Source organism: Phragmites australis, chromosome 19, assembly GCF_958298935.1.
Source record: "Phragmites australis chromosome 19, lpPhrAust1.1, whole genome shotgun sequence".
Taxonomy (NCBI): domain Eukaryota; kingdom Viridiplantae; phylum Streptophyta; class Magnoliopsida; order Poales; family Poaceae; genus Phragmites; species Phragmites australis.
The window spans coordinates 5143432-5215520 of NC_084939.1; the positions used below are offsets into that span (position 1 = coordinate 5143432).

The window sequence follows — 72089 nt, forward strand, 5'->3', positions numbered from 1 at the left end:
TTTGATACTTGTATGCACACATTTATGAGGGCATATCCTATGTGTTGTGATTTTGAGACTAACATGTTTTTCAAGTGTTATTTTTGTTAATTATTTGATCTTTTAAGCTATCTCCATATATAATATGTCTTAAACTTACTATCTTTACATATTATCTACTTGTGCATATATTATACACCTACAAGTGATAGTCACAAATGAGTCTCATCATATGTATGCACACAGATAAGGGAAGTTTAGATCATATCATGTGAATTTTATGAATTGCGATCCATTTTCTTTTATTTCAAATGGTATCCACGTAACCCCTTAACATCACAAGTGGTACGATTCAAATGAATCAAAATTTATGAAATTCTCTCCCTAGTGCCACTACTAGAGAAATCATTTATATAGACGGTTCGGAAACCCCGTGTGGAACATTTTTTGAACCATCTGTGGAAAAGAGTATGTACAAATAAGATTTATACAAATATATTTTGAACTATCTGTACAAAAGATTTATATAGACGACTTGTTACTGGAGCTATCTGTAATTATGATTTGTACATACGATTCTAATGTTTTAGAACCATCTACACAAATTATTAGTATAGACAGTTCAAGTTTAGAAACATCTGTACTAACACAGAAAATACCAAAAAAAAAAAAATCCCCGAGAGAAATGGTAAAGATGTGATTATGAGATTAGCACTATATTTCATCTGGACTCTATATAACACAAATTCTCCATATTACAATATTAGAAGGTAACATCATAGAGTACCAGCTGCACCAAACACTTCTCTTTTCTAGGTGATGAACTGCATATATCAACCTTGTTACTGAGCATTAAAGAGAATCTATAAGCGAACAACCATCCGCCTTAGAATATACCAGCGCTTGTGGTTGTCCAGATGATCTAAAAGAGAGCTGCATGAAGAAGAGTATAGGACACAATTACTTAGTACAAAAGTTTATAAAGATGCTACCGGAAAATAAAAAAAAATGAAAATTGCTCATGCTACATGGAAACTGACATGGCGGCAAGGTTTTCATTCTCCGAAAGTCTATTTTTACAAAGAAAAATAATTCTTTGTATACAATTCTAGGCACACCTACGCCGGCCCTTGTGTGCCATCGGATATCTCGGATATGAGCCCTGGAGCCGCAACCCAACATCCAAATCAGACGAGACTGCCTAGGAGCCCCCCGCCGCAGAGCTCCAAATCCGAATGGCCGGCACCACGTGGGGAGGCCACCCACTCCCTTGTGATACACCTTACAAGAGTGTGCTCTGGTGACTGCGCACAGTGTCTACCTACTTCCACATGGTCGTCAGTGGCGCGGAGGAAAGAGGTGTCGAACATGGAGACGACGTGAAGGCATGCGAGCATGAGGAGCTCGGACTCGCGGTCATGGTGGTCGAGGTCGAGCGTGGCGAGCACCATGCCCTTCCAGTGCCTTAACTCCTCGCATAGATCTATGATAGAGGTGGGGATTGGGAAGTGGAGCACAGTGGGGTTCCCCTCCAAAGGATCTAAATGCACTGAGGAGGAGGGCGGTAGAGAGGGGGCGGCTAGGGTTCTGTGGGAGGATCAGAGGGAGAGGAGAAAGGGTTGAGGTTAGGAGGGTTGGAAAAAGTTTTAGGGATGTAAAGTGAACGCATGGGGCACGCTCGCAGTTGAGACCCATCTGAAGTAAAGTGAACGCGTGGAGGGACGCTCGTAGTTGAGACCTGTCTGAACTATGTGATTTGTATAGACAATCTCAATTTGAAACCATCTGTATTACTAGTACAAATGGTTCTATTAAGAACAGTCTGTACTAAAGCGTCCCACATCGTGTGAACTACTCCTCATCATTTTTCGGACGATTCTAGTTTGGAACCATCTGTGTTACCCTTTGCACAGATAACTCTAAATAGGCATTTTTACAGGAGCGTCTTCCTAAATTATTTATGTAGTAGTGTGTTCTAATATTTTTCCTTAAGTTCAATATATGTTTATAGTATTTTTGAGATTTTTAACAAATAGAGAGAATTTTAGCGATCAAAGCAAGATACGAGATTGTTGACAAAGAGAGAGGCATGATGCAAGAAGCACAAAAAGCAATGAGCTCTTAGCATTGGTCGATCCAGGGAGATAGTGATGATGGAGAAAGAGAGAGAATTATCTCCATAACAGTCATAATAAAGAGGACAAAATGAAGGTAAGAATAAAGTATGATAAAGATAAGATCTTTATCTTACAAATGATATTATTTGTTATTCTTACCATACATCCAGGTAAGGTCTTGTACTCTTTCCAATTAATATTATTTATTATTTTTTACTTGTTTTGGTTGTATTGTTATCAATCACTAAAAGGGGAGATTGTAGTAGACATGATCTTTTAGGGTATGTATGTGATTTTAAGAATTAATGATAATATAGTAAATATGATTAACATATTTATCAAGCATATGCTTTAGTATGCCTAATGAATGCAATAAGAAATAAGCTACCGAAATTAGGATAAAGAGATGAATGAATTAAATTTATCATATGAATTTTTGATGTTATCAAATAGGATGAATTTCTATATAATCATGTAGAGTTCTTTACGATCTTTTTATAGAGTCTAAAATCATTAAAATTAGAGTTCGAAATAAAAAATTATACCTAAAATACAAAGTGATAGTATGTTGAAAATAGACAAACCGGATAATTCGACGTACACAAAGATTATTACATAGGAAAATCTGATGTCCATAAAAATAAACCCGCCGAACGCTCCGACGTTCATAAAAAGTTTACGTGGAACTATTTTTACAGAGGAACTACAAAATAGCTCGATGTATGTAAGATGTTCGAATGTTTAAAGCGAACATCACTCCAGAACTATCGGCGTTTATAAATAAAATAAAATTCCAACGACTACTTCCTAAAAAATACTAACCAAATAGCGCAACGCTTGTAATATTACACACGTCGAACCTTCCCGGAAAGTACAACAATACGTGACCTTCGCTGCGTAGTGCGTTCTACGGTGTAACAGTGAAGCTAATGCACGTGCGACACTATCGCGCTGCAGGACAACACGTACGGCGAGACAGGCCATGTGTGCCTGTGTCGGGACTTGACGGTGTGGCAGTACGTAACGTACGTGCACTGCACCTGCGTACATGTTCCATCATGCGTACGTGCAGCGTGCAACGGCAGAAACAACAATAGTAGTGCTAGTACAGACTACATAGTCGGGGTACGGGCTACCCTAGGTAGCCCGTAAGGTAGTACTCCACTATATGCATGCGTGGTTGATGCAAATGGATATGCATGAGGTGATTGATGGGGCCGTACTCGCGCACGCACGATGCTGAGTCGACATGGATGTAGTAGCTCACCTGTGCACTGTGTAGTATCAGAAACAACGGATGTTTAGTGACAACCAACTATGTTTTTTTCTGTTGGGTCAGCACTTTAGCGTTGGAAATTTAACTTCTTTGCCGTGTTTCATTCGATCGAACTGGTCGTGCGCCGTCCACGCCTGCCGAACACGACTATTGATTATGGGCGGGTACATCTTGAGACATAGGTATATAAATATACACCAATTTTTTTTTAAAAAACGTTAACTATACACGTTGTTGATATTCGTAGTTGTTAAAGTTTAATAATTATATGCTGTATTCAGACTCAACAAACAATTCATATTTTTTAGCCTTTTCTCGCTATCATAGTTCACCGTCTTAAAGTCTAATTAGCTCTCGGTAAGATAAAAATACATCAGATTTGGATAGATAATATTCTTACTATATCTGTATTTTTTTTGTCGGATTCGAGTCGGGAGCGGATATTGCATATACATATTCGAATACGGATTGTTTCAGAGTTGAGTCGGATCTGAAATAGATTAAATAGTTAGATATTACTCGTACACATGGCCATGCAAGCAACATGTAGCGTGAGAGCAATTATGCTTGTTAGTATTAATACTGTGCGGGTTTCAACAGGAAGTCATCCATCATTTTTACTGAGACAAACTTTTGAAGTATACAGATTCACATGCATAGCTAAAATCTCACTTAGAGTAATGTTGCCAGTGGTAGCTAAAATCTCACTTAGAGTAATGTCACCGGTCACCATTGTTTTTTTAAAAGCGATGAAAGCCTAAAGGAGTCCTAGCAGATTTAGCTTATAGGCAAATAGATATAAAATAATATATGCATATTACAGAGTTCAATATATGCAAGAGGCATACACACTAGCATATAAAAATACTTTAAATTTCATCAAATGAGTATAATATAATAGACAATAGCTAGTAGCATAATTCAAAATATTACATTACATAGATAGATATAATCTATACTCTATTCCATAGTATTAGTCTGAACTAGAGGTAATGGACCTAGTAAAATATGGATAATTAATCCGATCTAAAAATCGGATAATCCGTATCCATCGAATTTTTTAATATCACACATGTATCTATATATGTATGAAACTATCCATATCTACACCCACATTTATTTAGATTTCTAATAAAACTTATCCTACCCATATTTATATCTGCACGAATCGGATCGACAACTATTTGTTCCACTTTGATCCCTAGCTCATGGTGACCTAAATTTACAATGTATCTTAGTCAGTGAGCAATTTTTTATAGCTATGTATACTCATTATTGAAATACTAGATCCGTCACTGCTATTGATCAACTAGTCTCTTTCTTTTTCGAGCCTTTATCGATCGACAGATGCACGGCTGGACTCCAATATTGTCTAGCTTTGTCTTGTACCGGCAACTCTTCTGCAGTCTCTTTCGTGCTGATGACATTCCTATACACACTTACAAACCACGCCCAAAGGATAAGCTACACTATTTTAAATCGAGGAATGTTATTGCATGCTGTCATCAACCGTAAGTGGAAGTTTCCGTGCGTTGCGTGTGCTGAACTCAGTGGTGGACCCAGGATTTCTGGAAGGATTCAAAGGAAAAAGAGAAGGTTCACAATAGCAAAGTCCATGATACAACGTACATTATTTGTATTAGAGAAAACCCTAAATAGTTAAGAGAGATTACACAACAACTAGGACAATTTAATTATGCGCTCCTTTATGAATTGGTAGCACGATATCACGGACTCGTCCTTCATCACTTGTCTGAAAAACTTCTGCTTATTGAATACAACCAAACATTCATTCAACAATTGATCATCTATTTTATTTTTTAGCTTTAGCAATTACCGAACACTAACTTAAAAAGCTTATCAATAATACTATACATAGGATATATGAGACTCTTATATGCTTTAACAAGCATGACGCAAAGGTCACCAAGATTTTTCACCCTTCTAATCATTTTATCGTACACATATCTTTAATAAAGAGTCTTTACTAAGACACAAAATCTATGATTGAGAAGTTCGTAGGATAAAATAGAACAAGTTTAAGCAAATGATCATTGGTATACCCATTAGATTGATTGGATACCTATACATATGCCAAATACGATGCACATACATAATTTTTTGCCAATTTTTTTGGGCATTCGGCTGAATGCTCTCGAATCAAGGGAGGTCCACCCCTGGCTGAACTCCAAATGGCGTACGTCCGTGTTCTGCATGCGATCACACATACGTCGACCCACCCGGCCGCTTGAACCGGACAAACAAGCTAGATAGTCATCGAGCGCGGGAAGAAACCGACGGGGTGATGATGTCTACAAGCAAGCACGTATATGGATGTGCAATGCATTAAGATTTCTTGGAATGGTCATCAATTAAACTAAGGTGTGACGACTGACGACTTTGTCCTTCGTGGCAGAGTAGACGTGAACACGATGCGTGCGTACGAATTTAACGGGCGAACAAAGTCGTGGCTTCACACGACCGATTCTAGAGTTTGTACAGATTCAAGTCGTCGTGCATGGCTTTCCTGGGCGATGACTTAATTTTGTGGTTTGAAGCTTCTCGATGGCTTCAGTTCAACTTCCAACAAACACATTGTGCATACGTCAAGACAATTCGGAGGGATCGATAGAGACACGCATGGCATGGGGTTGCACTTGAGCTTGATATATTTGATTTGACGTCCCAGCATGCTACAGCTACATAGATAGACTTTTGTGTCGGATTATAAGATCAGCTGACACTTGATAAGATCTTTCTTTTAGAGTAGATAGGGCATTTTTGAATTAAAGACTCGCAGTTCAGCTTCTTATATTGAAGCATCTAGACGCTAGGAATTCTGAGGTCAATATGCAGAAAAAAATTCTTAAAAACATTTAATTTTTAAGCAAAAACTCCTAGATTTTTCAGAAAACCTAAGCTAGACCTCCTGGTGGGGTGCTAGAGGTATGATTAATAAAGGTGGGTTTGGATTTACGTAACCTAAAGTCACTACTACAGAAAACCTTATTATTATCTGTCGGAGAGTGAACTCCTGTCGCAGGGATCCTGAGAGACCCCTTTTTAGAGATTCGGCCGGGGGGATGATCCTGGAAAAGCTTGTTTGGGAAATAAGCGGGAACGGAAATAAATGCGATGGCTGGCGGGAGACGATCACCCTAATGCAAGAAAAAGTGGGTACGCCGGGTTTTAGACAGGTTCGGACCGCACGGAGGCGTAACACCCTACTCCTGTATGAACACTATATTTATCCTTGAAGAGAATTCTTCAAGGAGGTATCTGGTTCTAAGGGGAGAGCTGTTTACAAAGATCTTGAGGCTCTTATGTTCTAGCTTAACTCGAGCTGGTTCGAGTGTCTGTCGATCTATCTTTGGCCTGGTTCGTCGGAGATTGTTGGTCGTCTGGTGGTCGAAGGCTTTTTTCTTCTCCTCTTTTAGTGTTCTCCATCCTTTCCTTTTATAGGCGCGCCGACCTCAACATATCCTGAATGGGAAAGAGGGGACACGAATGCCAAGGTGCCACGGAGAAAGGCGTAATCATTTCATTTTGGCGAAGTGACAGGGGCGGTGGAGAAATGCGGCGCGCATTCGACCACCAGTCGCTGCGGAAGCCTTGGGGCGCCCTAAAAGGGGCCCACCGGTCAGCCTCAGAGGTGCCCAGTGCGCCCACCCTGTCTTGTTCTTCTGCCAGGGCAGGGTGGCAGGCGGAGTGCTTCGATTCTGGCAACGTTATCCCGAGGCATCTGGATAAAAACGGGACGGGACCCGTGCATTTAATGGACCCACGGCCCCCTGCTAGTGCATGGCAGGGTCTGACACTGGGGCGTGGGCAGCTGAGAATGTCAGGATGTCAGGATGTCAGACCGCGCGTGCCTATTAAATGCGGCATTGGGCCTTTGACTGGATGACACCCTGACGACGGGACCCTTCGGGTCGTTGAATGATCTTGCGCGAACCTTCGGGGCACCGAGCACTCTCTCCCGAGCACTTCAGTGGGACCTTCGGGGCACCGAGTCCTCGGGGGCTGCCACGTGCAGCCCCGAGCACTCTCTCCGAGCACTTCGGTGGGACCTTCGGGGCACCGAGTCCTCGGGGGCTGCCACGTGCAGCCCCGAGCACTCTCTCCCGAGCACTTCGGTGGGACCTTCGGGGCACCGAGTCCTCGGGGGCTGCCACGTGCAGCCCCGAGCACTCTCTCCCGAGCACTTCGGTGGGACCTTCGGGGCACCGAGTCCTCGGGGGCTGCCACGTGCAGCCCCGAGCACTCTCTCCCGAGCACTTCGGTGGGACCTTCGGGGCACCGAGTCCTCGGGGGCTGCCACGTGCAGCCCCGAGCACTCTCTCCCGAGCACTTCGGTGGGACCTTCGGGGCACTCCCGAGCACTTTGGTCTTAGTATTTGGACCCTGCAGATCATCGGGGAACTAGGGTGCTCGGGAACCAGAGGCGGCGGCCCCGAGCACCTTCTCCCGGGACTTAGCTTTTTCTTACCTCGCAGGGTGGTGACATGTGGTGGATAGCCGGCCTGGCCTCGGGACTTAGGGACCCCTGGTTCTGAATACACCGACAGTAGCCCCCGGGCCCGTTGGTAGGCGATGGGACGGAGACTGCGAATGGGCCCTTCGTCGCGACCGAGGCCAAGGCTAGCGCGGACGCCATATGGTAAGCTTTCGAGAGGTGGCCCTTGCGGACCTAGACCTCAAGTACGTTCCAACGGGAAAATGAGTGGACGCGTGTCCACACAACTTCCGAAGGGTATGATAACCATACGGGCGGCACGCGCGGTCGCCGCGCAGATCGAGGAAAATACGCCTGGCAACCGCTGACATCGTGCGATCGTCGGGAGATTCGTCTGACAGTTGCGTCGATCGAGGCGACGCTTCACCGAGCGAACCGTCTGGGGCGGCAGTCGCAGCCCGGGAGGAGGCTGCGGAGGAGCGGCAAGCCGAGCTGGCCCGCCGGGAGGGCGCGGACGAGAAGACGCGCGCCGACCTCCAGCGCTGGGAAGACGACCTCCGGAAGATCAGGGAAGAAATCAAGCGCTGGGAAGAGGACGTCTCCGTCCGGGAAGTAGACAACGAGCTATCAGCGTCGGATCTCGGAGCCCGGGAGGATTCGGTGGTCCAGCAGGAGGATGTGCTGGCCCGGCGGGAGAATGAGCTGAGTCGCCGAGAAGGCGAACTGAGTCGCCGAGAAGGCGAACTGAGTCGCCGAGAGGGCGAAGCTGCTGCTGCGGTGGCCGCCGCGGCTACCAGGGCGGAAGAGAATGCGAAGCACGAGGCGGAACTGGCCGCCCGTGAGCGCGCCTTGTCCGAGATGGTGGCCAAGGCGAAGCAGGATGCCGTCCCCGCCGCAGCTGGCGGTTCTTCTGGTCCGGCCAGGGACCAGGGACTCGAGGCACAGCTGCGGGCCGCCAAGGAGAAGCTCGAGACCGCCTTTGTCTCGCGGGTCAACCTAGAGCATATGCTGGAGGACATCCTCCGGCGGATGCAACGGGCCGTGGAGAAGGGTGGTCTCGGACGGCTTGTCGACGACAAGAAGGGCGACGGCCCCGCACGACAAGTGTTGAGGCTGCAGCAGGTCTGCGAGCGCCTCGAGACCCTGCCCTGGGCAGTTCAGGAACTTGCCGCCCGGGAGGGACGTGGCTTGGCACGTGCCGTGGCCGAGCACGTCTTGGCCTGCTACCGAAGCAGGGACCCGAACTTCCCGTTGGAGCCAGCGCGGGAGGGAGTAGTCGAGGCTGAGGAGGAGGCCGCCCGGGCAGTGGTTAGGAGTACCGCCTCCGTGGTGGCGGCCGGCTTCAGGCGAGAAGTGCCGCCGCCGCCAGCCCCCGGGGACGACTCGGAGGATTCAGCCGACGCTTCTGCCGCCGACTAGGCCTTCTGTGCCCTCTCTTCTTTTGTTGTAGATGTAGGAGTGAATATTATGAGTGAACCCTTAGAAAACGCCTTGTATATGTCTTGTGAATATAATGGCAGCTTTTCCTTGGGCTCGCAACTCCAATTTCTCTGTGTGTTTGATGTTTCTTCTGGTGCTCTGTCTGGAAGTCCCGGGGAGTACTCAGTCGGGCCGTTCCCGACCTTCCCATCCCCGAGAAATGAAGTTGTTCCGGTCGCTGGCGTTGGCGCAGCCAGCCCTCAAGCTCTCGCGAGTCCGCACTACCTAGGTTAAGAAACGAAGACACAGACTCCCTTGCCCGGGAGATAGATCGATCCTGCTCGGAACACGCCGTGCCTAATGAACACCTTTTCACTTTGCGACCACTCAGTTAGTAGAAGGGAGACGCGTGCGGGCGAGAATGTGACCAAAAGTCCTCGCGGTCCGGTGGTGCCCGGGCTCAAAACGGGCCGGACCGAGCACTGACAGCCCGCCCCCAAGGCCGGAGCTCCGGACTACTCGAGCAGCTCGAGCGATAGGATTACCCAGGGCACCCGAGGACTCGGTAGTGATCGGGGTCCATAAAAGCAGACCGAACACCACGACGACCACGAAGGGCTTCGGTCAGACATTATCGTAAGCACGGTACTCCTTTCTACAAACCGCTATGTCGTTCTGGGAAAAAGGTAGACACGCGGCAGGGTTTTTGCGTGCAAGGAGACCACCTCGCCGAACAGATTAAAGCGCGAGAGCCCCCGAGAATGACTCGGGAACATAAATTTACTGAAAGCAGACTTGTCTGAACATAACCACTCACCGGACAGCTGTCGGCCTTCCAGCCAACCGATCCAGGAGGGGTGTGCTTCCGAGCTCGGGGGCCCGGGGACTTGATTCTTTCAACGGAGCGCCCGAGGGCCCAGAGGCATACGAGGCTCCTAGGGTCGGGTGGCCTCGACCACCCAAGCCTAAGTGGTAGGACCACCCGAAGACCCTTGGAGCCGACCAGAGACCGGGGCATTGAAGCCCTCGCGGCCGAACTGCTTGTGATTGCCAGCCTGTGACTTGAGAGAGAATATAGAATTTCTTTGTCTGGTGCGCTCTGTTAGTGCGGTACTTGCTATAGACTGTTCTCGTTTTTGACCCGAGACCTCTTGAATACCCAAACCGGCGAACAAGAGCGGACAGAGGCATAACCTAGAGGTCCTATGGTTCGGTGGCGTCCGGGTACGACAGACCAGACCGAGCACCGACAGCCCGCTCCGAGGTCCCGAGCTCCGGACTACTCGAGCAGCTCGAGCGATTGGATTACCCAGAGCACCCCGAAACTTGGTAGTGCCCGGGAGCCTGCCATGACACCGAACACCACAGCCTACCATGCCGGACGTGGGTCAGCGGCGACTGCTCGCATGCATACCGATCGGGATTCTTTTGTCAACGGGAAAAGAGAGAGAGCGAACTTTTTCTCGCACAACCGAGCTCCTCACCAGACATATTAAACATACGGAATCCAGAAAAAGTATTTTGATATAGCAATTGCTTATTGAAAAACTTAATGTGCAATATTTACAAGGTTGGGTGACATCGACTTACCCCACGGGGCGAAGCCTTCAGACTGCTCGGGCGGGGAGAAAGCCCCCGGCCTTACTAACCCCCCTACCTGGCGCGCCAGCTGTCGGAGAGTGAACTCCTGTCGCAGGGATCCCGAGAGACCCCTTTTTAGAGATTCGGCCGGGGGGATGATCCTGGAAAAGCTTGTTTGGGAAATAAGCGGGAACGGAAATAAATGCGATGGCTGGCGGGAGACGATCACCCTAATGCAAGAAAAAGTGGGTACGCCGGGTTTTAGACAGGTTCGGGCCGCACGGAGGCGTAACACCCTACTCCTGTATGAACACTATATTTATCCTTGAAGAGAATTCTTCAAGGAGGTATCTGGTTCTAAGGGGAGAGCTGTTTACAAAGAGCTTGAGGCTCTTATGTTCTAGCTTAACTCGAGCTGGTTCGAGTGTCTGTCGATCTATCTTTGGCCTGGTTCGTCGGAGATTGTTGGTCGTCTGGTGGTCGAAGGCTTTTTTCTTCTCCTCTTTTAGTGTTCTCCATCCTTTCCTTTTATAGGCGCGCCGACCTCAACATATCCTGAATGGGAAAGAGGGGACACGAATGCCAAGGTGCCACGGAGAAAGGCGTAATCATTTCATTTTGGCGAAGTGACAGGGGCGGTGGAGAAATGCGGCGCGCATTCGACCACCAGTCGCTGCGGAAGCCTTAGGGCGCCCTAAAAGGGGCCCACCGGTCAGCCTCAGAGGTGCCCAGTGCGCCCACCCTGTCTTGTTCTTCTGCCAGGGCAGGGTGGCAGGCGGAGTGCTTCGATTCTGGCAACGTTATCCCGAGGCATCTGGATAAAAACGGGACGGGACCCGTGCATTTAATGGACCCACGGCCCCCTGCTAGTGCATGGCAGGGTCTGACACTGGGGCGTGGGCAGCTGAGAATGTCAGGATGTCAGGATGTCAGACCGCGCGTGCCTATTAAATGCGGCATTGGGCCTTTGACTGGATGACACCCTGACGACGGGACCCTTCGGGTCGTTGAATGATCTTGCGCGAACCTTCGGGGCACCGAGTCCTCGGGGGCTGCCACGTGCAGCCCCGAGCACTCTCTCCCGAGCACTTCAGTGGGACCTTCGGGGCACCGAGTCCTCGGGGGCTGCCACGTGCAGCCCCGAGTACTCTCTCCCGAGCACTTCGGTGGGACCTTCGGGGCACCGAGTCCTCGGGGGCTGCCACGTGCAGCCCCGAGCACTCTCTCCCGAGCACTTCGGTGGGACCTTCGGGGCACCGAGTCCTCGGGGGCTGCCACGTGCAGCCCCGAGCACTCTCTCCCGAGCACTTCGGTGGGACCTTCGGGGCACCGAGTCCTCGGGGGCTGCCACGTGCAGCCCCGAGCACTCTCTCCCGAGCACTTCGGTGGGACCTTCGGGGCACCGAGTCCTCGGGGGCTGCCACGTGCAGCCCCGAGCACTCTCTCCCGAGCACTTCGGTGGGACCTTCGGGGCACTCCCGAGCACTTTGGTCTTAGTATTTGGACCCTGCAGATCATCGGGGAACTAGGGTGCTCGGGAACCAGAGGCGGCGGCCCCGAGCACCTTCTCCCGGGACTTAGCTTTTTCTTACCTCGCAGGGTGGTGACATGTGGTGGATAGCCGGCCTGGCCTCGGGACTTAGGGACCCCTGGTTCTGAATACACCGACATTATCGACTTTAAAATAATCATTACTGCTGGTTTTAGAGCCAGCAGTGGGTAACCGGCAGTGATAGTCGAAGGTTATCACTGCCGGCTGAAGGCTTCAGCCGGCAGTGATACAGTCTGCCCCTGATTGATTTTTTGGACCGGAAAAACTAAAAAAATAAATACTTTTGCACCCGAGGAACCTCACGCCCGCGCCATCGCAAGTCACAAGTCAAGCAATTATTCGCGCGAAATACGCGCGCGTGCAATTCGTGGCACTCGAACCCGAGATCTCTCAGCTCGCGTAATACATCTTTACCATCCACCATAGAAGTAGTTGTGATAACAGTAGCATATGCAATCCTTTTGATCTCTTCTGTCTGAAACTTCAAATATTTATTTGGATATCTAAATGACTTTAAATGAAAAAGTTTTCAGCTACAAAGTTGTAGATCTCATCGAGAGCTATAATTTTCATATAAATTTTGTCCCCATTCGATTTCGTATGAAAAAATTATGAATTTTTAAAGATAGGCTATCATCCATTATCACTGCCGGCTCGTGTTACGAACCGGCAGTAATACCCCCATCACTGCCGTTTCATAACACGAGCCGGCAATGATACCCAACTAGGCATTATTCACTCGACCAGTCACTGCTCACCTGTTATCACTGTCGGCTCATAATACGAGCCGGCAGTGATACTTGACAAACTATCACTGTCGGCTCATAATACGAGCCGACAGTGATATTTGACGAACTATCACTACCGGATGAAGGCACCAGCCGACAGTGATATCTGAACTATCACTGTCGGCTCTAGCTATGAACCGACAGTGAAGCATCACTGCCGCCTCAAGTCATCAGCCGGCAGTGATGCCCTTCATCATTGCCGTTTCATAAGCCGCATTCACTAATTCTTCCCGCGCGACTTTTGAATCGGCAGTGATACCTCATCACTGCCGACCTATTAGCAACCGGCAGTGATGGACCGACATATAAACCTGATTTTATAGTAGTGAGTCTAATTGGACTCAACTTGTCTTGGATTTATTTGGATGGACCTTGTTTGGATATGGATATCCATCACCACGAGATCCAACAAACACTTACTCATTTAGATGGCAGCCCTAAATATCCAACAATCCATTGCACTTCATTGGACACTCCGATCCTCTCCTAGCCGCCGGCGGCGGCGACGTCCTCTGATCCTTTCCCAGCCGACGGTGACTGTGACGTCCTCTGATTCTCTCCTAGCGGGTGATGCCTCTCTCACCTCTCTCATCAAGGACCAGAGTGTGAGTCCTCACTCCAAGCCCCCTACTACCGTCGTAGTGCCACTTATCTTTTGGATTGGATCCTTTTTCTGTTGGTGAGTGATCAATCTAGGCTTCCTTGCTTGTATAGGTTAATTTGTTATAGGAGGAGTTCGTTTTGTTCTCAAATCGAATCCAAGTCCCCCCCCCCCTCCTCTCATTGTTAATCTTTCTGTTTTGTTCTCAATTCCAATCCAATCTATCTATGGTTTGATTAGGTTCTTCAGTCTGATCGAGGAAGCAAGATTTGGGGTTGAACTTTAGTCTCATCTACGGCAGCCTTGGCTCCGCCTAAAATTAGGAGCAAAGAACCAACTCATGAGGGTATGTGTTTCATGCTTGGTTGCTAACTAACCTGCTACTTTGAATCTTTAATTTTCCATGCTAAATTTTTAGCTGATGTGCAACAAAGTAATCGTTATAAGCTAGCTAGTCAGACTATGACTGAAACCCACCAGTTCTGGACAAGTAATCATGATATATATCTTAGCTTGCATGAAGGCAAGAATAGTTCTGGACAAGTACAAACTTTTTTAGATTGAAACCCACCAGTTTTAGATTGTTTATGACCTCAACATCACATTGTTTTGTCAACAGGTCAATTGTGAGAATGGCTAATAGTGAAATTATTGCTCAAGTACTTCTTGAAGGTGCTGATGAAGTCACACAAGTTTCTACCCGCAAAAGCAAGAAAAAGATCTCCATCGTGGAACCATTTTGAAGAGTTACCTTATGAAGGGAAAGTGATTTGCATTCATTGCAGAGCAAAATTGGCTTATCATCAAGGTCTTGGTGTATCTCATCTAAAGAACCATATTGAGTCTATTTGCATGGAATTTCCAACAAATATTGACCGCAATTCAATTTTTGCAAGGAGTGTGTCCAGTGTAAATGTTCACAGTTGTATAGTAGATCCAAAGCTTACAAGTGATTTTATGACTAAGTTTTGGATCACTGCAAAAATCACCTACAAAAAGATAGAATATGGATTCTTCAAGAGGATGATGAAATCAGCCCACCCAAGCCTTCAAGTTCATGGTCGACAGACACTCAAAGATGATTGCATGTTAGTGTATCAAGATGAGAGAGAAAGATTGCAAGTCTTTTTGACAATTTGGATTCTCGTGTCAGCTTCACAACTGATATGTGGACATCGGTCTAGAATCTTGGATACATATGTTTGACTGCACATTATATAGATGGAGCGTTCAATTTGCACAAGCACACCATCAATTTTAAACAAGTTCCTCATCCACACAATGTAGCTGCAATTCATAGTACCATCATGGATTACCTTTATGAGTGGGATCTGTCCAACAAAGGTTTCGCTTTTACTCTAGATAATGCCACATCAAATGATAAAGCTATGGGAAATCTACAAGAAACACTTTGGACGCATATGCCATTTGAAGGTCGTGATCTTCATGTGAGGTGTGCTGCTCACATTCTGAATTTGATTGTGCAAGATGGAATGGCAACTATCCGGGATGTCATTGAGCCGGTTAGGAATGTCATTAAGCATATTGCATCATCTAGATCTCGTTTGCAGATTTTCAATACCATTCCACATCAATTCAGTCTTGAACGTAAGAGAGGATTCACTCTAGATGTTTGTACAAGATGGAACTCTATATATGACATGCTTGAGGAAGCTCTCAAGTATAAGGATGCCTTAACACGCTATGCTGACATGCAAAACATTCAAGGGCCCAACCTCGAGCAATGGATCTTGGCAGAGAGAGTTTGCAAGTTCTTGAAACATTTTGCTGATACAACAAAAGTTTTCTCGAAGCACAATTTCCTAACTTCTCATAGATATATTGAAAAGGTTTGGGGATAAGGAACTACTACTAGATGAAAAGAACCTAGGTGATAAATTCTTGAAGCTGCTGTGTGATGACATGAAGTCAAAGTTTGACAAATACTAGGATGAACCTAACAAAATCCTTTTGGTTGCATCGCTGCTGGACCCGAGATACAATTTTTTTTTTGAAGTATTGCCTCATGAAAGCTTATGGAAAGTAAGTGGTTGATAGTAAAGAAAAAGGGTGCTTTTATTTGGTTGAAGAATATTATGCTCATTATGAAAGCATGCTGCAGGTATGCTTCCTATGTTGTTCGGAAAACGCAAATTGGAGCTAGAATTTGCTTTGTTCAAGCAACAAAGTAGACATGATCACTCCAGAAGGTCAGAGATTGACACTTACCTAAAGGATCCATTGGTTCCTTCAAGAGAGGGCGAAGATTTTGATGTGCTTAAGTGGTGGAAAAGAAATGTTGATCAATATCCTATACTAGCCAAGATGGCTCGTGATATTTTGGCCATTCCATTGTCAACTGTAGCCTCTGAATCAACATTCAGCGCTGCTGGTATTGTAATTGACAAATACCACAGTGCTCTAAGTTCTAAAACAGTGGAAGCATTGATATGTACAAAAGATTGGCTCAAGAGTACCTCTCAGATGATGATGACAGTGACGATGATGGTAAAATATTTCCTTTAGTGCAAATTTTGATCTCCTAGATATCCAATTAACATTTGATATGCCTAGTTATCATCCCTTTCCACGCTTATCTCTATTCTTTTCATGTTTATTTCACCATTATACATATATGGATGTGTTGTTGTCCTATTCAAAACTGGCTTTTGTATCTATTTGTATGTGGACCGTTTCTCTCATCAGTGCCTTCTAACACTTGGTGTATGTTCCTATATTATCAATCTATAGTCTCATCATTATAATCATGTTCCTTGCATTAATAACTATGTTATTTGGTGCAGGAATTTTGATAGACTAGTTAATTAGTACTCATCTGCATGATTTGCAAGGATTTTGAACTCCAATACAGGTGGAGAAATCCAAGTTTTATTTATAGTGTTGCTTATTCCTAAGCCTGAAAGCCATTCTTGTTCTTTTGGCCTAGCAATTCGATGGAGATGCATGTATTGTGCTAAGGCTAGCTTTGCCACCTGCAAGTTTAATTTTTTATTACCAGCAACAAATCTCCTTAAGTTATGTTCGGTTGAGTCTACAATTCAATATAGCTGCTCACCTATGCATCTATTAATGTTTACTTGTACTCATGCTAGTTTAGTTGGTCTACAGGCATTCTATGATGCTGATTTTGTATTATGCCAGAGCAATACAAGGGTATTTTGCAATGAATTATTGCTAAACAGGTCTGCTTTTTAATGATTTAGAACATCCAAGGACCTTTGTGTAAATATCTTGTAGGTGAGAAGTTGTATATTTTTAGATCGTGAGAAAGTATCATAGGAATCTGTGTGAAGGTATTGTGAAAACGGCTGCTCGTTTTGTGCTAATAGTAGATCCTTGCTGCTTTGCCACACACGATTATTAAATGATGCCGGATGGATTTGGATTTGCGGGAGTTGGATTTGATTGGATTGGAGGTTGAGGACTTCCTGTTTGGTTTGAACTGGACAGATGCTTTGTTTTAGTTGGACTTCATTTGGATTTGGATGTCAATCTAATCCCACCTTTAGACATGATGGTACCACTCTAACTAACATGGTTCAGATCTTGATGCTTATGATTTATGCACATATGAGTTCTTTCAGTAGTTTTATTGATAAACGTGTGATAATAACATATCCACATAAGTACGATGTGTGAGCAGTGGTGTGTGCACATGTGCACCCTCTTAATTTCTGCTGACAAAAAAAAAATAGAAAAGGATGATGGCGAAAAAATAAAATCTAAAAGAAACGGAGAGAGGCCAACATCTCTCTTGTTAGCTTGGGGGGTGGGGGGACAAAGAACAAAGAAAAAATGTCCTTGCGCCCCACGCATAACGGCATGCCGTATCCACGTGAATCGCGAAATTTCTTCCGACTTTTCCCAATGCAACGCAATGCATGCACATGAGCGTCGTACTGTACGCACATTTGCATGCATGAATGTGGCGTGGAATCTGATGCTGTGAACCTTGACCATGGATGCTGTCATCACTGGACCATGCCCACTTGCCCGTTTCCTCTGCCTTCCCTAGCAACGCAACGCTGGGACCACCGACCACCAGCAGGAGGACACGTTACATTACACTTGGTGCAGGTCCTGTCCTGACCCATGCACGGTTGCTACCGCTGGTTCTAACTCTATCCGTCCCCCATAGCCGGAGACACGGAGCTGCAGAGCAATACGTGTGGGCTCACGTCACGACTCACGAGCTCAGAACTTTCAGGGAAAGCGAAAGGCATATGAGAGGCCCAGCCGGAGACACGGAGCTGGAGAGCAATCCGTTTGAACATATATATATATAATTTTCACATATGGACGGTTGTTGTATATAGCAATCGATGTGTCTGCATTATTGCAAAGTGGTGACCGCACATCACTATATCAACTGTCGTGACCACCGACCGGCCGGCCGGCCGGCCGGCGTCTCTTTCTTCGATTGAGCGCTCTGCCGGATGCACGGTGAATGGCTGCATGCTGGCATGCTGGGTGTACTCACTCCCGTCGTGCCATATGCGACCGACACACAGCCATGTGCATGTACGATCGATATGATGGAACCATGGAAGCTAGGCTGATGTGTACACAATGTGCATGCATGCATGTATGCCCATATATGGTTTGGCAGGTGATGATAGGTGACTGTAATGCATTGCATGTCATGTTTTTCCGGTGGCTGCTAGGTAGTACAACCAGGGCCCCGCCACTACATTTTGATCGAGGAAAAAAATGCAAAAATCCTTCTAAAAGTCACTTATATTTTGACTTTTCCTCAAAAATTGTTTTGTTAAAAAAACCCTCCAAAAATTTAGTTTTGTTGAAAAACACACAAAAAATTAAAAAAACAAAATTAAAAAAATCACAAAAAATTCTAAAAAAAAACTAGAGACAATTCTAAGACCTTTTGTGAAAAAAAATTTCAAAAATAATATCCTTTGCATCATATTTCACGGAGAGTAAGTTTGAAAAAGAAAAAGAAAAATGTGCAGCTCATTTATTAATTCGAGTTAAATACATAGTTAATTATTTACTAATCCAAAAATCATGAAACAATTTTTTTTAGTCTTCTTACATGATTCTCTATCTTCTAAAAATAGATGAAATCTTGAAATAATTATTGTAACGTGTAGGATTGAGTAAATGTGTTGCAGATAGATTAATTCATATATAATCCATAACACCCCCAAAATTAGTGAAACCACTTTTATTAGTTTACTTAAATAATTATTTGTGTAGAAAAATAATGGTATACATGAAAAAGTTAAAATAACATGAGTTAATAAATGAGCCGCACATTTTTCCTTTTTTTTTTCAAATTTCCTCTCCATGAAATATGATGCAAATGATATTATTTTTGAAAACAAATTTCATAGAAGGTCTTAGAATTGTCTCTAGTTTGTTTTAGAATTTTGTTGTGATTTTTTTATTTTTTTGAATTTTTGAGGGGTTTTTTGCAACAAAGTCAAACTTTTGACGGTATTTTTTTTGCAACAAAACAACTTTTGGGAGGAAAATCAAAATCCAAGTAACTTTGGGGTTGCATTTTCCCCTTTGATCGATGAATTTATTAACCTCACCACTTGCTAAGGGTACAAGAATACGATCTATAATTGGCCAATAAAAAAACATTCCCTATCCTTAGACCTATAAATTACCATATTAATCAGAAAAAAATAAAACAAAATATTCCTATACCTGTTTATAAATTAATCACTACTATTATTATGAAAAAATTAACCCAAATTACATATATGTCCGTATTTTTATTAGCTACCTCTGTCATTATTAAAAGATGAAGCCAAGTGCCGGCATAAAAATCTCCTATGCCTAAGTGAGAGGGTTTTGGAAAGTTTGAGATAAGAAATATTATCTACGTGAGATTTCTTTTTTTTCTTCAGAATAGGCGGCTACAAAGGGTCTTCCAGTGCCAGCGCTGGAATCGAATCTAGGTCGCCGGCTTGGGAGGGAGGCTATGTGAGATTTCTATCTGTATCTGAGAGACTTTGGAAACTTTGAGATATATTCACGTGAGAAAGATGCACTCAAAGATTGATTCAACATGTGACTGGGCGCAGCCAACCAGCATGGGGTCGAGCACGAGTTGAGCAGAGCTTGTGTTGACCAAGGTGAACTCGTCGTCGTGCTCCACGAGCCGGTGGGAAAGCGCCATCAGATGGATGAATACATGGCCTTGGGCATGGAAGCACAACCAGGACGTGAGGTGCCGCCATGATGGGAGAAGGAGAACGGAAGCCAAACCAAGAAGTCGCTCGGCAGTTGAAAGCTTTGTGCGTGCAATGGTAAAAGTTAGAGGAGATAAACGGTAGACCAAGAAGCGCCATCTTCTTCGTTAGCTCGCTACCAAAATCGAGGTTTGATTGAACCCAACAGTTTGGGACGACGATGAGGAGATTGACGAGGGCGCGTCCCACCACTAGATTACCACCATCGACGGTGATCCTTACGACGGGGATGGTGAGAGAGTCGGTGACTCAACTTTTGGACATCCCTTCACTGTTACAGAACATGGCTTTACTGTCGGTTCTAAACTAGGTTTTACTATCGGTTTTAGAACCGGCAGTACGTAACGGGCAGTGATAGCCGGATTGCTATCATTGCCGGCCGTTATCCACCGGTAGTGAAGTCTTTTTTCCAAAAAAAAGAGAAAAAAACGCACCTAGGACCCTGCCGTGGATCCTACCATCGCCACAACACAAAAGTGCGGTGGCACGAAGGCCACCGCCACACAGAAATGTGAGGGCACGAAGGCCACCGTCACATCACAGAAAAGCTGTTAAACCATTCCTAAGACTCGATTATTAAATCATTCTTCTCGTGTTACTAAAACAAATGGTCAAAGAAAAGATAAGGAAAAACCGAAGAGCATGCACTTTGTGCTTCTCATCCCACAAGATCTTCCCGGAGTTGGTCTGATACTTCTCCAAGATCTTGGACAGCATGCCACCAAACAAAAGATTACATCTTTGCAATCAATTCCAAGCGCATGGTAAAAAGAGAGAAAAAAGATAAAAAAAACAAGCCTAAAGAAATGTACCTGGTCCTAGGTGAGCAGTAGTCGTAGAGCTTACCGCTGCTGGAGAGGATGACGACGCCAACCTTGGTGTCGTAGAGCACGTCAATCTTGCGGGCCTTCTTGATGATCTCGGCCCGCCACTTGGAGAAGTCACCTGCCGGTTGGTGGAGTTCTTGATCCTCTTGATCTCTATATTGTCGCGCCTCATCCTTTGCTCCTTACTTTCACCTCCTCAACCCCCAACGAGAGCTCGAAGAAGAACCAACCCGGGACCACTTCCTCTTCCTCCCCTTGAGCAGCCAAAGTGATCTGGATCTTTGTATGGGAGCGGATGTCATGGATGGGGGAAGAGGCCAGAATAGGGTACGGTGAGGGAGTAAAGTAGGTCGCCATGGAGGCGGCGCTCAGTCGGAGATGAGGCGGCCGAACCTCACTCTCTCAATCTCCTTTCTCACCTTCTCCCCTTTCTCTTGGGTGGATTGAGGAGATAAGGTCGGATCGAAGGAGGAGGTGCTACGGACTTAGATTTTTTTAAGTTGTGGCTGGCCAGAGGACCGGATGTGATGCGTATTAAATGGATACAATCAAAAATTCGGGTTCGAAATAATATTCACTGCCGGTTGGTATTAGACCGACAGTGATAGTATCACTGTCGGTATTTAATACGGACCAGCAGTGATGCCCCTTATCACTGCTGGTTCACAAGCTATGATGGCTGATTTTTTCCGTGCAGCTTATGAACTAGCAGTGATGCCCCATCACTGCTGGCCCATTAGGAACCGACAGTGATGGGTCAGCATATAAGACCAGTTTTGCAGTAGTGCTTCAGAGGTATGGTCATTCGTTCCATTCACGCGATTATTTTCTCGTGGATGTCAGGCTTCGAAGGTGGAGTGGATCAACACCCGCATCTTACTCAGGATTCTAGGGTACAGCCGTGGCAGGTGGCGAGAAGTAAGTTGAATGGTGGCCAAGGCGTGGGGCCGTCATGGCATGTAAAGTCAAGGGCGGTTGCATGAGGGGAAGTTCTGAGATTTCGCTATGGTGTCCCTTCAACGCACCTGATCCCTAACCCTAAAACCACCCTCCAATAAGGTCACTAGCCCCGTGCTCTTCTCTTCATAAATTGCTCCTCCACTTCTGGTCTGAAACTCCCACTTCTCTTCCTTCCTCAAATCTGGTGTGGAAAGGGACCGTGCAAGGTGATACGATCGTTTTGTGTTGTGGTTTCCTCTCCAATCCCTACAGAGAGTAAGAGTTCCCTTATCATCATGGTGGGGAGGAATGGATGGGGGTGCTCCTCGTCATGTTGGGTTCAGTGCTGTTCGATCTGGCCGGGGAAATGGTCGTACGCCAACATGAAGTGGATTTGGCTAGGGTACTGGAGAACCACATTGTTCCTGGCAGGAAAAGTGAACGGGTGTGGAAAGGGACCGTGCAAGGTGATACGATCATTCGCTATTGTGGTTTCCTCTCCAATCCCTGCAAAGAGTAAGAGTTCCCTTATCATCATGGTGGGGAGGAATGGATGGGGGTGCTCCTCGTCATGTTGGGTTAGGTGTTGGTCGATCTGGCCGGGGAAATGGTCGCCAGCGTGAAGTGGATTTGGCTGGGGTACTGGAGAACCACATTGTTCCTGGCAGGAAAAAGGAATGGGTGGATCAAGATCTGACCCACCGCCTCAAGATCTGCAGGATCCACAGGCGCAATCACTGTATCCCTGGGCTGCTGCCATGGCTGTTGAGTCCAGCATGGGCCATCTTGATCATAGAGAAGAGATAAGGCAGGAACGTGTTCCTAGCGATGAGTAAGGCAAAAAGAAAAATAGGCGGGTGAGACCACCACTATGCCTGCGAACCCCCCCCCCCCCCCATGTTCAGTCCTCATAGATTGTGTTGGCTAGATTTGTGTCTGTTGGCGGTGGATTTGATACTACTACATAGTACATTCACATGTACAACATCCCATCTCCTCTTCTGGACGTGATGTTGGTGTAAATTTTGAAGTTGGTGCTTGTTATGGGTGTGGATCTTTTGATCATCATGTTGGGGAATGTCCTTCTTTGCTTAGATGTGTAAGATGTGGAAGGGAGGGGCACAACTCTCGTCTTTGCCCTGAAAAGAATCTCTAGGAATTTGTGGTATCAATGTGTGGTGTTCACATCTAAGGGCAAGCATTTTTCTTTATTAAGAACGTTCCTAATGCTAGTGCAGTAAATGAGAGAGCTAGCTTAGCCATGATCACGATAGTTAGATGAGTGGCCACTGCGCAACAAAGTGAACAAGAGTTCTAGGATTTGTTTGGAAATGCTTGGAGGTGTCATGCGAAACAGTGGTCGGAGACCCAGTTTAGTATGTGTTTCTCTAATGCTCGCAAGATTGAACAATGGGCCCAGTTCACTACTATGTGGATGAGGAGAGCTAATGCTAAAATTAGGGTTTCCCAATGGGATCCAGCTCTAAACTGCTACAGCCTAAGCATGGCGTGCCCTTGGAGCATGAACACAAGAAAAGCGATGCAAACACTCAATGATTCCAGGATTGAGTGTTTTGCAAATCCATAGTGAGGAAATCAGACGAAATTAAGTGTGCAGAGCTAGGTTGATGCTCTGTTAAGTGTGATGTGGAAAAGCTTCTGCACAATGAACTTTACTATAATTATTCATTCTTTTCTGTGTAAAAGTATTTGTAGGTGTTACTACTTATACCAGTAAAATCCATATACAAACTTTTTTGCTTCGTCAATATACAAACGACGTGAAAAGGAAAAACCTACTGACTCCATGTTTGAAGTGTTGAAATTTCAATTCAATTACGCTGATATTTCTTGGGCGTCCTTATACTTAATATTCTGCTAAAAATAGAAGCCATAATATTTTTATATATCAAAATTTATCAATTCTAGCCACGCAATTGTGGGGTCACTTTGCTAGTTTAATATTAACGTGCCAAGGAAACCACGAATTCAATTATTCGCCTAGAGTTGCCATCTAATTAAATTGTTCCGCGTAGGTTAGCATGATTGCATCCACTTCATATGTTTGTATTTGATGTTCTGTTGTACGGTAAATTCGAACGAGTTTGGTAAATAAGTTCAACCAAACTGTACTGTTTTCAAGCGCCACCAGAAACCTAAATTTACCCAAATGTCGAAACCTGTCAAGTCGGGAAATTTTTTCCAGGCATGAGGCCATCAATAAAACCGCTCAACGCTGATTGGTTGCGAAAATAGAATTTGGCTAACGCTTCTTTGTCCAGAAAATAATCTGTAGAGGTGAGGATGATTCGAAAGATCATAATCCTATCTGCATGTAGAGGTGAAAACTGATCGGATAATTTTTTATATTGTTCGGACTGATTCTGAGTCTGGTTCTAATTAATTCGGAACTATTTTCACCCCTGTCTGCATGTAGTTGCATATATAGGATGATGACCGTGACTTTGTTAAATATGGACGATTGCTAGTTTGTCTCTTATCCTCATCTTCCAACCACATGTGGTTACAAGTAAGATCAATGATATTGCTTTCGCCCGTCTCTGTGTATCTCCCAAATGGCGACATTTGTACGTGTGTAGTGGTGGGGTATCTCATTATCGTCATCCCAACTTCAGTATTTTAATCGCCGTTACTTCCAAATGTTACTCTAAAAATGCCGCTGAATTAAGCTTGAAAGCAATTTCCAATTCCACCAGCATCGTTTGCTTTCTTAACGATCCAATCACATGATCTGATGCGGTCTCTCGATCCGCATAATCAAACGCATCTATGAATATGTACATGTTCATAAAGTAATCATAGGTCACCTCTCATATATAAGAGCATATACCATAACGTGCTTAGAGGATGTGCTTATGAAAAATCGGGTTTTTTTTGAACTGCAGTAGCATAAATGTTTAGATGAAGAGTAATATGCTTATTTAAATACCATCATTTATATTAATGCTAACCAGATAGTTAATTATATTTAAATATCTGTAGTCTTTGTTTGTATTAAAAATTATAATTTTTATATATATGTTTAGCACTCTATTTTCTTAAACAATTAGCTATAAACATCTAGCATTATTTATACCTAAGGTTGTTGATAAGCATCGTCAGTTACGACACAAATTTTTTGAAGCTTTCCCTCTCACAGAGTGCAAACAACTAATCCATGCTTGCATGATACTATTAAATATATTTTTTCGACTTTGTGTATTTATGCACATGCGCACACAAAGACCAACAATATTTTACTTGTTACTTTATCAATAATATTTTCTTATAACGTGCACTCATGTCGATGTGACAGTGATGATGACAATGGGTGTTAAGAAATTTCCTAAATGCATGGTTTTGCTGGTATACCTATACGAATCATTTGATTCGCTTATAGGATAACAAAGCCAACGTATATTCTTTTTTCCTTAGTTACATTATTTAGTCTCTCTCTACAAATTCCAATGCTCCAAATAAGATAATGTGGTCTGGAAGTCTGTTCCAATCCAGTATCATAAATACATTATTCCCTACGAGATTGGAAGATCTTTTTTGTTATCGTTTATCAATCCTTGAGAGAGAATAAAATATTAATCACGAAGTCTGACTTGTCCACCATAAGCTAAATTATACTGCTGGAGAACTGGTAGTAGTAGTAGCTCATTTTTAAGGAAACATCAAGCTAGCATCAGCTGATTGCTGGATTTGTTTAAATAGATTAGATTTGGCGCGCCTTTCTCGTCGTCTCCGTTGCGTTGCCACTCCTGCCCACCCACTCGCTCCGTCCCGTCCATGTGGCGTCGCCACCTCCGCTTTATATAATAAGCCCTTCCCCACCCCCTCGGTCACCTCGTCTACTCTGTTCGCTCTCTCGGCTTCTCCCCTCCTGACGTCCCTCTTACAGAGAAAGCTTCCTGACATGGCCGTGCAAGCGCAATTCGGCGGCCTCACCGGGTGCTTGGCCGAGGAGCAAATGCGGGCGCTGAGGAACTACGACACGCTCTTGTCCGCCGCGGAGGCCGCGGGCAACAACGGGTGCCAGTGCAACTGCGCCGGCGTGCTCAGCGGCTCGCAGAGCGAGCTGACTTGTAATGGTGGTAGTGGGGTGGTGGTGTCGCGGAAGCGCAGCAGGGAGATTGAGCCCGAGCAGTACGTGTCGACCTCGTCGGCGGCGTTGCTGCCGATCCCGGGGTTGCAGAAGTTGGCGATCGTGGGCGCGGCAAGCAGGATGGTGGAGTCGGGGGTGACGTCGACCTATGGCCGGCCCCCGGCGGCGTCGGTGGCGGACGCGCTGGTGTCGGAGCTGTGCCTGCAGGGCGCGGAGATCGACGCGCTGGTGCGGGCCGAGTGCGACCGGCTGCGCGCCGGGCTGGAGCAGGCGCGCAAGCGGCAATGCCAGGCTCTGGTGCGGGCTGCCGCGGCGGGCGCGGCGTGCCGGCTAAGGGAGAAGAAGACAGAGCTCGAGGCCGCGCGCCGGCGCGCTGCGGACCTCGAGGAATGGGTCCGGCAGGCGGCCGCCGAGTGCCAGGCGTGGTGCGGCCTCGCGTGGAGCAACGAGGCCGTCGCCGCGGGGCTCCGCGCCACGCTCGACACCCTCCTCCTCCGCGGCGGCGCCCCGGCGCCCGGTGAGGAGGGCTTCGGTGACTCCGACCCAACCTCCCCCACTGCCGCGGCCGACGACGCGCAGTCCGGCTGCTTCGGGGCCAAGGAGGCACCGATGGACGGCAAATGGGCGTGCAAGGCGTGCGGCGAGCACGAGGCGTCGGTGCTGCTGCTACCGTGCCGGCACCTGTGCCTGTGCAAGGCGTGCGAGCCGACGCTGGACGCCTGCCCCGTCTGCCTCGCCGCCAAGAACGCCTCCATCCACATCGCCGCCAACTGACCGCATCAGCCGCCGTCCATGGCTTCTCGCGCGGTCGCGCCTCCGCCGATCTCGCTTACTAACTTCAGTTGAGTAATTAGTCAGCTAGATTAGACGAATTAATCTCGTTCCTTCTGTTCTTTTGGTGTGATCCCTATCCTAAGTCCTGACGTAAAATTACCGCTCGGTGGAAATGAAAGATCGAATAAGACTTTTGAGTACTGATGTTACAATGGCATGTTCTCCAGCTCCAATCCTCTCTTCTTTCTTCTGTTTTCGTGAGATGAGTTGTTGCTCTGTGTTCGTCGGTTTGCATTTCCTCTGTCTGAAGAAAGGTTTCAGCAATTCAACTGCTGCATTGAGTGATCTGGGGGTCAGCTTTGGTTGCATGTTTGCAATGCAATTAAGTGGCTGTCGGTGCGTGCACTGGTAGCATGATGCACGGCACGGCTCGGCTCATTCATGGCGCCGCCAGATCGTGAAGCATCTGCTGGCATTGCATTGATAGGCTGCGTAGCATGGATGCAGATTAATACTTCTAGCATGCGTCAGTGGTTGTGGGGGTCGTTTGCTCCCACGTTTTCCGAGGCCAAGTTACCAGTAGTACTTACCTCATTTGGATAGTTTTTTTCTAGTTTTTCTGAAAAATTAAAAACTATCTAAACCCATTTTTATTATAACTTTCAGTATTTTTTGACTGATTGAGAAAACGATTATAGTTAAAATAAACTAAAAACAAAAAAAATTCTAACTTTTAATGTGCTGAGAAGCCATATAAGGGCCTGTTTATTTCAGTTGGAGATTCTGAAAAACAGTTTGTAGAAGGTATATTGTAAAAAGCTGGATTGTGAAAAACTTTTAGATTGTAGATTTAAAAAAAATTGATAAACAGTTTAGTAAAATAGACTTTCACAATCTATCAAAAACTGAGAAAAAACAGCTTCTCATATTCCCACAATCCAACCAACAAATTTTAAAAAACTATAAAAAAAATTATCTATTTATTCCAGCTTCTAATTATAAAAACTAAAAGCTACAGTCTAAAACTGAAACAAAAGGGACCCTAAATCAACCGCTCCCTTAACCCTGCTGCATTCTTCCTCCCCTCGCCTGAGTAGAGATGCTACACGTGCGAGCACAGGAGAAGTTAATGTCAGCAGAATTACTACAGTAGAAAGATACTCCTTGTTATCCTTATCCTGTGTAGCCTGCCACTTTGTGCGCAGAAAAAAGCTTCAAGCAATTCAACTGCTGCATTGAGTGATGTGTGCTTTCATCAGCTTTGGTTGGATGCGATGGGATGCGATGCGATTGCTGTTGCAGATGCCGCTGCCCATCGTGCATTGCCACAACCTTTTTCTGCAACCCTTACTGGGGCACGAGCAGCCTTGTCTATTTGGGGACACTGCTGTCACTGCGTTTATTTTATCCTGCTCGTCTTGTTCCGACGCGTGCAATGGCCTGCCAAATCGGGGCACAGTCACTGCACAGTGAAATTATTACGGGTACACCAGTGCTGCGTACAGTACTGTAGTGTGGTTGCAAATGACTTGCAATTGGGGTAAGGATCCAGCAGCTTTTGGGAGCAGCGCGAGTGCATTCATGCTTTGGATGGCTGTCGGCGCGTGCATGCACGGTGCACCGTTCATGGCGCCAGATTCGTTCACCATCTCCAGGCCCGGTCCTGAGATTTTTTGGGTCCGGTGCAAAATTAAATATAGGACCTAAATATATTTATATTGATACCGATAAAAACTTAAATTACATAAAAAATAATATTTATATGGAATACTTCAAACATATTACTTTAAAAATTTCTTCGGATATTTCTAGATGCGAAGTCATTGATGATAGTATCAATATCAGTCTCATCCAATAATTTCTTCTCAATGCATAAAGTTGCCAGACCGTTTAATCTTTCTTGTGACATTGTAGACCTCAAATGGTTCTTCAATAATTTCAACTTTGAAAAGCTTTTTTCAGCAGATGCCACAGTCACTGGTACAGTAAATAAGATCCGATAAGCAACAGAAATATTAGGATAACAATCTGCATTTCTGACAAACTCAAAAATCTCCATGGCAGACATTGGTCTATCTGGTAAAGTCAACTGCATAACACTTAACTCAGAAATTAGATCATTTAACTCAACATCAGATGAACCCTTTAGAGAGAAAGTTTCTGCAAATTTAGTGCAACGATCTTTTAGTTCAATACCATCCGATGACTTCAAGATTGTTGAACTCATTAAAAACCCAAATATACTTTTGAATTCTTGGAGTTCTTCAAATCTAGTTTTCAATGAAGTGATTGCCATATCAACCATAACAAAAAAGTAATCAACTTCAAAAGCCCTCTCAGCTTGCAAATTTGCTTCGTTATAATCAGTTTCATCAAACTGTTTCTTCCTAATAGAACGACGCTTTACTGGAAATGATGCCTCTACACCCATTTCAGATGCAATATCTTTGGCTATGATCAGACTAGAAGCAAATTCTTCATTTCTATAGCTATGAAAGTAATTCATTATGCCTTCAATTTGCTGTAAGATAGACTCAATGCACATGGACGGTGATTGCAACTTCTTACTCACAGTGTTAACAGCAAATAAAATGTCATGCCAAATAACCATACCAAGTATAAATTCAAAGCTGCCAAGCACTTCAAATAAATTTTTTGCATCACTCTTATTCTTGGGATCAGTATCATCAGCTTCCCTTAAATTTAACAAAGCTGACCTTAGCTCAGGAGCTTGATACCTAATTGGTTTTACACTTTTGATTCGACTCTCCCAACGAGTATTGCACAATGATTTCACAGTTAAACTTGGAATATGTTCGAGCAAAACTTTCCATCTTTTGGTAGAACCAGAAAACAATACATATATCCGTTGCACAATTCCAAAAAATGAAATAGCTTTAGCACATGATTTAGCCATGTCACAAAGAGTAAGATTAAGACTGTGGCAAGCACATGGCATATACAAAGCTCTTCAATTAATATCAAGCAATCGTCTTTGCACCCCCTTGTGTTTTCCTTTCATGTTAGAGCCATTATCATAACCTTGACCCATAATATCATCAATATTAAGACCAAAAGACTTGATAGAATCAATCAATACATTGAAAAGCCCTGAACCAGATGTATCATCCACCATCAAGAAACCCAAAAAAAACTCCTCTAATTTTATTTTGCCATCGGACATATTAACACATCGTACCAACAAACTCATTTGCTCTTGATGACTCACATCTGGGGTACAATCAAGGATAGTGGAGAAATATTTTGCCTCTTTAACAATCTTTATGATAGAATTTGTAATATCAGAAGCCAAAAGAGAAACCAACTCATTCTGAATTTTATGACTAAGATAATGATAATGAATCTCATTGTTTTTAATACGTCTAAGATGGTCTTGCATCACCAAGTCAAATTCTGCAACCATCTCAACACAAGCTAAGAAATTGCCATTATGATCATTATAGAGTTGCTCATTGGATCCTCTAAAAGCCAAATTACGTTTACCAAGAAATTTGACAATGGCAATTATTCTTAGTAAAACTTGTCTTATACGTTCTTTCTCCTTTGTGATTTGCTGTTGTAAATCTTTGTCAATTGTTTCACTTTTCCTCAATCTAACTCTCAGTTCATTCCAAGAGGTCATGTTGGTAATATGCTCAACACTAACTTCATGTTCTTTTAGCCTCTCACTAATATGCCTCCAATCTTTAAATCCATCACGCCCCAATGAACTCTTGCAATTTCTAGAATTGAAAATCTTACAACAAAAGCAAAACACTCTATCAACGTGCTTCGAATACACTAACCATTTTCTGTCATGAACCTCCCCATTGCTCATTTTTCTAGAGAAATGAGCATACGAAAAATGTCTTGAGTTGTCATCTAAAGGAAATACAATATTTTCTTCTCTTATAGGCCCCTTCTCCACTAATATGTCCCTAGCTTTGTTATCAAGATTATCCCAATTTTTTGGATCATAAATATCCGTAGTAAAAACCGGCTGCTCATCAACACTAGCAGATTCTGTAGCAGATGAATTAAATATGTTGTCATGACCACTTACATTGTTATCATCCTCGTTGATGTCAACATTATCTTCCGTAGGGTTAGGGCACTGGTCATCATCATTCACATTAGTTTGTTCCTCCACAGCAACTATCACCCACTCATCTGAGGTTCGTGAACTGCCCGTATTACTCCTTAAGAATTTGTCTATTGCCCCCTTCTGTGATTCTATTAACTCATCCACCTGTTTTCTCTTTTTCCTTTTTTCACTACCCGATGCGTACTTTCTCAATGACATGATACCTAGAATGAACTGATAATTGAAAAGATTAACAATTTAACATATTAGTGGTTGAACTCATATAAATTACAAAGTCACAAAATTAAAAAAATATAAGAATAATTGAAATTAACCTTAAAACTGATTTCTAAAATCTGCTACCTGCTGGCTACTGCTCTGTACTCAGTACACAGTACTCAGACCTAGCAGAGAGAAGTGACCACTCTGAAATTGCGCCTGGTGTGAGGGGCGTAAACGGAAATAATCTTGCTCACCACCACTAGCTGCAAGCATGCAAATCTGCAATGCGTCTCAGCGTCTCCTTGCTATAAAATAATAAAAATGGCATTGACATTCAGATTTCAGAAGCATCGTACAAGCTAGCTTTCAGCGATTGCCACTTGCCAGACACTAGAGTGATGTCGAGCGGTCGAGCGAGGATGAAGTAGCGACTCCGGGGCTCCGGCCACCGGCCTCCGGGCGAACCGCGGACGGCGGACCAGGGGCTAGGTAGGAGGGTGGGCTGCGGACCTGCGGACTGCGGTCAGCGACTCAGCGGGCACCGGCCAGGCCACCGGGCGGACGGCGGACGCCGCGGACCAAGGGGGGCTGCCGGCTGCGGCCTGCGGGCACCGGGCACCGGCCACCGGGCGGATGGCGGACGGCGGTCGGCGGACCGCGGACGGGGCCCAGGCGGACGGCGGTGGGTCGGCGGACCACGGGACCAGGGCGGGCACCGGGCCACCGGCCGACGGGCGACGGCGGACCGGCCAGGTGCGCCGATGCCGTGATTCCGCGAGACGCGAGTTCACGACGACAGACGGCAGCAGGTTCGGACTTCGGAGTTCGGTTCGATTCTTTGGCGGCGCAAGCGCTATGCAATCCTGAAATCCGCTGCGAGCCTGCGAGTTGGGGGCCCCTGCGAGTTGGGGGGCCAGAGCGGCCGCACTGCTCGCCCCCCCAAGGGCCGGCCCTGACCATCTCTATCTGTTTTTCCCTCTTCTTTCGGCCGTTGGGTTGGGAGGGAAAAGACGATGTTGTTGATGATGCTTTCGAAGCATGACGGAGGAGGAGATGCTACATGATTAGTGCAACTCCATCTATAGTTTGATTTTTATTTGGGTTAGTTTACTTGTGATGAATGATTAATATTAATATTTATTTAGTTTGATGATCTTTAATTTTGCATGAGGTTTGATGTGATTTGAGATTTCATTTGAGCATATTGATTATGGACTAATTAGAATTGGAGTTGGAGATATGTATTTGCTTGTCTCATGGTATGCAGTGATGGACGCAACTTGCTGGTCGACGACGGAATGATCGGGGCCAAACGAAGTGTTCGGTGCCGGATGATCAAGGAGGTCAGGTGGAGTCAAAGGTGATCTTAGTTGAATATGTGGAGGTCATGTAAAACATGAAAGACAGATAGAGGCAGCATGTTGACAAAGTCGATCGAAGAGGACGATGTAAGTGATAAGGCGACCCAAGGGATTGGGAGCGGAAAAGACTTGCCGGTGGTCAGGATCCCATGATAGAGTACACGCATCGACATCAAAATGCTTGCTTAAGGGGTAAGCAAGACGGTGAGTCACAATTAGAAAAGCGTGCAGGCGGTTTCGCGGTTTGGCCTTAAAATCTTAGGAGGAATGGAGGAGTATGTGGCACCATCATGAAGCTTGCATCAAGACGAATTTAAGTCGTGAAAACACCGCGACCGTCCGATAAATGGAGAAGAAAATAGATCAAAATACCATCGGTGGTAGGTAGGAGTGTACTATAAGAGAGGGGTATTTTGGGAAAAACCTAGTAAACTTAGGGGTCAAATTTTCTAGACCTATAAATAGAGGGGTAGAGCTATGAAAGAGTTTGAATCAGCCACTTAAGCCTCCTTATGTCACCTATTTGAGAGCTTAGAATTAGAGCTTTAGAGGAGAGAAATATGACTGCTTAGCCTATGTATTAGGTGAGAGCTTTATGAGGAAAAATTTTGTAATCTGTTTAAAATAGGGTTAACTTCTGTTGCAATAAAATTTATTTTTCTTCATGTTATTGTGCCCACCTCCTTCTAGTTTCTCTCTAGTTGTTCCCTTACAAGTTTGCAAGTTTTTCGGTTTTTGGATTTGATTTTCGTTTTGGTTTTTGAGACAAAATTTCAGCACCTTGTGAGGTTATTCTTCTTGTTGCTAGAGGTATAAAATTTGCATACACAAATTTATATGATGGAGTCTTGAATTCTCTTACTTCTACACAATCAACTTGGAGAGTTTCATTGGTCGGTGTTCATCTTTTCTTGTTTCTTTGCAAGTTGTGATCTTTTGAGTGCTAAGACATATGGATTAATCTTAAATAGAACATATAGTTCATATACCATTCGTGCAGTCGTGTTGCCTCGATTTTCTTTTATTAAAACTTCTCTCTAATTTTGCTTCCGTTTGAGTTTTGAGGTGCATTGGGTGATCCAAATAGGAGAAGGCTATTGATTTCGCAAGAAATTTATTGATGTGCCTATTCACCCCTCCTCTAGTCATCGTTCTCGGTCCTACAATTGGTATCAGAACCGGTTTGATCACTTGATGACCTTAACCGGCTTTGTGATCCGTAGGCGATATAGAGAGAAGTGGGAAGATTCTGTTGTTTGATGGTCATGATTTTTCATACTGGAAGGTGCACATGGAGAATTATCTTCTAAGCTAAGAAAGTGCAATATAGGAAGTAGTTGATTCTAACTATGAGATTTCTGATGCTCGAACGACTTAGGTTCAAATCGAATAGTATGAGGCCAATAATAAGGCTAGAAATATTTTGTTCACAAGCCTGAATCAGAATGAGTTTGACAGGTTTAGCACCTCCGTACTGCTCAGGAGAACTGAACTACTCTGAGTGTCTTTCATGAAGGCACTAATCAAATTAAGGCTAGACGCCAAAACACATACAACCAAGAATATCAAATATTTATGCAAGGCCCAGGAGAGTCTTTGGATGCTATGTTTGCTCGCTTTGATGGAATTGTTAGCAATCTTCGATCAACTAGTGTTTTGCCCTATTCTGACCATGAGAGAGCGATCAATCTTCTCTATGCTCTGGATCGTAGCACATGTAAAGTGAAGATCTCGAGCATTGAAGAATCATCAGGTTACGATACGTTAACTTGTGATGAATTCTTCAGCAAGCTCAAGTCCACTGAGATAGCCAAGGCGGTTTGGATTGGTCTCGAAAACCTCCTGTCTCATAACATGGCGTTAGTTTCCGGATCTAGCAGTGACAATTAGTCTAGAGTTTGTGTTTCTTGTGCTAACACTTTATCTGGTGGTTTTACTTTATCTTCCTTGGTCTCTATCACAGAGAAATAGGTGAATGTGCTTGATGATGAGGATCTTACACTGATCATGAAGAAATTCACCTACTTCTACAATAACCACTAAGATCGAAGAAGGGGCAGTTCTCGTGCCTACTTTGAGTGTGGTGACACCACCTACTTCAAGGCGGACTGTCTCAAGCTCAAGAAGAAGAAAGACCATGATCACGACTATGACAAACACAAGAAGAAGAACAAGAAGCCCTTCTTTAAGAAGAACCGTGATAAGATAGCCAACAAGGTGGCCAAGGAGGCTTCTAGGGTGTTCGTGGCAGCTCTCAGCGACATCGACACTTCTTCCAGCGAGGAGAAGAGCTTGAAGGAGGATGAACCGCAAGCAAAGAACAAGAAGAAGGCTAAGGACTTCACTGACATCTGCTTCATGGCAGACGACAATAACGACGACAGCGACCCCGAGCTAGATCCTTCCAAGGTATTTTTCTTCTTACGACCAGGTTTTCATCCAAGTTGATACCTTGAATGATGCTCTCGTTAGCCAGGCTAGGTTATTTAAGAAAGATGTGCGTGAGTTGAAGGATCTTAAGTCTAAGTATGAATCTGTCTCTATTGAACTTGCATTGATTAGGTCTAGACCCGATGTTGAGGAGTGTGAGAGTTGTCTGATTATTATGGCTGAACTTGCCGAGTTTCGTAATGTGTATGCACAAGTCGCAAATCGGCTTGAGAGTGTCAAGAAAAAGCTCTTTGAGGAGGAGTCTAGGTCTATTCTCTTAGGTGCTTGTAAGAATTGTCATTTGCTTGCAAAAGATGTTGAACTAAAAGACAAGCACTGAAGGAGGTAAAGTTTAGATTGGAGAGTACTGTGAGTTCTAAGGATATACAATTAAATTATTTTATCTGTACTATCTTTCAGGACAAACATTAAACTCTAAGGATGTGCGTCTTAAAATATCTCCATTTAGTCATTTGCTAATTTTCTTTCAGACAATGCTTTGAAGCATCTAACATTAAACATCCATCTCTTTTCCCTGCTGAAACAGGTATGTGATATGGTTGTCATTGCAAGATATTTGAATGTGACTTTAATAGTTTCCGAGTTGGATAAGACATCATTTTGGAATGACCCGAGGTGTGTTTGCTGTTATGATATAATGTTTCTTTTCCCGGTTTATTTATTGAATCATTAGTGGATTTTATGCTTTTCTTTGTGACAATATAATTATGCAAATGCAAACCTTGTTTTTCTATTGGTTGCAGTGAATTTCAGGATATATTTGATGTTGAACATTTTATAACGTCTCTTAGAGACGAGGTTCGCATACTTAGAGAACTGCCGCCGAGGGTAAAGCGAAGAGTGGGATTAGGAATGTTTCACTCAATGCCTCCTATTACTTGGTCCGATATCTCCTATTACCATAAGCAGGTCAGAGATGTCTGATGTTATGTGTCCTTTCTCTGTACTCCATAATACATTACCATTTGGTGAGGAGGCTGATTGGTCTTTTATCCTGTACAGATTCTTCCTTTGATTCGGAAATACAAGGTTATCCATCTGAATAGAACTGATGCTAGGCTGGCCAATAATGGTCTACCTCTGTCCTCTGGAGATCCAGAGATTGAGTTGCCGGGTGAATTATGCTGCACTCAAATTTACGTCCCAAATTGAGGAGTTAGGCAGGCGAGTAATTAGAATGCTCCGCCAAAATGGCCCCTTCTTGGTTCTTCATTTACGATATGAGATGGATATGCTTGCTTTCTCTGGCTGTACTGAAGGTTGCACTACTAAAGAAGCCGAGGAGCTTACAAGAATGAGGTAAAATTCTCGTGCTTACCATTTATTCCACTACTTGGTTCACACAGATCCTTTGAGGTCTTGTAAAAGTACATCATGTTTCAGATACTGACAGTGGGGTTACTGAAACTTCAGGTATGCTTACCCATGGTGGAAAGAGAAAGTAATAAACTCTTTTGTGAAAAGAAAAGATGGCCTTTGCCCTTCGACGCCAGAGGAGATTGCTCTTGTCCTTAGAGCTTTGGATATTGGCAGAAGTATGCAAATATATATAGCAGCTGGAGAGATATATGGTGGAAAACGCAGAATGGCTTCCCTTGCTTCAGCTTATCCTAACGTGGTATGGGAAATGGCTACATACATCGATGACAACACTGATGTATTATGCTTTCATTAATCAGTGTCTATTTTCCATTTTCCGCTGATGCCTGTTGTTCTGACAATGATGTGTAGGTGTGAAAAGAGACACTTTTGAAACCTTCTGATCTCATGTTCTTTCAGAACCATTCATCGCAAAAGGCATGACTGGATTACTTGGTATCACTGTAGAAACGAGATTGACCATTAAAGAAGTGAATAGACGTCTTAACAAATTTTTTATAAAATTCATAGTATTCTTCTATTTGAATCACTCAATGCACTCAAAATTCAAGCGCAAACAAAAATCAAAAGAAGTTTTAACAAGACAAAATTGAGGCAACACGACTCCACAGATGGTATATAAATCATAAGTTCTACTTAATATCAATATATGTGTGTTAGCACTAAAAAAACTCAACTAGCAAAGAAAACAAGAAAAAATGAGTACCAAGTAATGAAACTCTCCAAATTGATTGTCTAGAGGCAAGAGAATTTAAGACCCCATAATATAAGAGTGTATACGAATTTTATATCTCTAGCAACAAGAAGAATGACCTCACAAGATGCTAAAATTTTAACCTAAAAACCAAAACGAAAATCAAAGCTAGAAAGGAAAAACTTGCACACAAGGCAAGGGAACCAAGAGAGCGAAACTAGAAGGAGGAGAATTCAAGCATATAAAATAAAATAATTTTCATTACTCAAAGAGGTCAGCCATATTTTAGACGGATTATAAAGATTTTTCTCTTAAAACTCTCATATATTATATAGGCTAAGCACTCATCCTACTCTCCACTAAAACGCTAGCACAATACTCTCATATGGATGGCACAAGAGGCTCAAATGTCTAGTTTCTCATTTCTCGTAGCTCTAACCCTCTATTTATAGGTTAAAAAACTCGACCTCAAAGTTTCCTAGCTTTTTTCTCAAAATACATCTCGCTTGTATAACACTTCTACCTACCATTGAGGGCATTTAGTCAATTTTCTTCTCTACTCATCGGACAGCCGTAGCACCTTTACGATTTAGCTTCGTCTCGACGCAAGCTTCATGATGGTGCCACGTACTCTTCCAGTCCTCCCACAGTCTTGGGGGCAAATTGTGAAACCCTAGCACGCTTCTCAAAGCGTGACTAGCGCCACTTCCTTCCTCCTGAAACAAGTGCTCCAATGATGACGCGTGTCCTTTGTCTTGCGATCTTGACCACTGGTAAGTCTCTTCCGCTCCCGATCTCTCATGCTGCCTTGTCACTTGCACCGGCATTCACTTCGCTTAACTTTGTCAACATGTCATCTCCATTTTATGTTTCATGCTTTGCTTTATCTTTATGTGTACAGCTAGAATTACCCGTAACTCCGCCCAACTTTCCTTGATCATTCGGCACCAAGCACCCACTTAGATCCGATCACCCGCCGTCGACCGCCAAGTTGCATCCGTCACCTGCAGACCTTGAAACAAGTAAACATATTTTTACCATACTCCAAAACATCTTTAGGTTAGCACAAAATAAAAAAACTTCAACTCAGAGCACATCCTGTGGAAAACGAACACCTGATGTTCCAGTGTGTTAACACTCTCTGTTCCAGAAATATTTTGCTCTCTGCAAGAAAAGGTCTAATGAAGGCTTTCAGTGATCTCATGTCTATCACCGGATAATTCGATGTGTGCTAATCACTGAACCACCCACTTGCAACCTCTCTGCAACAAAAGTTCCGGTGCATTCTCCGGTGTTCACAATTACAGCATCAGACTATCCGGTGTACATAATCAAACTTGACGCCAAAAATCTCCTCTCTGCAGAAAATACTCCAGCGCTCTCAAAGTCCATCATCGGACCATCCGATGTTTGCTTTCATTTCTGCTTCAGCACTGAAAATACTCCGGTGATATCATCTGGTGTAGCCACCATACTCACCGAACATTCCGATGCATTGATCTCCAATTTCGTCCGAAAAGTTGCTCTCTGTAAGAAATAGTCTGGTGAGTACACACTGCCTACATCGGAACTTTCGGTGAACACCGGAACATCCGATGTTCACACCAAACTTTCAGTGTTTATAATTTTTCTACGTACAGAGCATAATTCATTAATTTCAAACATCACCAACTTGAGTTAGATATAAACAAGATCACGCATCCACAAATATATACTAAACGAGTTCAAGACACATCAAATATTATCAATACCTCGTTAAATACAAACCAAATCACTTCAGTACTTGATTTCTCAATTACTATTCATTAGTGGTTAGCTTAATGTCTATTTGATCTTCGTGAACGAAATGCTGCGACCAATACCTAGTGCCTGCACTTGCTTCCTTTGAAGCCATGTCTGCGATGAGGGAATCCTTTTCAACTCTTCAGAAACTGCGTGTTGGCCATTCCTCTCTGTGAATGGCACCAGGCGGCTCCAGTGATGATTCGAAGTTCTCGATGCCACCACCTCAGTGGAGAGACGGGCCAATGCTCGATACCTGGAAGCAGGTCGATGATATCAACCCTGAGAGCGATGGACTCGATGGTATGAACCAGAGGAGGTTGTCATGGCCGTCCTCCATTAAGAGGGACCCGTAGGTCACAGATCACCCAGCAAACATATGTTCACGTGTCATATAAATAGGATTCCATCTTGTCTCTGTTGTCGTTGATTCTGTGTGCTCTGTCAGCATCCATTTCGATGTTCGACTCATGCGACAGCTGATGTTAGGAATGATCTCAAGTTCCTTACTAAAGTCGATATTTTCTGGCAAAAACATATTCTGTATTGATACAACTCGACAGTCATTGAGGATCAGAAACCTGTAATTTCACTTGGCATACCTGGCAAGCATCAGCTTTATGAAGTTGCTTTGCGCCAAAAGAAAAATTACTCTTTTTTTCAAACAACACTGTGATCCTTGTTTTTGTTCTGGGCCAGAAAATTAATTTAAAGAGGAAAACAGATATAATGCATGTTTAAGCCCAGTAACCACTGGGCCCAGCCTAATTTGGTTTGCACGGCATCATAAGCTTTTTAGTACTGTTTAGTCCTGTACTGCTGGCCGAGAGCACATGGCACAACGACTAAGAGCATTATACGGATGGACATGGTTGACATGGTTTATGCTTGTAATCATGGTGCTGTGTGGTGAGCACAAAGCGAATTATCTTTCGCCTTTTACTAAAATAGTAGTCATTATGTCTAAGCTAATAAAACTATGTTGCCTCAACTTTTCGGCAAGAAGAGGAGAAAAGATTAGCGAGAGCTCCTGCTTCTTTTAACTTTAGATCCGCCGCTGATTGCCAGAGCTACGGATCCTTCACGTGGAGTGTCTCCGGTCTGTTACGGACTTGCAGTGAATGACACCAATACCCTTTCTCTTTGGAACGGGGTAAGCAGTGCCGTATCAGTACTTTGGTGCCCACACATACGTACACACTACCACGAATTAGTGCCGCCCATTTCGGTACATTCGTACGAGTTCTTTACTCTTCAAACACCATTACTGTTACTCTATATACTTGTACTACTGTTTATGCGTTCGTATATACATGCATCAACTTGCTTTCAATGTTGCCCAAGTTAGGATTTCAACTAAGCACATGGAAGAAACAATCCATTGGAAAAAAAACATAGAATTTTTTTCAAAAGATCATAATGAGCTACAGCTCCAATCAAGCATATATATAAAGAAGAGAATTGGCCTAATTTATAAGAGAAATCGTGCCAAAAACCTGAATAAATACACGATTTCAGAAAGAAAAACTGGCAGATAACCCTAAGACGATAATAAGATCTTAACTCGAACGAAACGACGTCCACACCAAATAACACAACCAAACAATAGACAAGTCCAACCCAAACTCAACTCACGTTAACCAACCAAATAACTGTCTCCTTCACAACTCAGATCGGCGGAGCTCTGCTCCCACACCGCAACTTGGTCGGCGGAGCTCTACTCCCACGCCGCACCTCTTTATCACACAATTCAGTAGCACATTGCTTTGAAGGAGCGCACAATTGACCAAATCGCTATCGTGAAGAGTCAATCCAGAATAAAGAGCCGCGGTGAATCGATGACGTAGGTGTAAACGTACAGAAGAATCTAGCGGATCAAATGAAGAGAGTAGGAGCTTCTCAAAGCGACGTCTTCAGGAAGGTAATGACATCAATGCCACCGTCGCCCATCAGGACACTGAGACAGGGTTTTCATCCAGAGAAGCATCTAGGGTGGAGGAGGCGCGATAATATCACCTCTAGGGAGAGAATAGCACCCGAGGGCATCAATGATATTGGCACCAGCAAGCCGGGCAGACCTTTTGCTCGTGGCTCCCTGCCCTGGAAACCTACACAAAAGGTGTTGGTCATGTGGCCATTCAAGCACGTCGGTGAGGGCCTAACCGAGGGCGCCGAACCGAGCGAAGGTCAAGCGGTGAGCAGGACCAACTATTGACGCACGATAGAGAGGGCCCAATCAAAAGCGACCAACCAGGCATGCATAGAAACCGCCGGATTGGGGGGGGGGGGGTAGGACCGGCCGCCCACGCGTAACCCGCCTGGAACCCGACGGTGAAGATCTAGCCGCCATCCGCCCGGATCCCACGCACACCTTGTGAGGAAATAACAGAGGTGTGTGGCTGCGACGGCGCGCAGCCCTTCCCCAAGGCCTGACGGAGGGGAACCTGGCAGCTGCTGAGGCACCCGACAGAGGGGAATCGAATCAGCCGCCCCTGAGCCCAGCTACCCACGACTGCACCCAGCTCGGCAGAACAAGGATCGCCATATCTACTCTTCGGTAGGCGTACAACGAGGTGGGGGGGGGGGGAGGAAGCAAGAAGGGAAGGGAGGGCAGGGGGAACCAAAGCGACCGTCGCTCGGCGCCGCCACCGGTCACCGTCATCTCCGTCATCATCGCCGGCCGACAGTGGTGGCAGCAGCCCCTCAAGGCTACGGTGATGGGGGCTCCCGGCGGTGGCGGAGTTTCGCCCCCCGTGTTGCCTCCGACACGGAGGTCGGGGGAGTCCGTTCTTCGATGTTCTACTGCCAATAAAAAATAGATAAGGGAGATTAACGTAGAAACAAGGTAGCAAGAGATTAATGTGAGCGTGGGATTCAAGAAATTGAAGCAATTTCTATTGTCACAGGTCCCAGATTTAAGAGTGCGAAAAGGCTAAATACTATATGGAAAGTAGAGTGAGAAATGGGCTAAACACGAAAAATAATCATATGAGACCTGCTCTTATGTATTTATAGTTTGAACTTAATTTATAGCATGACACGTGACAATTTATTTTGTTACTTATTTCATCACATATGATTTTCTGTGTCTTCACATAAGTTTTATGATAATTTTTAACACGTGTGACGCTATGAAAAAATTGTAAAGGTTAACACCTCCTTTATGTAGCATGACATATCTAATAGTCGTACCAATAATACTCTACCGATTCCAACATCTTTCTACTACCTAAAATACCTAGAACATGATTCTAACATTAAGAAAATTTGCAATCCTATCTGCAATCATAAAATGTATAGTTCCGAAAACATACTTTCTAATTTTTCAATACTAAATCTTCAACATGCAGCCAATTTTCCATAAACTTCTACTATTCGTGCTTTCTAAATTTACTAGCACGTACAGGTGTATTGGTTGATGCGCTAGTTTCAATAATATGGTCTTGCAGTCTGTACCAATCAAATATCGTAAATACATTATTCTTCATGAGATTAGAAGATTTTTTGTTACTATTTATCGGAGAGAAAAGTGAAATATTGAGCACTATATATACATAGCTTGATAGGTCCATCAGTGTTGACGACTGAAATTGATATATTGTGAAGAATTTTAATTCTCGAAATTTTCTGGTTGACAGTTGAACAGTTCCTACGATCAGTGTGCAGTACTCCGATCAGTGAACAGTACCCGCGCAGTGAATAGTGCTCCGACCACTGAACAGTACCCATGATTAAATGAACAGTAACCTCCGACCATAAACAGTAACCGAACCAAATAAACAGCACCACGATGAGATGAACAGTAACCTCAACCAAATAAACAGTACCAATCGAGGACATCAACCAATCGATCAAACACAATTTATATTATCTTTCTTCTTTTGTCCAGCTCCTATAGTCCTATTCCTCCTTCTTCCTTCTTGATTTCGACGATCAAGGATAAGCCGCCTGCTAACTGTGTCCTGACGGGATCTCTCCCAGGTGCGATTTACTGACGAAGATCTGTCGTCGCAGTACCAGACTGGACTTCCCAGTTGCTGCTCGCTGGATTAGTTATCCTTTAACGAGTAGATCGGTCGCTCGTTACCGCGAAAGTAAAATAGTTATCTTTGTTATTGAACGTCTTATGCGTGGTGTTACGGATTATATACGAGATGTTCGTGTGTTGACACGAAAATCCATATTTTTTTGCCAACAACCAGGAACCAAATAGTTGCACGAGGTAGCCCTCCACTCCACATATATCTATCCATTTTATGGAAACATCAAGCTAGCATCAGCTGATTGCTGGATTTGTTTAAATAGATTAGATTTGGCGCGCGTTTCTCGTCGTCTGCGTTGCGTTGCCACTCCTGCCCACCCACTCGCTCCGTCCCGTCCATGTGGCGTCGCCACTCCGCTCTATATAAGCCCATCCCTAACACCTCGCACCCTCTCTGTCTCTCCTCTTGCCGTGTCCCTCTCCCTAGGAGAACCTCCTGACATGGCCGTGAAAGCGCAATTCGGCGGCCTCACCGGGTGCTTGGCCGAGGAGCAGATGCGGGCGCCGAGAGACTACGGTGCGCTCCTGTCCGCCGCGGCGGCCGCGGGCAACAACGGGTACCAGTACAACTGTGCCGGCATGGTCAGCGGCGCGCAGAGCGAGCTGACATGCAACGGTGGTGGTGCCATGTTGGCCTCGCGGAAGCGCGGGAGGGAGGCTGAGCCTGAGAAGTACATGTCCTCGTCGTCCGCGGCGCTGCTGCCAATCCCGGTGATGGCTAAAGCGGTGGTCGTGCAGCAGTCGCCGGAGGCCGTGGGGGCGGCGAGAAGGGTGTTCGACTCGGGGATGACTTCAACCAGCGGGCGGCCGGCGGCGTTGGTGGCGGACGCGCTCGTGTGGGAACTGTGCCAGCAAGGCGCGGAGATCGACGCGCTGGTACGGGCCGAGTGCGAGCGGCTGCGCTCCGGGCTGGAGCAGGCGCGCAATCGGCAGTGCCAGGCGCTGGTGCAAGCTGCCGCGGCGGGTGCGGCGTGCAGGCTAAGGGAGAAGGAGGTGGAGCTAGAGGCCGCGCGCCGGCGCGCCACGTACCTCGAGGAGCGGGTCCGGCAGGAGGCCGCCGAGAGCCAGGCGTGGTGCGGCCTCGCGCGGAGTAACGAGACCGTCGCCGCGGGGCTCCGCGCCACGCTCGACACCCTCCTCCTCCGCGGCGGCGCCCCGGCGCCCGCAGAGGAGGGCTTCGGTGACTCCGACCCAACCTCCCCCACTGCCGCGGCCGACGACGCGCAGTCCTGCTGCTTTGGGGCCAAGGACGCACCGATGGACGGCAAGTGGGCGTGCAAGGCGTGCGGCGAGAGCGAGGCGTCGGTGCTGCTGCTGCCGTGCCGGCACCTGTGCCTGTGCAAGGCGTGCGAGCCCAGGCTGGACGCCTGCCCTGTCTGCCTCGCCGCCAAGAACGCCTCCATCCACGTCGCCGCCAACTGATCGGATCGTCCTTCCTCGCTGATGCGATCAACCATGGCATGCCTTGGCTCCGGCGATGTCGCAAACAAAGTCCAGTTGAGTAATTAGGCATTTAGCGGGCTCCTAGATTAGATCAATTAATTCCGTTAGTTCTGTTCTTGGCGGTGTTGGCAGCGACGTGTTGCGTTCACCCATAATGCTGCGAAATTACCGCCTGGTGGAAGATTTATTCACCGTCTCCCCTTCTGCTAAAAATGGAAACGAGAAAGAGGACGTGAGTGCTACAGCAATGTAAAAAAGATTAACCTTTTCGTTTACTGCTTGTTACCATTGCCAACTTCTCCTCCGGCTGCAACACTCTGTTTCTTGCTCTGTTTCGTTGGTTTGCCTCTGCACTGATGATAATTTTTGCATGCGGTGGTATCACTGCTTGTCTTGCTCTGAGGTGTACCCTGGCCTGCCAAATTGGGGTACAGGCACTGCACAGTATCAGTAAATTTAGTACCAGTGCCAGATCTGCAGTACTACATGAATTGTGGTTGCAACTTGCAGTTGGGCCAAAAGTTCCAGCAGCTTTCGGGAGCAGCGGCGGCGGCATCGATCACAAGATATGTTAGGGATTCCAATTTCGTTTTATAATTTTTAATAAAAAATTATAAAATTATATTAAAACCTTAGTCATTTTTTATCATCTGCTCTGTGAATCTCACATATCACTAAAAGAAAATTCTAGAATTAGATACTCCATTTTCCTCTGAAATTCATGAAATTTCAATCATTTTTTGTTTTCCTCTAGAATTTGTAAAATTTTGATGAAATTTCGTTGAATATTTAATCCCTTGTGCAGAATGGTTCATGGCGCCAGATCGTGCAGCAATTTGCATCATTTGGGATTCAGTGTTAAGACGCCTTTCATATGGCCACAACATGGTCATACTGCATCTGTATGAAGCAGTTAATCTGTTTGAAGCAACTCTAGTAGACTAGTTAAATTTGAATAACTATATTTTTATTTGACTATCTATAATTTTTTTTTATATTTCTGCACACTCCAACAGCTAGCCAAATCTCACTTTTTATGTCTCATATACTGTATTTTATTTGTTCGGTTGTTTTTTTGCAACGACTTTATTTCAACGGCTATATTTTAATGGCTAGTTTTTTCAAACGGCTTTCCAATGGCTATAGCTCTGCTCTATATATGGGCAGCCATCTGGTTGCTCCTCCTTCACATTATTCTTCCGCCTCTTCTCTGCCACTCCTCCTACATTGATTCAGAAATAAATTGTCGCGGATTAACCATACAATGTGTTGGATTCATCGTAGTCGGATAGTGACGATAAAGTGCTTCTTATTGCAAGACAGCTAGCCCACCGATAACACTAGCTCGGTAACACTCGACACCATGGATGTCCTGTGCTAGGATGGCAGGAACTTCAACGCGATAGAGTTGGTGGGCATGCAAGACTATACAAAGATTATTTTTCAGATAATCAAACATACGACCCAACAAGTGAATTATACCATCAACAACCACAACTATACGTGGGATATTACCTGTAGATGATATTTATTCTATATGGGCAACATTTATGAAGTCAATTTCATCTCCTCAAGGGAATAAGAAAAAACATTTCAACTAAGCTCAACAAGCCGCTAGGAAGGATGTGGAGTGAGCATTTATAGTTCTATAAGCTCGTTTTGCCATTGGTGAGGATCAACTCGGTTTTGGGATCAACAACACTCAGTGACATCATGACAATATGTATCGTCATGCATAATATGATAGTTAAAGATGAAACGACAGAAGAACATGACTTCTAGTATCATAAAATAGGAGAACAAGTGATACTTTCTTATGAGCCCACACCTGAAGTAGAACAGTTTATTCAAAATCTTAGGTCCATTAGATCCTAGGATAATCACAACGAGCTTCAGATTGATCTTGTTGAGTACATGTGGCAACTCTATGGAAGGAACTACAATATTGTAGTTTTACCAATGTTTCAGATCATTGTAAGAGCAGTTACACATAAGTACACACGTTGTAAGAATTTATAGGAGCAGTTACCACACAAGCACACACGTTGTAAGAATTTATAAGAACAGTTACCACACAAGTACATGTTAGTTACCACATATGCACCCACGTTGTAAGAATTTGTAAGAGAAATTACCACACAACTGCACGTGTTGTAAGAATTTGTAAAAGCAGTTAATACACAGACACACGTGTTGTAAGAGCAGCTATCACACAAGTATACGTGTTGTAAAAATTTGTAATAGTAGTTACCGTATAAGCATATATATGTTGTAAGAGCAGTTATCGTATAGCGCGAGCGCTCGGCGACACAGGTACGTGGGAGCCTGGGAACAAAAAAGTACAAGTAAGGCTACGTGCGGAGGCATGTAGGAACAGAGGCTGATATGGATGGCGAGCCGCACCGGACAACCAAATTTGGTCACTCTTTCTCAATGGATAGCGTATCTACAGTAATAGCTATTTGATTGGCTATTTTGCTTGGGCTCGTTTTTGGCCGGAAATGATCATATTTAGCGATGGCGAGTTGGAAGGTCACCCTACTGGAGATGCTCAACGCATGCATGTCGAGTGCGTCTCCTTTCAGTTACGAACTTTGGAATGAATGATTCGGGTTGCATGTTCTCCTCTCACTTTCGGAGAAACTAAAGCATGGTTGGTCTCTTTGCATGGGACCAGACGCCTCTATGGACTGACATGGGCGATCAAGTGATGATGGCTACAGCTCTGAAGAACGTCTCAAGGTTGCCCGTGCCGTTTCAAGGCTTCTTTTCTACTCCTCAGTGGAGTACGCAGTAGTAGCTGAATTAGGCGAACGTCGTAATGCCGTGTGCTGCTCCATAAAAGTTAGCTTTAGTCATTGTGGATGTTATCTGCTCCATAAAAGTTAGCTTTATTCATTGTAGTAATAGGCGATCTAGCTGGTTTGGTTGTGCTCTCTTTACGACAAAGTGCTAGGTAATCATTTCACCGTCCCTGGTTTTTAGATAATGGAAAAATCGCTTCCGGGCCTCTCGCCATCGTCCCTTGTAATGGAATAATGGAACCTAGGTCTTTCGTTGCCACAGCGTACGTGCTGCTGCTTGCCTGCTTAATTAAGTGCACACTAGCTAGCTAATGCACGCCTTTATCTATCTATCTACACTGTTTAGCTAACTAAACTAGCCTGATTCATCTGGAGACAAAAGTCAAGAATGCTATCTATCCTGGAAACGGACTGCTCCACGTTGGTGTCGGCCTTGAACAGCAGCAAGGAGGATTATCGCTCATCAATCTGCTTCATCGTTGCTCGGATCAAGCAGCCTAGCCGCAGTTTGCCGGAACCTAAGTTTCAGGCCATATATAAAGACTAGAGAGAACATAATGTTATAGCTCATGAGCTCGCGCAATTAGCGAAACGCACTGCCCGTTAGTGCATCTCCTAATCCTGAGTAATCGATAAGTTCTCTCTTTACTAGCAAAAAAAAAAAAAGACGGTGAAAGCTCGTACAGCGACGTGACCAAGGGAAAGCAACAGATCGACCTGTATAGGAGTTACAAAGGCAAAGAGCACTATCGAGACTAAAGAGTGAACACGGGGCACAAACGCTACTATGCGGTTTCTGTGATCCCCTGTATAGGGGCATGGCAGAAATGTTTCTATTTCACGTAAACCAGCTGCCACGCATGCGAAATTTCAAGATCAAGCTGAATTACATCCGCAAGATAAAATAGGCAAAATGTTCGATGAGCCATGAACGCTAAGATCGACCAAAGTATCCCATTTGTCACTCCCAGCAATGGTACTCGATTCAGTGTATGTGTTTAGCATCTGTTTGGTAGAATTTTCTCTGATTTAAATTTTTTTACGAAGAGTGATTCTTTAAAGAAAATGATTCTACAGAATAGACTATATGAAGGAAGTGATTCTGTACGAAAAATAAATCAGATAAACTTATTTTTTTCAGCTTATCAGCTTTTAGTTTATTTCAGAAAATCATTCTCACAAATTCCACTCAAAAAACTAAAACATAAAAACTATTGTTTAACATAACTCCCTTAATTCTAACTAAAAAGCTGCTCTAAAAATTGTATGACACATATGGTTACCCCGCACCATGCGCTTCGATGATCGAGACAGGGAAGGCGCACCAAGCTACGAGCCGGCAAGGGACCATGACTAGATCGATGAGCTTTGCATGCTGCAGGCCTAGCAAGGACGAAACAAGCATGCGTGCGAGTTATGACCATGTGCGTCTCCGAAGCTTGGTCGACGATGGGAGCTAACCCATATCGACAGCCATGGCCCATCTATAGGAGCGAATCTTTTGGATGCATGCATGTCTCGACCAAGCTAGTTTCGGCACGTAAGTACGGGCTTGACAAGAAGAAGCGACGTGACATTGGGATGCTCTACGAGTGTACGTGTTTGCAGCGGCAGCAAGTCAAGTGCATGCCAATCTGTCCAGGTCCTCTTCAGCCGTCTCTTTCGTGCTGACACTCATGCGCAAACAAGCACGCACGTCCTCGCAAACAAGGGGAGAAAGAACACGCACGAACGAATAAGGATAAGCTACAATAATTCAAAGAACGGACTAGAAAATTCGATGAGCCGTAGGCGGAAGTTTCCGTGCTTTGCGTGTGTTGAACTCCAAATGGCGTATGTACGTACGAACGAACGTGCCGCACTTAATTACGTGGAGCGAACCTAGCTCGATTAATAGGACAAACGAGCTAACTAATCGAGATGATCTATTTCGTGTGACTTAGTCTCGATATAATATTTTATTATGATAACTTTTGATTGAAAAATAGTTTTTTTAGTTTTTTTTTATAAAGTTAGTATCATTTAGTTACAAAACACGTGAATTTAGAAGAAAAGATAAAAATATGTTAATAAAAGAGAAAATAATTTATATTTTATACTTGTACTCGAATTATATACATATATTGCTTCGATTCATATATATTTTGATCAACTATTAAAATCGTACATCAGGTGTAGACAGTCTAACCAAAATCAAAATTAGTTTGTCTTGCCTGCGTGTTATGTCTTGCATACTGTTTGTTTGATGTGATGACCTTGAGCTACATAATGCTTCTTAATCTATTATCTTAGTAAGAATTTTATTTTTTTTCTTTATATTTTATTATAAATTTTAGCTATTAATTAATTGTATTTTACATGAACTCTTTATTTAGCTATTTGATTTTTATAATAATTTGATTTTTTTAAGACTATATTTGATATGGATCCTTCTTTTTTCTATTCTAACCACAATTTTAATTATTATTTATTTTATTTTATTTGGACTTTTTATCTAGATATTTTGCTTTCCAAACCCTATGTAAATCGAATAGCCAATTTTTTATAATTTTTAATTTCGAATTAAGCTATTTATTAATCGTAATTTATATGGACTCTTCGGTTTCCAAATTAAAATATTTATTAATCGTATTTGATATGAACTTCTTGGTTTAATCTATACCATTAGATGTCCATAACAATAAGTGATCTAGATTTTTTTATTAATTAACATGGTAATTTCGTAACCTTTAGAGCAAACCTTATAACTCTATTTAACACTCAAATAATAATATAATAGATGTAATTGAGACCATATCAAAACAAATTTAAGCGGGAAGAAAACAACGGCCTGATGATGTCTACATGCATGCATGTATACGGATATAACATGCATAAAAGAGTGGAGTAGTACCTGCCACTCGTCATTTTTCCCAACGGTTCTACTTTAAAACCATCATTGATAATCTTTACCTAGAAAACTCGGTAGAACAATCTATAATGGGACGTCCTACTAAAAGAGTTAAGTAGTACTTGGGCGCAAAGCAGAGAGCCCAATAGCTACAAAGCTTCGTAGTCCATGGTCTGACGCGTTAAGCAACCGCTGTCACGTAGAACAACGTACGTACGTACAGGTTGGGAAGACGGAGGAAGGATAATATCACGCCCAACGGATTTTCTTCGCGACTTAAAATTTCTTTACAAAGGGATTCGTTTTCTTCAGTATTTCAATGGTTTTTCTTCACGTTTTTTTTATAAAGGAATTTTTAAGGTTATTTTTTTAGGACGAAATTATCTCCTTTTTCTTTACTAATATCTATTTGAAGAAAAGCTGTTGAAGATAAGAAAAAATAGTGAGAATGAAAACAGAAAAAAAAAAGAATAAAATGAAGAAAAAATAGAAAATGGTCTAAGGTAGCTACCTACTTTTGTTCCTTTGTTCTTTCCCTTTTTCCCAGCTGGTTTCATCCCTCGAACCACAACGTCCTTTCATTAGGCCTTAGTTTACTTTTATCCTTGTTACGGACAATCCCACATGCAAAACGTTGAATGACCCGATCAATCAAAGAAGCAAATTATAGGGTCATTCAGCTTTATGCGTGTGGGGTTACGTTTACTAACAGCTTTTGCTTTGTTTTTTCTTGTTCTTGTTTGTTGCTACCCTTCGATCCTTTCCTCCCCATCTTTTCGTTCCTTTGCTTTACTCGTCCTTTTTGACGTTTCGTGATTGAGAAGCGGTGAGACGTGTGAATCCACCGAACATATGCTGACAAGGTGAGTGCATATTAGTCCCATCAACACAACGATCACTACATCTGAGCGTCGTGGCCACCGGCCGTCTCTTTCTTTGATTAAGCTTTCTGCTGCATGCATGCATGAGCATATATGTTTTGATATACGATGAAAGTAAATTTTATATGATTCTGTATAGAAAGATCTTCGTGAGATTTTATTCACGTTATTTATTTCGTGATCTAATGGCTGAACTAAAAAGGAGATAGAGTTGATACGTATCATCATAAGAGAGTTTTTAATAGATAAAATTCTATAAAATTTGCTTATATGATAAAGTGCCTTGTTCGGTGTCCATTTAGCCAAGTATATGATAATGGTCTGGGACTTAGGAGCACATGGAAATGCTGGTGGTGGCCAGCTTGGTCATACGATTCCATTCCATGCATTTCTCTTAGTCGATGACCTAGCTAGCAAGAGATTCTATAACCCACCAATCTCTATCACCAAAGTGTTTAATTAAGAACAAACCAAACTGTGCCACTAAGGGTGTGTTTAAGATGGGTGGATGGGATGATCACATGCAGGATTTGGACTCATTCTTGTGTTTGGTGATAGAATTGAACCGGACGAGTTCCCTTGAGAGAATATTCTCTCAAAATTCTGCACGTCGTCGTTCGGGGAAAAAACTCATCCAGCTCGTCAGACTTCGCTCGCTCGGTTCGCAGGAAAGCCTCGCGCCTCTGTGAGAGGCAGCTGTGCCCGCTCCTCTCGAGGCCCATGCCCCCCTCTCTATTGGAGACGATGTGAGGAAGAAACACATGAATGCCTGTAAAATTATCACATGCATTATTGGTGACTAATGAGTACTTACATGCGATTTCTTTAACTATGCATGATGATCATATGCAACTAACTAAACAAAGTCTAGCATTATCCCATTCCCTCAACCAAACACCCTACGGATCATTTCATTTTATCCCATTCCATGCAAGTTGGATCATCCCATCTCATTCTAGCAACAAGACAACGGATCATTTCATTTCATCCCATTCCATGAAACTTGGATCATCCCATCTCATTCTAACAACAAGACACACCGTGCATTGTCGATCTTATTGATTGGTCAATGTACTAGCAGCTAATCCAAATCTATAGTCCGCCTCTATAGAATACTATACCGGATTGTCCAGTAGGGTTGTTCAAGCACGGTTTTGTCAAAACCATTCAGACCATTGGATGCCCAGGTTTGAGCCACAAGTGAACAGTAAAATGATTGTTATCATGTCACAGTTTTGTACTACAGAAACTGAGAAAATAAGTTAAAATGTGTCTTGGTTTACATATGATGAGTCATTAATAACGTTGGATTTGCAATGATTTTAGTTGGCATGAGGTTGTTTGTGTGTGATCTTGTTTATAGCTAATCAAAGTTTGAATTGGAGCAGACTGTTTTAGAATAAAGGAAATTATGCCTCACCAGAATATCCGGTGTATGAGTTTTTGACCACATCGGATAGTCCAGTATTACGGTGAAATGAGCACCGGAGCATTTTCAGTGCTGATACAGAAATGGAAGCAAACACCGGATGGTCCTGCGATGGACTTAGAGAGTGCAGGAGTATTTTCTACATAGAGAAGATTTTTGGCGCCAAGTTTGAATATATACGCCGAATGGTCCAGTGCTAAGTTTGTGAACACCGGAGAATGTGTCAGACCTTTTGTTGTTGAGAGGTTACAGAAGAGTGGTTCGGTGGATTGACACACGCCGGATTATCCGGTGATGGACATGAGATCACCGGAAGCTTCCACCGGACCTTTTCTTTGCAGAGAGTAGAATTTTTCTGGAAGAGATAGTGCTACACTCATCGGATGGTCTGGTGTTCAAGAGCAGGACACACCGGAATATCCGGTGTTCACGTTTTCTACAGGATGTGCTCTACGTTGAAGTTTTTGATTTTGTGGTAACCTGAAGATGTTTTGGAGTGTGAAGAAATATGTTTGCTTGTTTCATGGTGTGCAGGTGACAGATGCAACTTGACGGCCGACGGCGGGTGGTTAGGGCTAAGCAGGTGCTTAATGCCGAATAATCAAGGAGGGCCGGACGGAGTCAAAGGTGATCCTAGTTGTACACATGGAGGTCAAGCAAAGCATGAAACGGAGGACGAAGATGGCGTGTTGACAAAGTCAAGCGAAGGGGATGCTAGTGCAAGTGATAAGGCGGTCCAAGGGGACTTGCCGGCAGTCAAGATCGCAAGACAGAGGACATGCGTCATCATCGGAGTACTTGCTTCAGGTAGAAAAGTGACGGCTAGTTACGCTTTGAGAAGTATGCTAGGATTTCACAGTTTGGCCTCAAAACCGTATGAGGACTAGAGGAGTACGTGGCACCATCGTAAAGCTTGCGTCAAGACGAAGTTAAGTCATGAAGGCGCTGAGGCTGTCCGATGAATGGAGAAGAAAATAGACCAAAATACCCTCGGTGGTAGGCAGGAGTTTACTACAAGAAAGGGGTATTTTGAGAAAAAGGTAGAAAACTTAGGAGTCAAGTTTCCTAGGCATATAAATAGAGAGGTAAGGCTATAAGAGAGGATGAACCAGCCATTTGAGCCCCTTGTTTCACTCATATAAGAGCATTGTGCTAGGATTTTAGAGGAAAGGAGGATAGGTGCTTAGCCTATGTAACATGTGAGAGTTTTAAGAGGAAAATCTTTGTAATCCGCTTAAAATAGAGCTGATTTTTTTTAGTAATGAAGTTTATTTTGTTACATATTCTTTGAATTCCCCTCCTTCTAGTTTCCCTCTCTTGGTTCTCTTGCCTTGTGTACAAGTATTTTCCTTTTTGGTGCTAATTTTTGTTTTACTTTTTGAGCTGAAATTAACACTTTGGGAGGTTATTCTTTTTAATACTAAAAGTATAAAATTCACATACATATGCATATGTGATAGGGTCTTAAATTCTCGTTCCTTTAGATCATCATCTTGGAAATCTTCTTCACCCGATGTTCATCTTTTGTTCCTTGAGTGATCTTTTCTCAAGTTGGATTGGTTTATTATAGAACCAAGTATTCGATTCTAACAATGAGATTCACCTATTGTTAAATCTTTAAGTTTGGTTTTTGATTTTTCTCGAAAACTCTAGACTCTCCGGTCCCATCTCCGGACACTTCGGAAACTCCGGACTCTCCAGTCCTATCTCTGGAGTCTTTGGTCTTTCTGGGTAGGTGCAGTTTTTTCGATGCGTGTTTGTGTTGTGTTCTGTTGTGATTCTCTTTTAGAGGTGCGTTGAGTGATCAAATGGGAGGTCATCAATTTCGCAAGAAATCTATTGAGGCGTCTATTCACTCCCTCTAATCGCTAGTCGCGTTCCTACGAAACAGTAAAACATGCACGAACGGTTTTTGCCAAACCGTAATGTATAGTCCTGTTGTCTAGGCAGGGCCCCTTCATCCACATTAAAGCCTTCGGCCGGTCACGCTTTGCCTCATGCCGGTGGCTACTAGCTGCTGTACCGCTATGTACGCCCGCCTTGCTGTGGTACAACAATACGGTTCCATCATGCCTAGGATTGCGCGCATTCACTTATTCTCTTAGAGTTGCCATCTAATTAGTCTGCCTAAGATTAGCATGACTGCATCCACTTCATATGTATGTATTTGATGTTCTGGATGATGTACGCTGAATTTGAATCACTACTGGAAAAATCATTTTTACAGATGATTCGAAAACCACGATTAGCATGACTGCATCCACTTCATATGTATGTATTTGATGTTCTGGATGATGTACGCTGAATTTGAATCACTACTGGAAAAATCATTTTTACAGACGATTCGAAAACCACGATTAGCATGACTGCATCCACTTCATATGTATGTATTTGATGTTCTGGATGATGTACGCTGAATTTGAATCACTACTGGAAAAATCATTTTTACAGACGATTCGAAAACCACGTGCAGGATAGTTTTTCGAGCTGTCTGTGGAAAAGAGTCTGTACAAATCAGATTTGTACAGACGAATTTTGAACCATCTATACAAAACTTTTGTACAGACGGTTCCAATCACTAGCCGTCTGTACTATTGAATATCACAAACGGCTCGAAGTCATGAGCTCGGAGTCATGAGCCGACTGTACTATGTAATATCACAGATAGCTCGAAGTTTCGAGCCGTTTGTGATATAGTAATAGTATAGATGGCTCGTTATTGGAGCCGTCTGTACTATAGGATAGTACAGACGATTCCAATTTCGAGCCGTCTGTACTATATAACAGAGGTCGTTATAAAAAACATTTGTATAGATGATTGTATTCCTAAAACCGTCTGTTCTGTCATATAAACAGTACAGAATCCATATATTACTGAATGTAACTGACATATCAACAACAAAATACACACAACAGTATGTCACACACACAGCAGATCATTTGTATTCAAACTCTATACACTTTGTAAATCGAACATCTTCATTCAATATCACAAAGTCAATATTACAAATCCTCACAACATTACAAAGTCACAAAGTTTTCGGGATCATAAAATTCGTCAGTCTCCTTTATGATCTCCGCAAGTATGAAATGGATGAGCTATTTTTGAATATATATTAGACTGCCCTTCACGAGATTACTTGTAGGAAATTTATACGTCTGTAGAAGAAAATTTAAGTAGTTAGGCACAACGATGAAAAATGCATTTTAATATACTATAATTACACTAACCGACGGATATACTGGTGGACTAGAGCCAACGATTTGCAGCATATACTGGGCAACATAGAACCCACAGAGGTTGGTGCGGTGCGGCTGCCTGTGACATTGCAGAAATTTGTGCACGATACATTTAGTTCTATGGAATGCATATTATAACAGTAAATTGACGTGCAACGGATTATTACCGATAACTGATGTTGGTGGGTCACCAAGGGTTTATCTCTCCGTACAATCCCGTCCATCGAAACATACTTCGCGAATGCCCTTGTCAACAAGTCTGTCAGATCTGAATACCTCTCTGGGTCGTAGTACATTGAGTTGAGGTAAATGCAATGTTGATTGTGTGTATAGATACAAACTAGCATCCAACGGTCTCGGTAGTTGTACGATAGAAGAATAAGGTCCTTCGATCCACAGAGAGCGACCATGGCCTCCTCGACATATTTCTCGACCTCCACAAGAGACCAAGTGATCATTGACCCACATACGACCTGTGGGTCGAGGAATCCGATTCTCGGATTCTCTATCCTGGCTTCTTGATCATAAGTCTACACATAAGAGTAATATAGACGAATGAGTTTATCAATGAGTTCGGCGGTTCATTACATATAGACCATGCTTAATAACATTTATAGTGTCCAGCATCTCAGTAGACCAACATCCAGCTTGTCAAGATGGTAGAGGAGGAATAAATCCTCGAAGGTCACGGGGAAGGTTCCAGCTAGTTGTAGGAAATATTGTCGTTGGTACTTGGCGCTGAAACAAGGAGAAAGGTGTTTCTCCTCATTGAACCTCTTCATGTATAGGTCGTGCAGAATCATACTTGCCCAGTCCAATTGCTTTAACGCTTTCTTGCTCAGCAACGACTGGCCTGCCACGTAGGTGTTTGACAGAGGTTCTTCTTCTATTTCCTTCTTGTCCTTCTATTTGCTGGCTCTACGCTTTTCAGGAGGTGCCATTTTGGCGGACTGTTGGCCAGATTTGCTGGACAATTTTTGTTGCTCATGTAGTGCAGAAGGAGATTTGACCTTCGGTGGAGCACGCCGAAAAGAGAAGTCGCTAGCATCGTGTACTAAAGATAGAGGCTACGGAGTCGGTGGAGGGGCAGCCAGTGTTACGAACTTCTTCGGCCATTGGACGAAGGAGTGGATGGCCTCCCCAAGTGTCCTGATGTCGTCCTCTGGAGAAATAGGGAGTGGGAGGAACGTGCAATTCGTGTACACCAAGTCCACTGGCACCCTAGCGTAACTAGACTGTAGCGGGAGTCCGTGAATCGTTTGTTCCCCGCCACATGGGAACGCCAAGCCCATGCCAACCTCCATGATGTTATCAGAGCAAACAGTGGTAGGTAGTAGGAGCTTGCACTTGGTGGCCGCCTCTATGTTGTTGATGGGGTATCTCTCGCTAGGGACCTCTTTCTGAATGTTGTCGACGGGGGGTCACCTTCAAATCCGCCGATAGGGAAGTCATGTTAATCGAACATGTTATCTGGAGCGTTATCGGGTGCAGATGCGCAGCTGCTTCGGTGCCGAGCCGGTGGAGATTCAAGTGTTGTGGCTGCATCCTGCTGCCTAATAGCCCGTACTCACTCCTCAACCCAATGTTCCATCCTTTCTACAAGCATATCCACATGTTCTTTCATTCTTGCTTCGACCTCAGCGACAATCTCCATTCTCATCCGTTCACGCTCAGCTGCTTTGCGCTCAGCTTTGTTTCTCCTTTGGCTCATATATGCCACGCGTGCGACCCGGGTGCTCTTTGTTCCCCAGAGTCGAGGTTAGTATGTCTTTTTCTCGAGATGACTGGAATTATCCTTGAGTGGATTCTTCTGAAAGTTGCATGATCCTTTGAGCCACTTACTCAGTTTCTTGCTTCCTGAAGGTGACGGAACCATCAGCCGAGCATACAGCCCTTCCTCGGAACCAGTTCCAAGCCGTCTCTCTTGGATCTATGAAAATGGTGTGGAGCGGTTCTCCCGAGCTGCCTGCTCATCTTCCTTGTCCCAATCTATCTCCTTGCGCGCGTACCCACCAGTGCCGAGTCTGTGGGGGTGCATGTTGCATGACTGACGTGCCTTATTAACCTGACTCTGTTGCTGAAATTCTTTAGACTGGCACCTCGCCACAAACTCTACCCATTGATCCGTTAAGTACCCATAAGCAATATTATTAGGTACGAGATCCTGCTTCACATATGTGTTATACAGCTCACTCTTGAAGGTCTTCCATGCCTTGCCTATCTTGGCTATTGCCTGTCTTTTCATGTTCTCCATGGAGCATCCTTTAGGGAAGTCAAATTGGGCTTTAATTGTTTCCCACAAGAAGTTTTTCTCGCTCTGCAGCACGGCCTTCCAGTTTTGGTAGGTTATCCTAACCCTTGTCCGTCCAAGTGAGACGCATACTCTACGGAATGCCGTCTGAGCTTGTTGAGGCTGTGTTGGCATGCGCTCATTGACATGAGTTATGGTGTAGTAACCCGTGGATATTTGGTTTTTGCCTTGGCCGCCTCGCTTTTGCTTCTATGCTTGAGTTTCTTCTGTTTGCTCCAGAGAAGTGGCCTCCGCATCTTGTTGAGCAGTAACCCCCTCTTGTTGTTGAGGAGAAGAGACCGAAGGCAGTTCAAGTTCATCTCCAGACGCCATCTTCAAAATAGGAAAAATCACATGTTTATTAGGAACTTGTTATAATGGTAGAAGATTATTCACAGAAATAGAGGAAAGAAAAGAAATCAAGGTATGTGTTTTAACTAGGTCCATCTCTTGTGTAATGTTCCACTTCCAACTTATCAGGCTTAACTAGGTCACTTCTAGTAGTTGTATCATGGTTAGGTCTCACTGAGGCTAAGGCACATCTCTATCTCTCTCTCTCTAGTCTCCAGGAGCTGTATCATGAAAAGAGGGATTGTGAATTTTCCCATTATAATTAAGACGGCCTATGTTCTATAGATGCATTAGATCTTCATTCATTTAGATCTTAAAAAAAGGAAGCTAAGGTATGTTTCTTATCTATCATTCTAAATCTTTGTGCTGATTAACAATTTAACATTACAATAATGATTCTAATTCACATTTATATGTTCATTTCAGCGGTAAATATTATTTCACAAGATAAGCCAGATGCATGACATTGCTCCTCTTTACCAAGAACAAACATTTATACATCAAAAAAGTCTTAGCCACCATGATTGTTTGAGACTTTAAACCTATCACGCTACCGTGCAACACTAGTTGACTTGATCATATATCTCCGGAATTCTATACACATGATATGGAAATAACAGAACTGTAAAACAACAGTGACATCAATAGACATCATGTGTATCTCAAAGAGCTGACAGTAAGCATTAAACATGTATAAAAATGCTCTAAGATTATGTATAACAATTGGCCCCAAGACATTAGGTGTCCTGCCCTCTAATTGTTCTGTTGAACTCATCATCGATTGGGCTATTATCTAAGTTCTCAACTAGCAAATAGAGGCTGGACACAAATCAAAAGATTAATGGACAGTGCTGCTATGATCAACAAAGAGCACAAACACGAACAAACTTAGATAACTCAAACCGACAGTAGCTAAAGGAACTGAATCAGTATCAACATCATACAGAAACAAAATTAACAAGCCTCCTATGAACCACAGCAGCTCTGAACCACAGGCGTAAATGCTATCGTACTTAGATAAAAGGCTCAATCTCAATTCAACTACTCATCACAGAGCAATACTTGCAAGCAACTCACGGCACGAAGGCCGGCGAACCACAACAAGCCAACACGGCACGAAGGCTGGCGGAACACAACTAGCCACACCTCTCCAACAAGACACAAAGGCCGATGGACTACAGCAAGCCAACATGACACGAAGGCCTGCAGACCACAGTAAGCCAACACGGCACGAAGGCCTGTGGACCACAGCAAGCCAACACGGCACGAAGGCCGGTGGACCATAGAAAGCCACACCTCTCCAACAAGGCATGAAGGCCGGCTAACCACAGCAAACCAACACGGCACGAAAGCCGGCGGACCACAGCAAGCCAACATGGCACGAAGGCCAGCAGACCACAACAAGCGAACACGACACAAAGGCCGGCGGACCACAACAAGCCAACATGGCACGAAGGTCGGCGGAACTCACCGGGGAGTAGCACGGTCGCCGGGGAGCACTTGCCGAGTGGAGAGCTGTCAAGGAGGAGGGCCATCGGGGAGGACTCACCAGGGAGGAGGGCTGTCGAGGAGGAGGGCCGTCGCGGAGGACTCGTCGGGGAGGATGGTCGATGGGGAGGAGCACGGTCGCTGTCATCGGCCGGGAGGAGGGCCGTCGGGAAGGACTCACCTGGGAGGAGGGCCGACGGGGAGGAGCACGGTGGCTGTCACCGGTCGGGAGGAGCACGAGAGGCGGCTAGGGTTTTTTTTTGGAGAACTTGGTGCGGCACGGGTTGGACGGAACGGTATATATAGCGGCTTAAGTACAGAAGGTTCTATAGTAAAAGCTGTCTGTTCATATATTAGTACATATAGCTTTTATTATAGAACCGTCTGTACTATTGATTTGCCAAAATCATTAAAACTTGCAAAATTTATAAATAATTCATACATACTCCAAATGAGACAATAGTTTTATGTAAATTTATGATTAAATCTGTACTATCATATGGTGTAGGTATCATTCTTGTTACTGTAACAAAAAATTTAACTTGAACATTAAACGTAAATATTAAATTTGAACTAAAACTAGCAAAATTCATAAATAATTCATACGAACTCCAAATGAATAAGATCAAATTTCTAAGTAAATTCATAACTAATTCTTTTTTACATATTATATTGCAATATATAGGTACATAACAATTGAGTAACATAATATAGCTTTAGCAATCAACCCTTCTTGATGATCGATGCGCAGATAGCAAGCGGTCCTGGTTGGAAGTTGTTCTTCATTAAGGGCGATATCATCTCCAAGAGAGTACTCATCAAATTGATTATACTCTTCTTTGTCCACGATATTCTCAACTCCGACAATTCTTCTTTTTTCCTGAAGGACTACATGAAGCTTTGGATTTACCACGTCTTGCACATAAAAGGCCTGGACAACTTGCTTGGCGAGTACAAATGGTTCGTCTTTGTATGCGGCATGTTCGAGATCGACAGTAGTCATTCCGTACTTGTCTATCTTAACATTTGAGAGTGCGACCCAACGGCACCAAAAAAATAGAATCTTGAAACATACATAGTCAAGTTCCCAAATCGCCTCTATGTACTCATAGTACGCATAGACCCCACCTTTGTCCTGGAAGGCATCTATGCGCACACCGCTATTCTGTACCATGCTCTAGTATAAAAGGTGTACCCATTTATGTCGTATGCTTCAAATGTCACGACTGTGTGACTTGGCCATCTTGCCAACTAGCCAATATTGTCCTCTGTTGAACTATTATTATTGAATCGCGCTGCAAACCAGTTGTTGAAGCTGCGATTGTTCTGTTTTGTCATCCAAGCCTCCAAATGACCTGGATTCTCTCTGCGTAGCACATCCTTATGCATGTTGATATGCGGGGATGCTTCAGTCATGTGTTGCAAAACTGTGAAATGGGCTTTAGATAACGTGGCAAAGTTAGCAATGATTGATTTCCTACCTACGGTCCCCTTCCCATCCAGTCTCCTGTCATGGCGAGACATGAGCACGCCAATTGGATTGAGCTGCTCCATGTAATCGATGCAGAACTCGACTACCTCTTCTGTTGTGTATCCTTGGACGATGCTGCCCTTCGGATGAGATCGATTACGTAGATACTTCTTGATAATTCCCATGTACCTCTCAAACGGGTACATTTGACATAGGAATACCGAGCCGCATATCTTTATCTCTCTCATGAGGTGACATGATATCCAAAAACGACAGAGGAAAGTACATCTCAAGATGACATAATGTCTTCACCACATCGGCCTGTAAAACATCAAGTACTTCGGGATCAATGACCTTTTGAGAAATTGTGTTGAAGAAGTAACACAGCTTGGTGATTGTGTCTCGGAGGTAGGTCGTCTGGATATTTTGGATTGCAACGGGAAGCATATGTGTCATCAACACATGGCAATCATGAGACTTCATGCCAACTAATTTCAAATCTTTCATTGAAACAAGTTTCGAGATGTTGGCAGAGTAACTGGACGGAACTTTCACACCATGCAATCACCGGTATAGTTTGGTTCTCTCAGCCTTTTTCAGATTATAGCAGACAGGAGGAAGCCTCGTTCTACCTTTTTCGGAGGGCTCAGGTGCCAACTCGGGTCTGATATTCAAATCAACCAAGTCAAGCCTTGCGATGAGGCCGTCCTTCGTCTTGCTTGGAATACTAAGTAAAAGACCAACCAAGCTTTCGCACACGTTCTTCTCTACATGCATGACGTCGATGCAGTGGCGAACTTCAAGTTGCTTCCAATACGGTTGCTCCCACAATATCGATATCTTCTTCCACATGCCACCGGTATTATTAGGTTTTTTTCCTCCCCTTTTCAAACACAACATCGAGGTCTTTAACCATATTGTGCACCTCTTGACCACTATAGTGCCTTGGACATAAATCTCTCTCTCTCTCGTTCCGTCGAATTGTTCCTTCATGTTGCGGTACAGGTGATACCTGTTAAGGAACCTACGGTGGCGCATGAACATCGTTTTACGTGAGTGGAGTAGCCACATACTTGCGGTACCATCTAAGCAATGAGGGCACGCTGTGTCTACTTGTTTACTCTTGTCCGAAAGGTTACGTAATGCAGGCAAAACATTGATCATGCAGGACAACAAGGCGCGTAGCGTGAAATTCTCTCTTTTGTACGCATCCCATACTTGCGCCCCTTCAGTCCATAATGTTTTTAGATCTTCCACCAATGGTCTTAGGTATACATCAATATCGTTTCCAGCTTATTTCGGGCCTTGGATAAGCAACGACATAATCAAGTACTTTCACTTCAGACACAACCAAGGAGGTAGGTTGTAAATACTGAGGATAACTGGCCAAGTGTTATGCTTGCTGCTCATGTTCCCAAAAGGATTCATCCCGTCCATGCTCAAATCAAACCTTATATTTCTCAGTTGTGCACCAAAGTCATCAAAGATCGTGTCGATGTTTCTCCACTGGGGTGAATCGGCAGGGTGCCTTAGCTTTCCATCTTGCTTGCGGTCCTCCGAATGTTAGCACAACAATTTGGCCTCTTTTCGATTCGCAAACAAACGCTCAAGATGAGGAATTATAGGCAGATACCACACCACCTTAGTAGGAATTCCTTTCTTCACCTCGCCGTCATCTGATTAACTCTTATGCTTGTATCGAGATGCTTTGCACACTGGACATGAATACAAGTCTGATATATCTTTACAGTAGAGGATACAGTCATTCGGACATGCATGTATCCTTTCTACATCCATCCCCAACGGACAAAGAACTTGCTTTGTTTCGTATGTGCTTCTAGGCAACTCATTTCCATCTGGAAGCATGTGCAATAGGAGTTCTAATAGCGTCGTGAAACTCTTATACGACCAACCATCGCTTGCTTTAAATTTAAGCATTTCAAGCACGGATGACAACTCTATGTATTCCGGTTTGCATCCAAGGAACTACGGCTTCTCCAAGTCCTTGATCAAGCATATGAATTTGTTAAAGTCTCTTTGAGTACTCAAGTTTACGTCTGCATCGCAACAAAGACAATATATAAATTCAACACCCTTCTCCAATCGATCCTCCTCGGCAGCTGCCAGAAAAGCCATCACACCATCAAGGTACCCTTAGTTCGTACGAGAACCGTACATCCAGCCATGATCCATCTACAATGTACGAAGTAAATTAATATCAAATCAACCTAATAAAAAAGAGCAACCAAGCTTTTCGTCAAAAAAATAGAGCTACCATGCATGCATGCATGACTGAACCATACAAATGATAATTAATTCGATAATAATTAATGATTACCGTTATATTATATACATGAATACTAAAAATAAGGGCAAGCATTAATTCAAAACTTGTCATTAAATACTATATAGTTATTGATAATTTTATGTTTAAATATAAAAAATCCAAAATTTATCTCCAAAACTACATTAAAGCTAATCATTTATAGTATCACATAATTAAACCGTCATCTATACTTTGAGCTTTATATATACCTAGAACAACTAATATATTCTAGATCATCATTAAAAAAATCTAAGTCTAGATGTAGATATATTTGATCTCTCAAGACTAAATTAGAACACAAACCTATATCATCTAATGAATAGAACAAAACTATGTCATTATGGAAAAAATCTAGATCTAGATCTAGCTAGCTCTCTAAACCAAAATCTAGACCGTCTAAACCAAAATAGAGCATAATACTTACCTTGGAGAAACAAATACCAATAAATCTTTAAACTTTCACCGAAATCTAACAATTTTTTTTGTCAAAATCGCCCTCTCCTCCAAAAGCTATGCGCTGTTGTTCGGCTCTACTGCTATGTTTCGATCTAGATGTAGAGTATGATGTACTGTTCTAATAGTATAGACGGCTTCATGTTTGGAGTGGTCTGTAATAAAGTGTCCCACCTTCTCCCGGATATTTTCTCAGATGGCTCTAAATACGAGCCGCATGTATTAATTATACGGACGGTTCCTGTTTGCAGCCAGCTGTGATATCCTTTTTATTACAGATAGCTCCAAATACGAGTCATCTGTATTAATATTACAGACGACTCCAATTTGGAGCTGTCTATGATATTGATTTTATTATAGACAGTTCGTAATTAGAGCCATATGTAATATTAATACAGATGATTTCCAATAGTAACTATCTGTACTAAAATCATTTCACCACTTTCGGAGGTGTCTTGTTATTATCATAGACGGTTCTTGTTTAGAGTCGTCTGTGATAATCTTTGCACAAATGGCTCCATACAATCATTTGTACAAGAACATCCTATTAAATTATTCTTTAGTAGTCAATTGATTTTAGTACACAAGTTCAACCAAACTGAACAGTTTTTGAGCTTCACTAGAAACCTAAATTTACTCGAGGGCCGAAAATTGTCAGAATTAGGCAAGAACATGTCAGGAATTTTTTTCCTGTAGTGAGGCCGTCAGACAAAAGTTTCACTGATAATTGCGTGCTAACCAGTTCTTGTTGACGATTGCTAGCTAGTGTCTTCTCGTCGCCAATCACATATGCTTACAAAAGAGGAGGTGTTGATATTATATATGAGAGCAGGGGAGTGTGTTTCATTGTGTAAATTTAGTATCTATTAGCTCTCTCTTTTGTGTACATATTATAATAAGCCTTTATTATTTGATCTTCTGTAGTTTCTCATCCCTTCTTTTTGAGCAGGAGTGTTTCATTGTAAAAAAATTGTTCTTCTTTAATGAATAGCAGAGTTTCTATCCTTTGTTCGGAAAAAAACATATATGAAAGCCAGCCTTTGCATACATGTCTCTGTGTATATCCAGAATGGCGACATTTGTGCTTGTGTACTGGTGGTGTTTCATTATCATCCCTACTTCAGCATTTTAATTTCCATTACTTCCAAATGTTGTTCTAAAAAAGGCCGCTGAATTAAGCTTGAAAGCAAGTTGCATCACCATTGTTTGCTTGCTCAGTTATCCAATCACATGATCTGATGCGGTCTTCATCTGCATAATCAGACACTTCTTTGAATATATACATGTCCATATATAAAGTAATCATGGGCTGCAGGTGGGGTCACCTCTCATGGCATTGTTGATAAGCATTATCAGTTCCGCTGAAGAAGAACGAAGACGCTAAGCATTATCAGTTAGTACGACACTATTTATGTGTTGTGATCCCTCTCAAAGAGTGCTAACAACTAATCCACGCTTGCATGATAGTAGTGTGTCAACGGAATTCCCACGCCCACGCGGTAAAGTGATAAGATCGGTTGTTAGGTTAACATAACATCCAATGGTTACAATCTAATCATAATTAGAGTCCGTGTCTAATGAATGGTTAGATGTTTTGCTTTTTTAAAGAATTTCTAGACTACTTTTCTTTTTCTATAGCCAAACCGTGGTGAGAGGGTCATCTCCTTTTATTATGAAATATATATCTTTCCCCATTAGCTTTTGGACCTAAAAATGCCATGGTTGTGTCCAACATGATACAGATGTCTACCATTGATGTTTAAATTCTTCTTCGGTATGTAATCATATTTTTTTGTTAGAAAAAATGAGTCAAACAAAAGGATAGCTATGTAATGATTGGCATGTTGATTAAAAAAGTTAATAATTATGTTAAAAAAAGGAAGCTGGCTAATTATCTTAATAAAGACTCATTCATGGAGCCGACGATAGTGTGTGCTAATTAAAAAGGAATATTTTTAAAAAACATTTTCCTGTCAACTTTATTTTTAAAGATAGAAACATCTGTAATTTTGGTTTTAACACCATTTAACCAAATGTCCGAATAAGGTGGCAAAAGAGTATATTGACCCCAAGGCTTGAGAGTTATCATTGTTACTCTCTTTGGTGTGCGCCATAGTCTTAAATTTTGGCAATATACGAGCACTATTTGGTTGTGCTTGCCTCACCACCTTCCACCAAATATTGCTTCCACTAACAACATGACGACCGCTAACTTGTGTTTTCTCCTCATATTCCAACCGCATGCCCTTAGAAGTAAGAAGCAACGAGGCAGCCTCTCCATACCTCGCTTTCCTCCCAAATGGCGACATTTGTACGTGTTTAGTGGCGTCTCATTATCATCCTTGTTTCATTTTCTTTTGGCACACTTGATCTAAAGAAAAGGCAGCTAGTCCACCACTCCACATATATCTATCCATTTTAAGGAAACATCAAGCTAGCATCAGCTGATTGTTGGGTTTGTTTATGCAGATTAGATTTCGGTTTGGTCTGACAATTCGTTTTGGTTTGGTTGGCTATGCCTCCATCAGATATGCACATGTCTGCCAATATATAAACCCAACTTGTGCACACAGAGGCTGATGGATCATCTAGATTGGAGAGGATCACAATTGTATTGACTCATATAACTAAATACTATAAATAAATCCTTATGCTCGGAAGACTCTCGCAAGGGCATCTCAACCTGTCGTTTACCAGATTCCGTAAGCTGAATTCTCGAATATATTACAGATAGGTATATCCGTATCTGATTGATCGTCGAGTACTTGTCTTTTATTTATTGATTATTATTAGACAAGGTAAGGGAATAGATAATCTCGTCATGGTCAGAAGTGTTTGTCAATTGTCACTGATGACCAGGAATCAGGTTCAGCACTATGCTTTCAAACATAAAGATGCTTAGAGAAACATTGTGATTTGGTCAAGTTCAACTCTTAGCTAGCTAGAATATTCAATACCAGACAAATAATGTCCACAACAATAAGAAATACAACTCATTTTGGACCACAACATAATTGGCATATGCAGATGCCAAAGCTGAATATTTTTATTTATTTTTTGTCAAAGAGACCTCTACAGATCTGTATACATGCAATTGATTAATGCAGGAACAAAGACAAAAGAAATAGGAATATATATCATGGTACTCTAATGGATGATTAACGTGCCAGATGTCATCTATAGAAATGTATCTCTTGAATCAAATCAATATATGTTGAAGAAAATGGCATCTGTTTTAGACGGAACAGAGATGCAACATAGTGGTACAATATTGTTTGGAAATTGTGAATGAAAATTGATATTTGCATTTTTTTTAGATAGTACATACAAAGACGCAACACAACTTACGCATGTACACCACACTTACATCTTGCCGGTACATCCCCTATAGACAGATTAGGAGGTCCTAAACCCCAAGTACATAGAAATCACAAATCACGTAGTCTCACTTAACATGCGCATGCTGTCTCTGTTGTTACCAGTGACCGCTCGCGGGCACGGGTTTGATCGCTAGGATTCCTGCGTTCCTCATCGGGTTTTTTCTTAAGTAACCATGATGAATGGGAATTTTATTTTATAGCAAATGAAAATATCCTGGCCTCTACATCATGATATGCATTCGGCTAATTTTTACAACTGGTTCGACTAAGATGTAGACTCCGTCTACCACATAAGCCATTAACATATACAAAAGATTGGAAATTTAACAAAAAGCACATCCAAATTTTGCGAAGATGTCCATCATTGTAGTATCCAAAAGACGACATCCCGATTGCATTATGGTATGGATCTCCTTTTGAAGCAACGACCAAAATATGATCCAATACGTACTCCTGTAGATAACCTACATAGAAGAATGTATATTTGTTTTGTCAAAAACCACATTATTCCAGCTAAATCGCATCGTCCAACAAATGACAGCGGCTAAAAAAACAAATTGTCTTTGAACCTCTTTTCTATCCCATTTAACTAGGATCTAAATATATTGGAGACACTACTATGAGATTAAAAGCTAAAAGTAACTCGAACTATTTTTCAAATAAACTTAGCATAATTACAAACGAATTACCATGGTGTTGAGTCCTCTAAATGACATTTGCATTAGATCAAGATAAAACAACAAGCTTGTTCGGCCTGGCTCAGTTTGCCCATCAGCCCATGCATGGCTCGTCAACAAACACACAAGCAGATATACAAGTTCCTCGTAGAAAACAAGGTCTGAGGCCTATCTCACCCCTCTAACAAAGCTCAATGCTTCGCTGCGGCCCAAAAACGCCGACACAAATGCAAGCAAAGCCCACAGCACCAGAGACTGCGCGCCATGTTCCTTCAGTATTTATGCATGGTCTGTCCCATCATTTATCGCCATGTCAAGATCTCCCACATCATACCTCCGTTCCTTTTTACTAGTCGTTTATGAAATCAAAATGGTCTTCAATACACAAATTTTAATATTATTTTTTATAATTATTTCTTAGTAAAATTTGTTACACATATAATCATACAAAAATATTTTTCATAGTAGGTCAAACCATATCATTTGCATATGTCAAATTCTAATAATTTTATATGTATTAATGATTAAATTTTTAAAACTTGAGTGCGTGTATTCTAATATAATATCTATTTAAGAATAGAGATAGGACACCAATATAGAGTGGAGAGCTTGTTGCAAGACGGCGGTGACCAGACTAGTGTGGAGTGTGGCGTGATCCATCCATGTGCTCCTTTTTACAGGCATTGAGGAGTCCCGCCTACTCTATATGTTCCTTGTGTATGCGCCAGCTGATACATGGTTTGGGCCTCTCCTACAAGAGACAATAGGCAATAGCATACTATGCGTGTCCAGCACAGGGCCCTCGCGTTTGAATTCAAATCCTCTGACTTTAGCCCCCTAAAGTTAGAGGAGAACAGTAACTCACGAGTGATGATACTATACTAATTTTACTATTTACAAAATTATTGTAACATCAAACCTTATCCTTGTGTCATGCGGGTCGGGCAAATCGAGGGAGACATCGTGCGTCAAGCTCCCACCCTTAAATCTAAGCTCAATGTGGCTACCACTGTCATGCCGGCTGCGGCCAATGGCGGGGCAAAGCAGCCTTGTCGGAGGATTAACTCCTGTCGCAGGGATCCCGAGAGACCTCTTTTTAGAGATTCGGCCGTGGGATGATCCTGAATAAGTTCGTCGGAGAAATAAATGGGAGTGAATGCAATAGCCGGTGGTGGGGGTGTTGACCTAGTGCAAGAAGATAAATGCACCGGAGTTTAGACAGGTTCGGGCCGTACGGGGGCGTAATACCCTACTCCTGTATGAATGCTATAACTGTCCTGAGGAAAGTCCCTCAAGGATGTTGCTGGTTACAAGAATGTTGGCCTAACTAAAAGCTTGAGGCTCTTTGTTCTTCGGCTGGAACTGTGCTCAACCTTGCTCACAGTGTCTAATCTCGCCTGTGTTCTTCGCTCTTGGTGCTGTGTTTGGTCTTGTTTGAGAGAGTCCCTGTTTTTCATCCTTTCTCTCTCCGTCTTGCCGGCTATTTTAAGTACCCGTCGGCCGATACATGCCCCGAACGGGAAGGAGGGGGCACAAGTTCCAAGACACCATGACTGGGAAAGGCGTCATCATTTCTTCTAGGTGAAGTGACCGGGGGTGGAAAAAGCGTCGCACGCCCGGTCACCTGTCACTATAAACGCCCTGGCAACGGGCGCCGTGGAGAGGGCCCACCGGACAGCCGCAGAGCAACCCGGCGTGTCCGCCCTGTCTTGTTCCTCTGCCATAGCAGTGCAGCAGACGAAACGCCTTGATCCTCGCGATGTTATCCCAAGACAAACCGGATTACACGGGATGGGACCCGTGCAATTAATAACCCCACGCCTCTCTGCCAAAACATGGCAGGAACTGACGCTGCAGCGGGAGCAGTTGGAGGTGTCAGGCCACGCACGCTTATTAAATGCGGCCTCGGACCTCTGACTGGTGGACACCTCATCAATGGGCCCCTCGGGGGCCTTTTTGGGTCGTCGGGGCACCGAGTGCTCGGGGATACTGTTCACCTCCCCGAGCACCCTCTCCCGAGAATGCCCATCCTTGTCCTCGGGGTATCGGGTGCTCGGGGGTACTGTTCACCTCCCCGAGCACTTTCTCCCGAGCACTCCTGCACGAGCCTTCGGGGAACCGAGTACTCGGGGGCTGCCATGTGCAGCCCCGAGCACTCTCTCTCGAGCACTCTTGTACGGATCTTCGGGGAACCGAGCGCTCGGGAGCTGCCGCACGCAGCCCCGAGCACTTCCTCCCGGAACTTAGCTCTTCTGATCGTCAGGGGACTAGGGTGCTCGGGGGTGGTCGGACACCTCCCTGAGCACTTTCTTCCCGGTACTCAGACTCCGTGGATCATCGGGGAACTGGGGTGCTCGGGGACCACTGACTGTGGCCCCGAGCACCTTCTCCCGGTACTTGAGCTTTTCTCATCCTACAGGAGGGACCTCGCGGGATGGCGTCACGTGACGGATGGCTGGCATGGCCTCGGGATTCAGGGACCCCTGGTTCCTGATACACCGACAGTAGCCCCCGGGCCCATTGGCAGACGATGGCCCAGAGACTGCGGATGGACCCTTCGTCGCGAACGAGGCCGAGGCCGGCGTGGAAGCCACGCGGCAAGCTTTCAGAAGGTGGCCCCTTCGATTCGGGCCTTTGGTACGGCCCAACGGGGAGATGAACGGACGCGCGTCCACACAACTCCCAAAGGGCATGACAACGGGGCCGGCGGCACGCGCAGTTGCCGCGCAGATTGAGGAAAATACGCCTGGCAACCGCTGACACCGCACGACCTATGGGAGATTCGCCTGGCAGTTGCGTCGATTGAGGAAACCGTCCCGCCGAGTGTGCCGTGGCAGGAGACATTTGAATTCTCTGAGGTATAAAAGGAGGAGGGGAGCGAACCGCCCTCCTCTTTACGCCATCTTGTGACCCCACCCTTGCTTTCTTCTCGCTCTCGAGCCCTTAGAATCCAGGCGATCAGAGCACATCTTCTCCTTCCCCACTGACCGAACCATCTCCCTCCCCCCCCCCCGACGAAATGCCGAGAGCTGGAGGAAGCCGCCGCGATAGCACTCCGGACGGCGTATTGCTGGAATCTCGCCTGACGAACGAAGAGGCGGCGGGGAAGATTAGGAAGCTATTGGTCCCCGAGGGCCAGCAGGGGGCCCTGGTGGTGACGCTGGCGAACTTCCCACCGGCGACGACCCACCCGGGGCGCATCGTCCTGTTCACATCTTTCGTGGCGGCGGGGCTGGTGCCGCCGTTCTCCACGTTTCTTCTTCAAGTCCTCGACACCTACGGCATTCAGCTGGTGCATCTGAGCCCCAACTCGGTCATCGTTCTGGCGGTGTTCGCCCACTTCTGCGAGATGTTCGTGGGAGTGGTGCCATCGGTGACGCTCCTCTCGCATTTCTTCGCGCTGCGATCTGCCAGGAAGAAAAGAGGCTACTCCACCGCGGACGTCACGAGCTGCTGCAATCTCCAGCTGCGGGACGGCATGGGGGAGCAATACATCCCCCAGGTGCTACGAAGCAAATGGGAGGAGTGGCGGCGAGACTGGTTTTACGTTACATCGACCCCCACGACCATCTCACCCTGCCGGAGGTGGCGGCGGAGCCCCAGAAGGCGACCTGGGAGGTACTGCCGCCGCCGGATGCGCGGTTGGAGCCGGTCTTCGAGCGCATCGGTTTCCTGCGTGACGCCGGGCTCACGTCGGTGATGGTGGTGGAGGACTTCTTGCGCCGCCGCTTGGCGCCCCTGCGGGAGCGGACCCGGCCCTGCTGGCTCTACACCGGGCCCGAGGACATCACCCGGACCCAGATCGGCGCGAGCTGGGACCTGGGCCCGGCGGAGCTGAAGGGCATGCTCCGGGTGGTGACCGGCGTAGATGAGATGAGCCAGGCGGAGCTCTTGTGGAAGGAAATGGCGCTCTGCGCCAATCCCGAGCGGGTGACGATCCAGGCGAAGCTGCCGGAATTCGATGCCCAGGGGTTAATCGACCGACCGAGGAGCCAGAGCCCCGAGGTCGCGGAGATCCTCGGGCTGGCGAGGGGGCCGCGAGCGGCTCAGCGCGGACCGGTGGCCCGGGCGCCGCGAGTGGCGAGCCGCAGGCCAGCAGTGGGGCCGCTACGGGCAGCAGCCACCGCACCGGAGGAGGAGCAGGCTGCCGAGGCCCTTGCCAGGGAGAGGCAGGCGCAGGAGCGGGAGGAGGCGGTCGTGACCCGCGAGAGGGCAGCAGAGACCCTCCAGGCTGACCTAGCTTGTCAGGAGGGCGAGGTTGAGCGGACTCGCGCCAATCTCCAAC

At 44.2% G+C, this 72089-nt stretch overlaps 3 protein-coding genes and 1 pseudogene across 3 annotated transcripts; 3 read left to right on the forward strand and 1 right to left on the reverse strand.

The window, feature by feature from the left end:
* Positions 1-20448: 20448 nt before the first annotated feature.
* Positions 20449-21013, reverse strand: LOC133900149 (MADS-box transcription factor 2-like; annotated as a pseudogene).
* Positions 21014-25517: 4504 nt separating this feature from the next.
* Positions 25518-26876, forward strand: LOC133900697 (E3 ubiquitin-protein ligase BOI-like). Its single transcript, XM_062341909.1, has one exon. The coding sequence runs from the start codon at positions 25703-25705 to the stop codon at positions 26663-26665; it is 963 nt and encodes a 320-aa protein (XP_062197893.1). The 5' UTR covers positions 25518-25702; the 3' UTR covers positions 26666-26876.
* A 4728-nt stretch (positions 26877-31604) lies between these two features.
* Positions 31605-36520, forward strand: LOC133900150 (rhamnogalacturonan I rhamnosyltransferase 1-like). Its single transcript, XM_062341287.1, has 8 exons — positions 31605-31724; positions 34451-34741; positions 35310-35398; positions 35527-35692; positions 35786-35855; positions 35944-36082; positions 36197-36401; positions 36515-36520. Exons 1-8 carry the CDS (start codon positions 31605-31607, stop codon positions 36518-36520), a joined length of 1086 nt encoding a protein of 361 aa, XP_062197271.1.
* Positions 36521-42948: 6428 nt separating this feature from the next.
* LOC133900623 (BOI-related E3 ubiquitin-protein ligase 1-like) lies at positions 42949-44460 on the forward strand. Its single transcript, XM_062341821.1, has one exon. It carries the CDS (start codon positions 43123-43125, stop codon positions 44101-44103), a length of 981 nt encoding a protein of 326 aa, XP_062197805.1. The 5' UTR covers positions 42949-43122; the 3' UTR covers positions 44104-44460.
* The last annotated feature ends 27629 nt before the right edge of the window (positions 44461-72089 follow it).

What these genes read in the sequence shown, in the direction of transcription:
- LOC133900623 (XM_062341821.1), top strand. Translation starts at nt 43,123, where the DNA reads ATGGCCGTGAAAGCGCAATTCGGCGGCCTCACCGGGTGCTTGGCCGAG.
- LOC133900697 (XM_062341909.1), top strand. Translation starts at nt 25,703, where the DNA reads ATGGCCGTGCAAGCGCAATTCGGCGGCCTCACCGGGTGCTTGGCCGAG.
- LOC133900150 (XM_062341287.1), top strand. Translation starts at nt 31,605, where the DNA reads ATGGCGGACGGCGGTCGGCGGACCGCGGACGGGGCCCAGGCGGACGGC. An exon ending in CCGAGCTAGATCCTTCCAAG is followed by an intron (nt 34,742 to 35,309) that starts GTATTTTTCTTC and finishes CTGCTGAAACAG; the next exon opens with GTATGTGATATGGTTGTCAT. An exon ending in TCATTTTGGAATGACCCGAG is followed by an intron (nt 35,399 to 35,526) that starts GTGTGTTTGCTG and finishes TATTGGTTGCAG; the next exon opens with TGAATTTCAGGATATATTTG.